This window comes from Hordeum vulgare, chromosome 2H (assembly GCF_904849725.1).
Source record: "Hordeum vulgare subsp. vulgare chromosome 2H, MorexV3_pseudomolecules_assembly, whole genome shotgun sequence".
NCBI classification, from domain to species: domain Eukaryota; kingdom Viridiplantae; phylum Streptophyta; class Magnoliopsida; order Poales; family Poaceae; genus Hordeum; species Hordeum vulgare.
The window spans coordinates 8251953-8324041 of NC_058519.1; the positions used below are offsets into that span (position 1 = coordinate 8251953).

The following is a 72089-nucleotide window of genomic DNA, read 5'->3' on the forward strand; positions in this document are numbered from 1 at the left end:
CGATCTTATCCATGAAGATGTCGGATGAAATCTCGATCATACGTTTGTTCCGAGCAGTTCTAGCTCATACTTGTTTGCAAGTGGTCTCAATCAGAATTTTGACGACCGTCACTTTGAGGAAGCATTCTTACTATTTTGTTCGAGTGCAATTGCTATATTCCTGTCATTTTGATTCAGCTATATCTTCAATTTATTCTATGGGCTAATGTGTTGTCCGTCTTCAGGATGGATCCACCAACTCATCAGAATCCAGAGCATGAGGATATGCCGCCACCACCTCCTCCTCCGGAGAATCCTTCTTCGCCGCCGCCTCCTCGTGCAGAGGCTTGGCAAGCGGTGATGGCTGCTACAAATGCAAACACTCAGATGCTGCTACAGTTGTTGCAAGAGAGGGCTAATCAGCAGCAAGGCAATTTCCAGCATGGTGGCAATCGGTTTGCTAATCTGAGTCAGTTCCTGTCGAATCAACCGAATACTTTCACTTCCTGTGACCAGCCGTTCGATGGTGAGGATTGGATCCGCGACATGAACAAGCATTTTGAGTGCAGCAATGTTCGTCATGAGGATTTCGTCAAATTTGCAACATTCCAGCTGAAGGGGCAAGCATCTATCTGGTGGCAACAGTTGAAGGATTCCAGAGGCGCTAGAGTGATCACTTGGGATGAGTTCTGCCGTGACTTCAGATCCCACTACATTCCATCCAGATTCATCGAGGAAATGCGTGAGAAGTTCAGGCGCTGAAGTAGGGTGGTAACTCCGTGTACAAGTACAACATCGAGTTCCACGAGCTAGCCCGATACGCCTTGCAGGATATCCCTGATCAGAAGAGGAAGATTTATCAGTTCAGAGGTGGCTTGAAGGAAGATTTACAGTTAACTCTTGCTTTGCACGATCCTGAGGAGTTCGACAAGTTCTACAACTTAGCCCTCAGGGCAGAGGCAGCCTTGCTCAGGTTGGAGAATTCTAAGAAGCGCTTCACACATACCAGCTCTTCCTCTACTCAGGTGGTTCAGAAGCAACATAAGTTTTGGGTGTCTCCTCCTCCTCCTTGGCACTCGCAGTAGCTCTAGCATTCTGGTGGCCGTGGTTCTTCCCACCCACCCAACCCAGTCTTTCCGTAGAGATTCCAGCATCAGAAGCAAGGGCCTCCTCAGACACAGTACCGTCAGCCAGCAGAGGTTACTTGTCACAAGTGTGGGCAGTAAGGTCATTATGCCAACAAGTGCACTTCTCAGCTCCGTCTACCGCCTCCTCCTCCAGGCAAACCTCCAAGCAATGCTCTGGTCCAGTTCAACCCCAGGTCAGCTCGAGTCAACATGGTGAATGCAGCTGAGGCAGAAAACTCGTCAGATGTGATCATGGGTAACCTCCTCGTTAATGATATTCCTGCTAAAGTGTTGTTCGATTCTGGCGCATCGCATTCTTTCATGTCATATCCCTTTGCATCTGGTAATAATATTGCGACTGAGTTTCTACCCAAGTCATTGCAAGTGGTGTCTCCGGGTATGCGGATGAGCTCTCAATTGTTCGTTCCGGGTGCTTCTGTCAAGATAGGCAGTTATTCTTTTCTGGCGTCTCCTATTGTCTTGGGAAATTCCGACATTGATTTGATCCTTGGTATGGACTGGTTGGCCATGAACAAGGCATCGATTGATTGTGAAGCTAAAGAAGTGAAGCTTACCCACCCTTTGGAGGATGTGATTATATTCGCGGCGCGCGATGATACAATCCGTCTGTTCTCTTTGAATGAAAAGGGTGAGATTAATCCTATTTCGCAAGTCCTAGTGGTCTGGAATATGAAGATGTGTTTCCAGAAGAGCTGCTGGGTATGACCCCGCACTGAGAAGTTGAATTTGTCATTGAACTTGAACCAGGTACTGAGCTAGTGTGCAAACGGTCGTACAAATTGGGTCCACAAGAGTTGAAGGAACTTAAGAGGCAACTCGATGAGTAGGAGCGTTTGGGTTTGATCAGACCGAGCTCATCTCCGTGGGGCTGTGGAGTTCTGTTTGTCAAGAAGAAGGATGGCATGGACCGGCTGTGTGTCGATTACCGTCCTTGAACAAGAAGACAGTCAGGAACAAGTATCCACTTCCGATTATAACTGAGTTGTTCGAACAGTTGAAAGGGGCTAAGATCTTCTCCAAGCTCGATCTCAGAATGGGCTATCATCAAATTCGCATTCGCGAAGAAGATATTCCGAAGACTGCCTTCAGGACTAGTTTTGGCTCGTATGAGTATACGGTCATGTCTTTTGATCTGGCAAATGCTCCTCCGACATTTTGTCGATTGATGAACTACATATTCTCTCCGTTCAAGAATGACTTCGTCTTGCTCTATCTCGACGACATTCTGGTCTTTTCTGAAACCGAGGAAGAACATGAAGAACATCTCAGTTTGGTGCTTGATAAGCTTAGGGAGTACAAATTGTATGGCAAGTTTTCCAAGTGTGAGTTCTGGTTGAAAGAAGTCGTCTATCTTGGGCACATTATCTCTGCCGAGGGCATCAAAGTTGATCCGTCGAAGGTGCAGGCCTGAATGGGAGCCTCCGTAGAATGTGAAGCAGCTTCGAAGCTTTCTCGGGCTTGCAAGCTATTGCAGAAGGTTCGTTGAGAACTTCTCCAAGATTGCTAAGCCGCTCTCAAGTCTTCTTCAGAAAGGTGTGAAGTATGCTTGGTCTCCAGAGTGTTAGTTGGCCTTCGACACACTCAAAGAGAAGCTCACCTCTAATCCAGTCTTGGTTCCTCCGGATGATTCCAAGCCTTACCAGGTGTTCTGCGACGCTTCTCTTTAGGGTCTTGGTGCAGTTCTGACGCAAGAGAAGAAAGTGGTTGCTTGTACCTCCAGGCAGTTGAAGCCAGCGGAGAAGAATTATCCGGTGCATGATCTTGAGCTAGCAGTTGTGGTACACGCTCTGATGACTTGGAGACACCTCTTGTTGGAACGAAAGGTTGAAGTGTTCACCGATCACAAGAGTCTCAAGTACATCTTCACTCAGGCTAACCTGAATCTTCGGCAAACTCGTTGGGTGGAAATGCTCCAAGATTTTAATCCGAGTGTTGAGTACACGCCAGGCAAAGCTAATGTCGTGGCAGATGCCTTGAGCAGGAAGGCATACTGCAACCATCTTATTCTGAAACCTCTCCAGCCTGACCTTTGTGAGTCCTTCAGGAAGCTCAACCTTCAGTTAGTACCTCAGGGGTTTCTTGCAAACCTTCAGATCTCTCCTACCTTGGAAGATCAGGTCCGAGCAGCACAGCTTCTTGATGCAATGGTGAAGAAAGTCAAGATTGGCGTGGCAAAGAGTCTTCCCAAATATAAGTGCTTCAGTGTTGATGCTAGAGACACGTTGTTCTTTGAGGATCGTCTTGTCGTTTCGAAAGGTGATCTCAGAAAGGTAATCATGGAAGAAGCTCATAACTCTGTGCTCTCTATTCATCCTGGAAGCTCCAAGATGTATCAGGACTTGAAACAGACCTTCTGGTGGACTCGCATGAAGCGTGAGATTGCTCAGTTCGTTAATGAATGTGATGTATGTCGAAGGGTGAAAGCAGAGCATCAACATCCAGCAGGTCTTTTGCATCCTTTGCCCATTCCCGAGTGGAAGTTCGATCACATTGAGATGGATTTCGTCACCGGGTTTCCGAAGTCCAAGAAGGGTAATGATGCCATCTTTGTCGTCATCGACAAGTTGAGTAAAGTGGCTCATTTTCATCCAGTCAAGGAATCCATTTCGGCAGCTCAGCTTGCAGAGTTATACACTTCCAGGATTGTGTCTTTGCACGGCATGCCTATGATGATTTCTTCGGATCGCGGAAGTATCTTCACTTCCAAGTTCTGGAACTCTTTTCAGTCTGCAATGGGCACGAAGATACGCTTCAGCACAACTTTTCATCCTCAGACTAGTGGTCAAGTGGAGTGAGTCAATCAAGTTCTTGAGGATAAGCTGAGAGCCTGTGTTATCTCTTTTGGCATGAAGTGGGAGGATTGTCTGCCTTTTGCTGAGTTCTCGTATAACAACAGTTATCAAGCTAGTTCTGGCTAAGCTCCGTTTGAAATTCTCTATGGTAGGAAGTGTCGTACCCTGCTCAACTCGTCCGAGACCGGCGAGCGTTAGATTCTTGGGAATGATTTGATTGAAGAAGCTGAGGAGATATGTCGGGTCATTCGTGACAATCTTAGAGCAGCTCAGTCCCGTCAGAAGAGCTATTATGATAGCAAGCATCCTGACATGTCTTATGAGCTTGATGACTTCGTCTATCTCAAGGTGTCGCCTATGAAGGGTACACAGCGCTTTGGCATCAAAGGCAAGCTTGCGCCTCGTTTCGTGGGCCCATTCAGAGTTGTTGGAAAGAGAGGCTACCTTGCGTAGCAACTTGAGCTCTTGTCAAACTTTGCAAATGTGCATGATGTGTTCCATGTCTCTCAGCTCCGGAGGTGCTTCAAGACCCCCCAGCACACTGTTCTTCTTCAAGACTTCGACCTTCAGCCTGACCTATCTTATCATGAGCATCTAGTTGGGGTTCTCGAGGCGACTGAGAGCAAGACCCGTAACAAGACTGTCAAATTTCTCAAAGTGCAGTGGTCACACCATTCCGATAAAGAGGCTACTTGGGAACGTGAGGATCACCTCCGTTCTGAATTTCCGGAGTTCTTTCAGGCGTAGATCTCGGGGCGAGATCTTTTTGTAGTGTGGGAGAGTTTGTAATGCCCCAAGAGTGTATCTTTCCCATATTTGGAACCTTCTCCATGTGGGTCCAACTTGTCATTGAAATGAGGTTATGCATGTGATATTTCATGTGACGCTTCCCTTGTTTTATTCTCTTTTGCATGCATGCATCCATGCCATCCCATTCGTTCCTTGTCTTGTGTTGTGCTTTGTGATTCCATGTGTGGTGTGATCCATGTGATGTGGTGGTGTGATGTTGGAAGTGTGGCATGAGATGGGTGTTGCTTGTAGTATTAAGTATCTAAGTTGGTTTGCACTAGGGGTTCAAAACCAACTCTCTCTTCTTTTGTCTCTTCCCTGTTTTAAAAAAGTCCATGGTTTAGGATATATTGTGGTGGTCATGAAGTGGTGTATTTGTTGTTTTAAATCCATATTTGAAAGTTGCAAATATTCCCAAAACAGATAAAATAAATGCTGTTTTGAAATATTTACTTGCCCCCAAATAATTCTTTTCTATTTTAATCAAATGGGTCGTAATTCCCTTATGACCAGGGGTACTTTGTTTTATTTTAAACTCCTTCAGTTTTGCCTTGGTTTTAATTCTTTCTCTGGTTCATTTAAAAAATAGAAAACCCCCTCAGGGTTTCTTTTTCTCTTCCTGGCACTAGCTTGGGCCACCACTCTTCCCCCCGTTGCCCAACTTCTCTCTTCCCGCACGGCAGCCAGGCGCGCGACCCTCCTTCGTCCTCCTGACGGCGTCTACCCCCCCCCCCCCCGTGTCGCTTTCCGTCTGAAGTACAGAGAGAGGGAAGTGCGGCATGACGGCGTCCATCCCATCATAGTCCCCTTAAAGCCTCGGTGTCCGGGCCTTCTTTCCTAGGGTTCCGCGCATCCCCCATCTGCGCCACCACCATCTCCCTCCACCTCTCCTTCCCCCTCAGGCAAGTCTCTGCAGTTCGAAAGCAGAGAGAGGCAGAGAAGTAGCCGTCGTCAACTACCCCGCTCCCATCGTCTCCGGCGCCGGCCGCCATGTCCAGGGGCTCGGAGCTGCACCCCGTGCAACATTCCCATCCTCGGTGAGGCCGTGGAGCGACCTCACCGACGGGCAGCTCCTTGTCTAAGGCATGCACCCGACGACCTTCTTCCACTACTTCGGTCTGAAACAGGACTTCATCAGATCACCGTCAATCCTCTCCAAGCTTCTCCTCCAAGCAGATCGGCGCCTGTCCTTCCTTCCCTAGGTGAGAGTAAGCCTCCTTCCTCCCTTCCCCCTCGATTAGATCCGCCGGAGTAGTTGTCGTGCTTCTCTGTTCAGATAGGAGCACGCAGTTCTTGGTTGTTGTGGTGTTGTTCCTTGCTGTGGTGTGCCCTGCTCGTCGTGCTGAAGGAACGTTTTCCCTCGTAGCTGTAGCATGTGTAGGTGATCCGTGGTAGGCGCAGTAGCGAGTAGAGAACGCTCCGGTGAAGTCTCTGTCGCCGGCGTCTCTGCGTAGCAGAGCAGGGAGACCTTGCTGCCCTGTAGTGATACCTAGTTGGAGGCTTCTCTTTGTCAAGTCCCCGTTGCGTATCCTAGTGGTTTGCAGTGCGTGCGTGTTGTATGTGTTGGCCTGCACGTGCTGGGTTCGAGTCCCAGAGAGAGCACCCCCCCTTTTTGATTTTTGTTTCGACAATAGCAGCAGTAGAGAAGTTACCTTGCAAGCTTTCCCTTCTCTGTCGAGCCTGTAGGCAGTAGTGGAGTGGTGCTGTAGTTGTGTGAGTAGCAGGGGGTCTAGGGTTCTATCCCCCCCAGAACCTTTTATATTTTGCTGCATATTTTACTGTTTTTGCTGTAAGCTTGCATAGAAGGAAGTGGGGTGTTAGATCTTCATGTGAGTTTTTTTCCTGCTTGCCTCCAACAGTAGGTGTTGCTAGTGTGGCTAGCTTGGTAGTGTATAAGCATGTGTAGGTTGTGTGATTATGTATGTGTTAGTTCATGTTGTGGTAGTGATGTTGGTGTAGTCCTTGTGGCATGCCTAGTGTGGTGTTTGTGCATGTGTAGATGTACATATTGTGTATATGTGTGTGGGGTGTGTCCATGTGCATGGTGATGAGCTCTTGCACCAAGTGTGTGTGTGTGTGGATGGGTTTTCCCCCTCCCTACATACCTTGTGTGTGTGTGTGTGTGTAGTTAGTTGATCATGTGTTGTTGTTTGTGTGTTTGTGCATGTGTGTGTGTCACACACATGCCCAAGTTATGTTGGGCCTTGATAAGCTCATGAGCATGTTTATATGTGTAGAGGTGTAGATGATTTGGTGTCATCTAGGTGTGTGTCCTCATTAGCATGTGTAGGTGATTGTGATGCGTGTGCTTGTTGTATGTGTGTGGGCATGGTGATGTGCTATGGCACACCTACATGAGGTCAAAACCCTCATGTCACCATTGGACTTGTGAGAGTGCGCAAGGGCTTGAGTAGGTGTTGTTCTAGTTAATAGCACATGTGATGATGCACTATTCACTACATATGATTCCATGTAGATTTTTTTTCTAATTTGTGCCCATTTGTTCCGTGCAAGTGCATATGTTTTATATATGTTTTTGGGGTAAAATCATCCCAGGAATCCATTGGAGAAGTCAGTTTTGCCTTTGGAACACTTTCTGGGGATGACATACTTCAGATTTCTTCTATGTTTGGAGCTTGGTTCCATGAGATGTGTTGAGCCCAAGAGGTTGAATCCTTGTTGTGGCATTAGAGGGTGACGCCCTCTATGGTATGTTGGCTTTGTTTTGTGCTTAGTAGTTCATATGTGCAAGTTGTGCCTAGTCAAAGTAGGCATGTGGCTGAAATTCCAGTTTATATTTTCTTCTCCTGTTGTTGTGCTTGTAGAGATCCATGTGTTGTGAATCAGTCTTTGCTATCAACTGGAAATTTGTAGCTTTTGTTTTTGTCTAGATTTGTGTAAAATTTCATTCCATTTGGAGTCATGTATATATTGTTTTCGGTGCTGTCAAAGTGCTTCAGAGCATAAACACCTAGTGGGACTCTGGAATTTTCACTAAGTCCCTGAAAACTGATATTTTTGGCCAAGTTAGCAGATGTGTAACTTTCTGTGTGAAACTCCTTGAATTATATTTTTTATTGTGCTTGTAGTAATTTGAAATAGCTTCTGCCACATATCCTATTTGGCATATTTGGGGGGCTCTAGGTGCTTTGCATGTAGCCCTCAAACTGCTATGTTGCTGTTTATGGCAGATTGTATAGTTTTGATGTTTTGATGCTTGTGAGTGCATAGATGATGGTGTGGTGATATTCCTTGCACCACCCCATCCATGTTGGTTTGTTTTATGTCTTGGCAACCTGGAAATACCAGAAGTATGCCATTGGTGTGTGTTGTGATGTATTTGACACGTAGCACTTCATTTCTTGTTTCGTTGTTTCCCGTTGATCCGTAGCTCCGTTTGTAACGTTCTTTATATGCTTTTGCATCGTTTTCACGTGACGCATCTGTTCCTGTCATTCTCATGCATGTAAAGATAGCTTAGGGTGCAGTTATGTACAGGAACTTGTATTTACTTCTCATGCTTGTGCTAGTGACTAGAATAGAGATGCATGCTCATTTTCATCTTGAGGTGCTGTTGTTCATTGTATGTTATTTTTATGTTGGGTAGCACCGGGATCGGAGCCCGAGTATGTGGATCCGGGAAAGTACGTGCAGGACGAACAAGAGCAGTTCCAAGCTGAGGACATCACATGCAAGATGATATGACCTTGATTCCATCTCTAGACTTGTTATGCTAGATTACGTTTCTTCGTCATATGCTCGGTGCCTACCACTGAAATAATTGCCTCCTGATATTGCCATGAAACCCATACACTTTCCTTCCTACCAAATCTTGAATGGCTAAGTAGGCTTTGCTCAGCTACTAATGTTAACGTTGCTAGTTGCAGGTGTCGTGTCTCATATGAAAACCTGAGTTGATATAATTATGTTAAATCTCATATTTATTTTAATGCACCTATATACTTGGTAAATAACGGAAGGCCTAGCCTTTTGTCGGGTGTTTTGTTCCGTTATTGCCGCCATAGTTACCGGCTACCGGTGTTTGATTCCATAATGATCGCTCCTAACACGTTCGGGGTTGTTATGGGGACCCCCTTGATAAATCGCGTAGTGTTAAAACTTGTCCGGCAGGGCCCAACATTGGTGTTAATTTGGTAATCACTTAATAATAATCTGCATAGGGAATGATCACCCCGAGGATCTTTAATCAACAACCCGGGCCAGTGCTCCTCATGAGTGTTGGTCCAACCTGGTCTGCCTGCGGGGCCACCACGAGGAAACTTGAGGTTTGGTTCTCGTAGCTAGTTCCATCCGTCGTGTCCTGAGAGTGAGATACGCGGCTCTTATCAGGGTCGTCAACATGACGGGAGGTCCTGCTAGTCTTGTCTTGCCTTAGCGATATATCTTGCATATAGGAATCCCGGTGAACCTTTGGTTCTCCCCAGAGTTGAGGTTTTCCTTTAAGGAATCCAACGAGATCACGAGATTCGTGATAGAGGATTACTTTGCGGCCCGTGACCGTTTGTGATGGACTAGTTGGAGCACCCCTGCAGGGTTTAATCTTTCAGAAAGTCGTGCCCGTGGTTATGTGGCAACTTGGAATATTTGTTAACATCCGGTTCTAGATAACTTAAACATAACTCTAATAAAATTGCCAACTGTGTGTGTAACCGTGACTGTCCCCTTCCAAGACCTCTCTTCGATCGGGAACATGGTGGGGTTATGATTGACGTAAGTAGGTGTTCAGGATCACTTAGTGATCATCTAATAATCGATCGCTAGTATAGACCACCTTCAATACTTGTTCTACGTAAGTTAGCCACCATATAAAGCTTAGGATGCTGCAACCTAAATACTCCACCTTTCCCACCTAATAACTTGACTAGTTCTGGCACCGAGGTCATAGATTGCTGAGTCTCCGTGGCTCACAGATTCCTTCACAACACCAACAGGTTCAGGTACCCCCGAGACAGGTGATCCCGACGGCACGCAGCTGGCGTGGCGGTACGATGAGGAGAACGACCACCTGTACGTGAACTATCCAGAAGATTGAGGCTTGGTCGTGATCGTGGGCAAGCATGCAGGGTAGCATAGTCATTTCTCATGTTTTGTAGTCTGTAGCGGAACTACCTTGTTTGGATGCATGATGTAACTCAGATATATTTATGAGATGGCAGTTGAATCCCTTATTGTCAATCTACTATTATTATGTATGTGCTATGTTACCGTGCTTGCGAAACGCTTAGATGCGCTTTTTTCCTATTCGGGGCCCTGTTCCCCTAATCGGAAAGTATCGCATCTTAGTCGTTACACACCAGAACGGTCCCCAGATGGGATCTCACAGAAACAGAAGCTTGCGGCAGCAGAAAAGTATTTTCGTGGCTCTCTCTGTTGGTTTGGGGATTTTAGGGAATTTATAGGCGAAAGAGGTAGGGCAAGGGAGGCACGGGGGCCCACAAGCCTGCTAGGCGCCCCCCTGGCGCGCCTAGGGGGCTCGTGGCCTCCTCCGTGGCCCTCTGCCTTGGTTCTCAAGTCTTCTGGATCTCTTCTGTTATGGAAAAAATCATCACGAAGGTTTTATTCTGTTTGGACTCCATTTAATATTCTTATCTAAAAATGGTCAAAAACACGGAAAAAACAGAAACTGGCACTGGGCACTGAGTTAATAGGTTAGTCCCAAAAATGATATAAAATAGCATATAAATGCATATAAAACATCCCAAGTTGATAATATAATAGCATGGAACAATAAAAAATTATAGATACGTTGGAGACGTATCATCCACCACCATTGGGTGTTTGTACAATTTCTGCACGGCAGTGGTGGCAGTGTTTGGACCTTAATACTTGCAATCACCCAATGTTGAAGACACTGCTCGGATCTTAGCACATAATGCAGCAAGAGGATTTCCTGGGATGCTTGGAAGTATCGACTGCATGCATTGGAAATGGAAAACCTGTCCATTTGCTTGGCAGGGGATGTACAAAGGTGCCAAAAGAGGTTGTAGTGCGGTACTTAAGGCAGTGGCCACACGGAACCTCTGGATTTGGCACTCCTTCTTTGGTATGCGAGGAACTCCTAATGACATCAACATACTGTAGCGCTCGAATGTCTTTGCCAAGCTTGTTGAAGGTCATGCTCCTTCGGTCAACTGCGAGGTCAACGGGCACCTCTACAACTAGGGGTACTACCTAGCAGATGACACCTATCCGAGATGGTTCACATTTGTGAAGACTATCTCAAACCCTGCGCCAGGAGGCAAGAACTCCTACTTTGCCAACCGTCAAGAATCTTGCAGGAAGAATGTCAAGCGGCCATTTGGTGTGCTCCAATCTTGATTTGCTATTGTCCGGTACCCTTCTCATACCTGGTCGAAAGATCAAATGTGGGAAGTCATAACTTCCTCTGTCATCTTGCACAACATGATCATTGAGAGCGAGCAAGAAGAGCTAGTGTTTGACATTGAACCATATTACAGGCAGGGTCCTTGATACGTCTCCAACGTATCTATAATTTTTGATGGTTTCATGCTATTATCTTGTCAAACTTTGGATGTTATGCATGCCTTTTATATTTTTTTGGGACTAACTTATTAACTCAGTGCCAAGTGCGAGTTCCTGTTTTTTCCATGTTTTTGACCCCTTTCAGAGGAGATTTTGAAACGGAGTCCAAACGGAAGAAAATCCCCGAAAAGATTTTTTCTGGAACGGAAGAAGATCAGGAAGCTTGGGAGCCAAGGCAGGGAAGCCTCAGGGGCCCCACAGGCCCCCACCCCACGGCCAGGGGCAGGCCGCGCCATCCAGGCTTGTGGGCCCCCTGAGCGCCCCCTGGCCTAGGAGTTGCGCCTATAAATTCCCTAAAAATCCCAAAAAAATCAGGAGATCATCAAAACTACTTTGTTGGGGAACGTTGCATGGGAAACAAAAAAAATCCTACACACACATAAGATCTATCCATGGTGATGACCATCTACAAGAGGAGCGATCGGATCCACATACCCTTGTAGATCGCTAAGCGGGAAGGTTTAAGAAACGCGGTTGATGTAGTCGAATGTCTTCGCGATCCAAATCGCAATCCATCCCACGATCCAATCATAATCTAGTGCCGAACGGACGGCACCTCCACATTCAGCACACGTGCAACTCGATGACGATCTCCGCCTTATTAATCCAGCAAGAGGGGCGAAACGGTAGCTGAATCTTCCAACAACACAATGGCGTGACGGTGATTGACGTCAGCTGTGCTTTCCTGGCAATGGCTCCAGAAAAGGGCTGATCCTGCAATCTCTGGCGGATCTTCTCCTCATTAGTAGTGGCGGATCTTCTCCTCATTAGTGAAAAGGTTGGCTATTTCGGATAGTTTGGCAAGATGGGCTATGACCGTCTCAGACTCATAACCGTGATAAGTATCAGATTCGACTAGAGAGATTATCTCAGGGTCGACAGAGAATTCATAATCCTTATCGGTGACAAAGATAGGTGAAGTGGCAAACTTCGGATCATTTTTCATCCTAACTTCCCGAGATTTTTCCTTCCACTTGAGAATTAATTTCTCAGCGTGATAGCCATCCTTACACGCAAGAAAATCCTCAGCTATCTCTCCCTCCATAACGTAACCCTCGGGTATATCAGGCAATTCATATCTAGGAGAGCTAGATCTAAGAGGAGCAAAAGCAGGTTCTATCTCAATAGTATCGGTAGTTTCAGAAGCATCACGAGCATTGGCAGTAACTCTAGCAATATGAGCATCAAGGAACACTCCTAGTGGGACATCAGGCAAAGGAGTATCTCTAGCAGTATCAAGCATAGCATCATCAGGCAAAATAGGATCTCTAGAATCATCAGGCAAGGCAGTATCAAGCATAGCATCTCTAGTAGTATTAGACATAGTATCAAGCATAGCATCTCTAGCAGTATCAGGCATAGTATCAAGCATAGTATCATCAGGCATAGTATCAAGCATAGCATCTCTAGCAGTAGCATCATAAGCATCATCAAGCACAGGCGACATATCAAGATTTCTAGCATTAGGTGATGTCGCAAACTTACTCATAACTGAAGGTGAATCAAGTGCAGAGCTAGATGGCAATTCCTTACCTCCCCTCGTAGTTGAGGGAAAGACTTTGGTCTTCGGATCCTTCAGATTCTTCATAGTGATCAGAAGATATAAATACCAAGTGACTCAGAGAATATAGCAATAACAACCTGGCAACGGTGCCAGAAAAATGCTGACGTAAGCTGTGCTTCCCTGGCAATGGCTCCAGAAAAGGGTTGATCCTGCAATCTCTGTCATTAGCTAGATGAATGCTTATGACAACAAACCTTCCCCTGCAACGGCACCAGAAGAATGCTGAAAGCACTCCCAAGTAATGAGACTAGAAGAATGTTGTTGATGGCCCACCAGCGCGTGGGTTCGCAGCAGTTTTCGAGGGTAGAGTATTCGACCCAAATTTGTAGGTAAGCCAGTCAGGAGGTGAGAGTATACTCTCAAGTATTAGCAGCTGAATTTGTCGGATTCAACCACACCTGAAAGATTAGTATCTGCAAGCACAATAGTAACAGCAAAGTAGTATGATAACAACGGTGTCAGAAACGATCTGTTGACGGCAGACTATTCCTAACAATTGTATCAATGGCGTCTCCGTTGCCGCGTCGACGGAAGTTGTCAATTCCCGTCGACGGACTGGCGAATCAACAGTGTAGCAGGTAGTAGCAGTGTAACGAGCAATAGGAGTGGCAAGGAACAGCAGTAGTGACAGCAGTAGCAAGTAGCAACAGTAGCAAGCGACAGTAGTAGCAACAGTAGCAGCAGCAGCAGAGCAAAACAAGTAACAGCAGTAGCAACAGTAGTAGCAGCAGCAGAGCAAGACAAGTAACAGTAGTAGGACAAACTCGTAGGCAATGGGTCGGTGATTTGTTTGGATGATATTCATCATGCAACAGCTATAACACGGAGAGATATGTGGCTAGCTCCCGTTCGTCAATGTGATGTAGGCATGCATTCTGTGTGTCGTCATACGTGCTTATGGAAAAGAACTTGCATGACATCTATTGTCAATCCCTCCTGTGGCAGCGGGGTCCAAAACGAAACTATGAGATATTAAGGTTCTCCTTTTAATAAAGAACCGGACCAACGCATTAGCACTTGGTGAACACATGAACTCCTCAAACTATGGTCATCACCGGGAGTGGTTCCGGTTATTGTCACTCCGGGGTTGCCAAATCATAACACATAGTAGGTAACTACAACTTGCAAGATCGGATCTAAAACACACATATAATGGTGACAACATAATAATTGCATATCTGAAATCATGGCACTCGGGCCCTAGTGACAAGAATTAAGCATGGCAAAGTAGTAGCAACATCAAATCTCAGAACATAGTGGATACTAGGGATCAATCCCCATCAAAACTAACTCGATTACATGATAGATCTCATCCTACTCATCACCGCCCAGCGAGCCTACGAATAGATTACTCACGAACGACAAAGAGCTTCATGGAATTGGAGAGGGAAGAAGGTTGATGATGACGATGGCGATGATTTCCCCTCTCTGGAGCCCAAGACGGACTCCAGATCTGCCCTCCAGATAAAGAACAGGTGGTGGTGGCGCCTCCGTATCGAAATGCGACGAAAACTTCTCTTTTTTATTTTTTCTAGGACGAAAGACAACTTATAGAGCTGGAGTTGGGGGCGGCAGGTTCCTGTGGGCCCCACAAGCCTGCCCACCGCCACCAGGGGGTGGTGGCGGAGCAGGGGCTTGTGGCCCACTGGCCCACCCCCTGAGGTGGAACTTGGCGCAGATATTTTTGATATTTTCCAAAACTGCTCCCGTAAATTTTCAGGATGTTTGGAGAACTTTGATTTCTGCACAAAAATAACACCAAGGCAATTCTGCTAAAAACAACGTCAGTCCAGGTTAGTTCCATTCAAATCATGTAAATTATAGTCCAAAACAAGGGCAAAAGAGTTTGGATAAGTAGATACGTTGGAGACGTATCAACTCCCCCAAGCTTAAAAGCTTGCTTGTCCTCAAGCAACTCAGTTGACAAACTGAGAGAGAAAGAAAAACTTTGACAAACTCTGTTTGATCTTGTTGTTGCAACTATGTCTAACTCATAACCAGAATTTCAGCAGGATCACAAGTTAAGCACATAAGCAAATGACACAAAGGTCTCACGGTAAACTAATATCAATGGCACAATCAGCTAACGAGCAAATAATAGTGAGTTTCAAATACCAACACTTCAATCAAAACAAGCATGAAGCAATATGAATAGGTGGTATCTCGCTAGCTTTTTTTGAGACCGCAAAACATAAATGCAGAGCACTTTCAAAGATCAAGGGCTGACTAAACATTGTAATTCATAGCAACGAAGATCCAGTCATAGTCATACTCAATATCAATCAAAAGCAAAGCATAAAAATGACAGAGGTGCTCTCTAATTGGTGCTTATATAAGAGGAGGATGACTCAACAGGAAAATAAATAGGCAGGCCCTTCGGAGAGGGAAGCATTGATTTGCAGAGGTGATGGAGCTCAAGCTTTTGAAAAGAAAGATAATAATTTTGGGTGGCATGCTTTCATTGTCAACGCAATGACCAAGAGTTCTCAATATCTTCCATGCTACTCATGTTATAGGCAGTTCCCAAACAGAAAAGTAAAGTTTTAACACCCCCACCACCAATCAATCACACTCCACGGCTAGCCGAATCCTCGGGTACCGTCCATACTAACATCAATCCGGGGGGAGTCTTGTTTTACAGTTATGTTTTTGATTTAAGCATGGAACTGGGCATCCCAAATACCGGCCCCTTTCTCGTGAATGAGTGTGAATAAACACATGTCGAGGATAACACTCCTAGCATGGAAGATACCAATAGCCCTCTGTCACCACATGAGCGGTTCAGGCATGCAAAACAGATTTATTTCTTGAAGGTTTAGAGAATGGCACATGCAAATTTACTTGGAACGGCAGGTAGATACCGCAAATAGGTAGGTATGGTGGACTTGTTGGGGAACGTCGCATGGGAAACAAAAATTTTCCTACGCGCACGAAGACCTATCATGGTGATGTTCATCTACGAGAGGGGATGAGCGATCTACGTACCCTTGTAGATCGTACAGCAGAAGCGATTAGAGATCGCGGTTGATGTAGTGGAACGTCCTCACGTCCCTCGATCCGCCCCGCGAACAATCCCGCGATCAGTCCCACGATCTAGTACCGAACGGACGGCACCTCCGCGTTGAGCACACGTACAGCTCGACGATGATCTCGGCCTTCTTGATCCAGCAAGAGAGACGGAGAGGTAGAAGAGTTCTCCGGCAGCGTGACGGCGCTCCGGAGGTTGGTGATGATCTTGTCTCAGCAGGGCTCCGCCCGAGCTCCGCAGAAACGTGATCTAGAGGAAAAACTATGGAGGTATGTGGTCGGGCAGCCGTGAGAAAAGTCGTCTCAAATCAGCCCTAAAACCTCCGTATATATAGGTGGGAGGGAGGGGAGGAGGCAGCCTCAAAACCCAAAGGTTTGGCCGAAATTGGAGGTGGAGGAGTCCTACTCCAATCCTACTTGGAGTAGGATTCCACCTTCCCACTTGGAAACTCTTTCCACCTTGTGTTTTTTCCTTCTCAAACCTTATGGGCCTTAGTGGGAACTTATTCCAGCCCACTAGGGGCTGGTTTATCTCTTCCCATAGCCCATGAGACCCCTTGGGGCGTGACACCCCTCCCGATGGTCCCCGACACCCCTCCCGGCACTCCCGGTACACTACCGATGAGCCCGAAACTTTTCCGGTAATGCCCGGAAACTTTCCGGTAACCAAATGAGGTCATCCTATATATCAATCTTCGTCTCCGGACCATTCCAGAAACCCTCGTGACGTCCGTGATCCCATCCGGGACTCCGAACAACATTCGGTAACCAACCATATAACTCAAATACGCATAAAACAACGTCGAACCTTAAGTGTGCAGACCCTGCGGGTTCGAGAACTATGTAGACATGACCCGAGAGACTCCTCGGTCAATATCCAATAGCGGGACCTGGATGCCCATATTGGATCCTACATATTCTACGAAGATCTTATCGTTTGAACCTCAGTGCCAAGGATTCATATAATCCCGTATGTCATTCCCTTTGTCCTTCGGTATGTTACTTGCCCGAGATTCGATCGTTAGCATCCGCATACCTATTTCAATCTCGTTTACCGGCAAGTCTCTTTACTCGTTCCGTAATACAAGATCCCGCAACTTACATTAAGTTACATTGCTTGCAAGGCTTGTGTGTGATGTTGTATTACCGAGTGGGCCCCGAGATACCTCTCCGTCACACGGAGTGACAAATCCCAGTCTCGATCTATACTAACTCAACGAACACCTTCGAAGATACCTGTAGAGCATCTTTATAGTCACCCAGTTACGTTGCGACGTTTGATACACACAAAGCATTCCTCCGGTGTCCGTGAGTTATATGATCTCATGGTCATAGGAACAAATACTTGACACGCAGAAAACAGTAGCAACAAAATGACACGATCAACATGCTACGTCTATTAGTTTGGGTCTAGTCCATCACATGATTCTCCTAATGATGTGATCCCGTTATCAAGTGACAACACTTGCCTATGGCCAGGAAACCTTGACCATCTTTGATCAACGAGCTAGTCAACTAGAGGCTTACTAGGGACAGTGTTTTGTCTATGTATCCACACAAGTATTGTGTTTCCAATCAATACAATTACAGCATGGATAATAAACGATTATCATGAACAAAGAAATATAATAATAACTAATTTATTATTGCCTCTAGGGCATATTTCCAACAGGACTCTCATGGAAAAACTTTTGGGTTCATGGAAGTGGATGCACAAGCAGCATTGCCGCTTAGTACAAGTGAAGGCTAGCAAAAGACTGGGAAGCGACCAACTAGAGAGCGACAACAGTCATCAAGATGCAATGAGTTTGACTAACATTAAATGCAAGCATGAACAGGATATAAATCGCCATGAATACGAACATCATAGAGGCTATGTTGATTTTGTTTCAACTACATGCATGAACATGCTCCAAGTCAAGCCACTTGAAACATTCAAAGGAGAATACCATCCTATCATACTACATCACAGTCATCTCAAAATCTATGTTGGCAATCAAGACAAACCATTATAAGCTCTCAGATAAATAAGCATGGCATCAGAAACTATGATCTCTAAGTTGTCATTGCAAACATGGTTCTCTCACAACAAAGCTAAATCTGGGTCGACAAGCTAGTCATATTTACAAAAACAAAATAGATAGAGTTCATACTAGCTTTTCAGTCTCAGTCACTTCATCATGTACCATCATTGTTGCCTTTCATTTGCACGATCGAACGATGTGAACAATAATAAGCGCATTGGACTAAGCTGAATCTGTAAGCAAACACAAAGGAGAAGACAAAATAATATGGCTCTTTGAAAGCTAAACAGGTAAGCATGTAAGAACCACTAAACATTGTAACCAATATCTTCTACCTTGACACAAAGAAAAAGAAAGCTATTTACACGAGAAAGCTCCCAACAAGCAAAAGAAGAAAGAAAAATCTTTTTGGGTTTTCTCAAAAGGACACAAAACAAGAAAACAAGAAATAGAAAAGAAACTAGCGTGGATAATACAGTGGCAAAGTGTAAACACGGCTAACAAAGTGAAAGCATAAGCATGAATATAAAGTCGGTGAGAACACGTACTCCCCCAAGCTTAGGCTTTTGGCCTAGCTTGGTCTACTCGCATGGTGGGTCCTGGCGATACCCAAAGTCATAATGGGTGTTATACGGGACTGCTACAACCACTGCCTGAATAGCTGCCTCACGAAGTCGAGCAGCCGTCGCCTCCCTCTCATACTCCCCAGCTTCTCCTATGGTTATGTAGTATCTTTGTTTAACCTGGAAGTCAAAGAAAGCAGGAGAAGGAAGGGTAATATGGAAAACACGCTGCCGGTTAAATATCAAGCGGTATAGGAGGGATCCATGATCTCTCTCAAGGAACTGGTAGCGTGTTAGAGCGACACGATCAAGGTAGGCTGTACGGAGAGGAGGGTCTTCTGGACGGATGGATACTCCTAGAAAATTTGCTAAGCGTGTACCATAAACTCCACCAAAGAAGTCCCCCTCACTGGCATTTTTATTCAGCCTCCTTGCTATAATAGCTCCCATATTGAAGCTCCTGTCACCTGTTACTGCGCTCTTAAGGATACTAAGGTCGGAAGCGCATAGGTGACAATGTGCACCCTTGCCGTTAATGCACCTACCTATGAAGAGGGCAAGGTAGTGCAAGGCAGGGAAATGGATGCTTCCTATGGTGGCTTGCGTGATATCTCTGCTTTCTCCCACAGTTATACTGGAGACAAAGTCTGTGGCCGAAGACGTAGGAGGATCAATAACACTACCTCCATCGGGTATCTTGCAAATCCTATTGAAATCCTCCAGGCCCACGGTATAGGACATATCGTACAGATCAAATAGTATGGATGATTCATGGCCAGCTAAAAATTTAAATCTGTGCACGAAAGAGGCAGTGAGCATAGCATACTGTTCACATTTATCTGAGAGGAATTCTTCTAACCCGGCATTGCGGACAAGTGCATCAAACTCATCCTTGAAGCCTGCTTCGATCATGAACTCATCGGAAGGCCATTCACATGGTTGCACTGGTGCGTCCCTTAGTTGAAAAGGTTCGGGCTCCCGAAAGGAGACATGAGGACTCTTCTTACTTGAGGAACCACCATGAAACTTCCTCCTGAATATAATTTCCTTATGCTGAAATTTTTTAAGTTCAAGAAAAAGTGAATGAGGACCAATCATACCTTGTAGCAACTACTCCTACCAGTGCCTAGAGACCGTAATAAGCGCAAAAACTACTTGGGACCAGCTAAAATCAACATTTATAGCTCAAGAACAGGGTCACCAAGGTAGCAAGAATTCGCGAAGGATAAAGCACTAGAGGGAAAACTAATTGGACCAATGGAGGAGTCACTTACCAAGGAGTAGTTTCTCCAAAACAGTTCGAAGAATGGTGCTTTGAGCAAGGAGATCGAAAATCACAGCCAAATGAGCAAGAACACGGGTTTGAGCTGCGAAACAATTTTTTCTGGAGGTGGAAGAAGAGGCTGAGAGCTGGAGTGAGTGGAGGGGGTGCCTGTGGGCCCCACAAGCTTGCATCCTGCCACCAGGGGGGTAGGTGGAGGTGGGGGGCTTGTGGCCCACTGGTCAGGTCCCCTGACCAGCTCTCACGCCCAGAAATTTTCAAAAATTCCAGAAAAAATCATACTAAATTTTCAGGACCATTGTAGAACTTTTATTTTTGAGGTATTTTTTCTCTGGGACGCTAAAACAGAAAACAGGAAAAGCTAACTAATTCTATCATTTTTCTTCTAAGCAATAGAAAAAGAATACTCAAAACAGAGGTATGTTACTCTCTGGTTCATCCTGAAAGTGCGTTATATCGACTAGAGGGGGGTGAATAGGAGATTTTTAGAATTTCATCACTGAGGAAATTACTTTTGAGGAAATTCCTCACTAATGACTAACTTACAGCGGAAATAGTAAAGGATCAGGAGTGCAAAGTTTCACAACAGCAGTTTTTCAGTGTGAGGAATGTGAAAACTGATTGCATAGTAAGCAGGCACGCAGGAAACAGATGAGAATTAACTAGCGTGAAGAATTTGGGGTTGAGGAATTTCAGAGAAAGTCTTCAGCAAATTTTTCAAACCGTGACATTGAAAGTCATCAACACATAATCTGAGGAATGTAAAGATATGAGGAATTAGAACCCGTTTCACAACGAAGACAGTAGTTGATGACCCAGTTCCAACTGCTGTGACAGTTGTACATCTGGTTTGGAGCGGCTTGGTATTGAAACCAAAAGACACACAATCCCTACCATATTCTCCTTGGGCTAAGAACACACAGTCCTCGCCGAACACTCGTGGTAAGTCTTCAGGGCAGACTTCCAAACCCTCACAAACTTGGTCACCCGGCGATCCACAATTGACTATTCGATTGCTCTAGACCATGATGCCTAACTGTTTGGAGGATGCACAGTCCTCAAAGGTAAAAGGCTTCAGTTCCACATAGGAACAACTTCTTCAGTGATGCTCAATCACTTGGTTCTAGGTTTGTGGTTTGGTGTTTGGGGTATTTCCTCACTGATGAATTACTCTCGAAGACTCTGAGGAATTGGGTTGCTCTTATGACAAGTGTTAGTTTCTAACGGAGCAGCCAACCAGCTAATGGTTGTGGGGGTGGCTATTTATAGCCTGGGAGCATCCCGACATGATTTGACACTAATGCCCTTAAATAATGTGATTGTTGGTGTGGATAAGACCAATGATGTGGCGTGGCTATCGAAACGGTCGGAACCCTCAACTGTGAGAGTCCTCATGTCACTCGTATTCCTCACGTGAGGCTTTTGTTAGGATTAGGCTTGGGTTGAGCATCATGAGGAAATTCATTTCAAAGTGTAACTTTGCCTCCTTTAACAGTACGGTCTTCCTATTACTCAAGTGTGAAGAAAACAAAACAGAAAGAGTAAATCTTCATGCTTCGAAGTCTTCAAAATGATTTCTTCAGGAAACACCGAATTCCTCAAACTCGATATCCTCATGAGGAATATCAATTTCAAGGCAGATTCTTCACGATTCAATTCTTCAGTTGCAGACCAATTTCTTCAACCGAAGATATACATTTTTAGGGGTCGATATTCATCAAATATTTCAAACTCCTCAGCGACTTATAGATCCTTTGTACACTCATGAACACATTAGATACTTAACCTATAAGTCTTCAAACCACCAAAATCAATAAGGGCACTAGATGCACTTACAATCTCCCCATTTTTGGTGGTTGATGACAATTAGGTTAAGTCTTCAACAGGGATAAAAATATGAAGTGTAAATGCTCATTTGAGGAATTTGAAATCAAGATTCAGAGAGACTCCCCCTCAAGATGTGCATATCTTGAGGATTTTGCTTTTCACAGCAAATGCACATTGATGATTTATATCATGGAGATCTCCCCCTGAGTCTTGTAAATCATGCATACATATGACATATAGTATGAAGAAATTGAAGATGCATGATGACAAATGGTATCTGACGAATTTCAGCATGCGTGCATTAAAAATTTGAGGAATAAGCATGCGAAGAAAAGCGATCAAAAGCATCAGAGTACCATCGGGCTTAAGTTACAACTCATTACATAAAAACTTCAGAAGAGCCAAGAGCTTGTAACTTAAATATAGTTCATAAGCCCCAAAATATCCCGCTTGAAGACTAAATCTCAAGTTTCTCCCCCTTTGTCATCAAGTGACAAAAAGGGACAAACTGAGGACTAACGCCCATGAATACTTCACTTCTTGGCGGTTGATGAAGATGTGTGAGGTTTCTTGGGAGTAGTCTTCTTCCTTGGACCGGTGGCCGTGTCGAGTTGTTCTTCATCAGACTCAGCAGTGCCGAATGAAGAAAAGGAACTGTCTTCAAGGTCTGGAACTGGAATTGGCCTGAACTTCTTCTTGGGTGGCCACGACCAGTCAAAGTCTCGCTCAAACTCCAATTCTTCAAGTTCTGTCTGAGTCTTCAGATGAGCAAGTGTAGCCCAGGTGCGATCAAAAACCTCATGAAGATAGTGATGGTTAAGCTTCACAGAATTATGTGTTTCAATGAGGGTTTTCACAATGGCGCCGGACTGGCGTTTGACCCACTTGTGATTCTGATCCACCTTCTGGTGAATACTGAGGAGAAGCTCTCTGGTATTCATCACACGAGGAGCAACAGGGCTTGGAGGGTGAGTCTCAGTATCATCCCGTGAAGAATATGGCTCAGGCTCTCTGAACTAGCCATCAAGAGGCCTACTGCCTTCATCAATAACAGACTTTCCTTTTCCTTCAACCGTCTTGAAAGTCTTCTTGTTGACCCTAATAGGAGGCATGTAACCAACATGATTGTTGCAATCAGCGAGAAAGTTGATGCCTGTCCTTTTCCTGATGAATCTCATGATCCATGGAGCATAGATCTTGTGGTCAAAAGGACACATAGCATTGTTGGACAAAGTCCTCAAGAAGAAATCATGAATGTTGATAGGAATACCATGAATGATGTTGAAGAGGATATTCTTCATGAGGCCTACAACATCTTCTTCATCATCGTGTCCCTTCATTGGTGCAAGGACGCTACAGAGGATTCTGTAAACAGATCTTGGTTCATACTTGAGCTCGTGGACGAGGAAGGTTTTTCTCGGTGGTTTCCCTTTAGCCAAAGGCTTCATGAGGACTTCCATCATCCCGTTGGGCAGCTCACGCTCACCATAAAGCTTCACGGCCTCCTCTGAGGGAATTGATACTGGCAATTCACGCAGTAGCTCAATAGCAGGAGCTTTGTAGTGAGTATTTTGCGTCATCCAGTCAAACACCGAGGTATTAATGTCTTCAGGATTGCCAGATACATGAAGAGTGGCATAAAACTGAAGAATGAGCTCACTGTTCCAATCAGAGATGTCTGAGAACATTGGTAGCAGTCCAGCTTCATGAAGGACATTGAGGGCTAGAGCCAGGCATGGTATTGCTTCAAGTTCAACATGAGGAATATGCATGTGTTGGAATATCTTATTTCTTCCACACAACACAGAGGCATAGTAATTCAGCTGTGTCCTCGTCCAAAACTTCAGATGTCTGATTTGAGGCTTGTCATAGGGATTTTCTCCAATGAAGTACATGCGTTCTTCAAAGAAGTTCTCCTTTTGAAACCGTGGTCGCTTGGAGAATGGCTGACGTTGCATTGGCTGAAGATTTTTCTATGGAACTGGAGGGGATACAACAATTGTAGTCTTTGGGTTGAGCACGACGAAAGCATTGTCTTGGTCTGGTGCATTTTCCTCAGCATTGTCCTCAGGGTGAGGAATTTCATCATCTTGGGCTTCAGGCTGAGGAGCATGCTCATGTTGTGCTTCATCTTGAGGAATGGGATCTAGATGGACATCAGGCTGAGGAATTTCATCAACTGGAGCATCATGTTGAGGGTTCTTCTCCGAAGGAGGAATAGGTTCATTCTGAGCCTCAGTGTGAAGATCTTGCTTAGGAGGACGAGTTGGGTCAGTCTGGTCCTCAACTTGAGGATTTTTCTCAGGACTCTGAATTTCACCAGCTTGAGGATTTTCCCTTCGCTCTTCCTCAGTTTGCTTGGTGACAGAGGCAGATTCATCAGCTGGTGTAGCTGATCCTTGTGCAGTGTCTTCTTGAGGAATGGAGGGCTAAGGACTGTCGTCAATACGAATTTCTTCGTCAGTATGTTCCTCAGATGCAACATCCTTCATTTCCTCATCTGGCCCTTTCTCCTGGTCTTCAAAGGTGACCATTTCATACGATGGAGTGATGTTTAGCAGCACACGGTCCAGTGGAGCATTTTCGTCAAGTGCTTTGAGGCGCTTGGCCTCAGTGTTTTCTTCTGCAGAAGAAGCCTTTCTCTTCTTGGCTTCCTTTTCAACAGCCCTTGTTTTCTTCACGTCTGATGTAGACGGAGTCATCTTCTTCACCTTTGAAGCTTTTGGTGAAGGTGTTTTCTCAGCAGATTCATTAGCTGGCTTTGAGGAACCAGCTGGAATAGAGTCATCAGCAGGCTTTGAAGCAGCAGCTGGATCAGAGGCAGTCTCACCAGCTGTAGTAGATTCATCGGCTGGATTTTCCGTGGTGATTTCTTCAATTGCCGGTACGTCCACACGGCTTTCTTGAGGTATTTCCTCAGCTTGAGGAGTTTCATCAGCTGGTTCTTCAATCAGAGGCTGAGGAGTTGGTACTCGAGGGGCAGCCTTCTTGTTGTAGTTGTCAACACCTTCAGTGGCAAGTTTGATGAAATTGCTTTTGAGACTTTGACGATCAGATAGTTTGGAGTACTTATCTGTTAAAGTCTTCAACTCAGCCTGTGTTAACACCAGTGCATCAGGCGTTAGGTTGAGGAGATTCTGCTTGAGGAATTTCTCCTTCTTGAGCTTAGCAACCTTGGCCTGTTTGGCTCGCTGCTCCTTCCACTTGGCCTCGTTGATGAATGTGGCCACCATGTGGCTGATGCCAGGGGGAAGTTTCAAATCATCAAGCGGAGTGTTGGGGTCCTCATACCAGATATTTATGTAGTCTAGGAGGACTTTGGGGTCCATGGCCAGAGGAATGGCGCTACCAGAAGCTTGAGCTACCCTCTCCTGCTTGTTTCTGATCATGGCTTGCAAGGTTTCATCATCATATTCATCACTACCCTCTGATGCAGAAGGGACTGTGATGATTTTGCTGGGGCTTGGTTTTGTTCCTATTTCAGCAGACACCTTAGTCTTCATAGGAGGTGGTGAAGACTTTGTCTCCGAGCTGGTTGCAGCTGGGAGTGAGGAGCTGGAGGTAGCGGGCAGTGGCTTCATGACTGGCTTCAATTCTGGTTTTGAAACCTGTGGTGACGCTGAGGATTTTGGCGCTGAGGGTTTTGGCGCTGAGGGTTTTGTAGCTGATGCCAGAGCTGGTTTCTCTTGAGGCTTTGAAGCCTTTGGTTTTGATGGCACAAACTTGTGTTGAGGAATTGCCGAACTAGAGGTCTCAACAGCAGAGGAAGTAGCTGCAGTTGAAGCAACAACAGATGATTCATTGAATTTCCTCGCGGCAGCTTCTGCCTGCTTCTTAAGTTTAGCCAAGTGCTTTTCCTTTTCATCAGGATAGTCATCAAGGGTCTTGAGGCTTGAGGGATATGCTACTTGATGTTCCTCAAGTGGAGCCTGTTTGCCAGGAGGTTTCAGAGCGAATTTCTTCGCATACTTGGGAGTGACAAATCTGTATTCCTTCCACTCCTTAGCCCATCGGCGTTCTATCTTCTGAAGCCGAATCTTTCTCTTGGCCATTGTTTCATTTTCATCAGGTGTGCAGTAGTCCAAGTAAATATCCTCAGGGATGTCCAAAGCTGTATTCTGCTCAAGTTTCTTGCCTCCCTTCTGCTTCCTGTCATCCTCCATATTCTTCAGCTGAGGATTTTGCTGATGAGATTGAACTCTTGAAGATTCTGATGAGACTTGAAGATTTTCTTCAAGAAATGCTGCAAATGAGTTAATGTGATGAGAACCGAGAGATTCATCAGCTGACATGTGTGTACCTGTGAACAGAGTATAGTTGCGAGGAATTTGGAGAGGTCATATGCGTTCTCAGATTTGAAGAAAATGAAAAAGTTTGACAGTTGAGGAATTTAACCAGTGGTTGAGGAATTTGCCTAAGCATATTGTTCTTGGGTTCCAGAGTTGTACAGATCCGAAAATTCGCACAACTGAGGAATCTCGTGAAAATCTTAGATGCTTAATGAAGTTCATCAATAGTGTGGTGATAGGCAGTGTTTGAGGAATCAGATGCATATGGATTCTTGAGGAAAAACAGATTTCACATCTCAGATGTACAATAGTATATCTAACTTGCTATAAAAATAGGGTTTTTATTTACCCTAGATGGCGCGCACGAAGAACAGAGAAGAGTTGCAGGGAGAAGCTCTTCGGTGCGTGTCCAATGCGCCCTAACCCGGCAGCAGAGGACGTCTACGACAGCGGCGGACGAAGATGGTCCGACTCCGGCGTGGTTTCGGCGACGGAAAAGTCGAGGCAGTGAAGCTCTTCTTCACCGGCGACGAGACTTCCAGCGGTGGAGCTAGGGTTCGGGGCTTGTGTTGTAGCGGGAGAGCGATGGAGCAAAGAAGTGTTTGCCGAGGGGGATAAGGACATATTTATAGCCAGGCAGTTACTGTTGGCGCGAAGAAATCGGACCAAATAGCCCCTACCTCTACGTCTCCGCAGGACACGTGTAGCTACCGAGCAAAGCGGTGGAGATCGTAGAGATCGTGGTTATCCGAACGAGGGAAGTGGGGTTCAGTTACTGTTCATTTTTAAAAAAATTTGAATATTTGAGGATTTTGTTACAAAATCATCAGCTGACAAGGACGCAGTGAGGATTTGAACAAAGTTTCAAGTAGAACGCATATGAAGAATTGAATAGACTGGATGAGAATAGCATAGAGGGAAAGTAGGGTCCGATCACATTCACTTAGATGAAATATCAACTTGAAGAAATAGCTATAAGTGAATGCTGTTGAGGACTTAAAATCACAGTCTATCTAGTTAAATGAAAGTCATCAAGTGTTTTTGAAGATTTGACTAACTTGAGGATTTTGTGATAAATCGTCACAGTGAAGAACAACTGTTTTGAAGAAAATCAAATTTTGAGGAAATGGAACTTTGAAGAAAATCAACTTGAGGAATTTCATGTTGGCGGTGGCGTGACCCACCATATAAGAATGTTGATTACAGATGTCGCGTACAATTGTCGTAGGGCCCTGAGAATCAATTTCTTCGTTGATTTCTTCACATTCAGAGTGATATTCTTCATCAGTTGAAAAAAATCGATTCATCATGTGTTGCACATCTAAGTCATCAATTTTGCATAAGTGTTAGGATGTGTGCATGTTTTTACAAAACATTTGAAGATTCTAAGATATTTAGCTCACATCGCAACTTGCAAAACCTTTTCTCATCCAAGGGCTTAGTGAAGATATCTGCCAGTTGATCATCAGTCTTCACATGGTCGATGAGGATATTGCCCTTGAGGACATGGTCCCAAAGAAAATGATGACGAATCTGGATGTGCTTGGTCTTCGAGTGAAATACTGGGTTGTATGCAATCTTGATTGCACTCTCATTGTCACAGTAGAGAGGCACATTCTTCATGTTGATGTCGTAGTCCTTGAGGGTTTGCTTCATCCATAGTAATTGAGCACAGCATGAACCAGCAGCAATGTACTCAGCTTCGGCAGTGGAGAGTGATACACAGTTCTGCTTCTTTGAGGAACAGCAAACTAGTGATCTTCCGAGGAAATGGCATGTGCCAGAAGTTGACTTGCGATCCACACGGTCACCAGCATAGTCAGAATCAGAATACCCTACCAGATGAAGATTTGAGCCCTTGGGATACCATAATCCTAGTGTTGGTGTGTGAGCTAAGTATCGAAGAATATGCTTCATAGCCTTATGGTGTGATTCCTTCGGTTTTGCTTGAAAACGTGCACACATGCAAACACTAAGCATTATATCTCGCCTAGATGCACATAGATACAATAAAGAGCCAATCATAGAGCGATCTACCTGCTGATCGAAATCTTTACCTTTTTCATCAGTGCCGAGGTGGCCGTTGGTAGGCATTGGAGTCTTGGCACCTTTGCATTCATGCATGTCGAATTTCCTCAGAACATCCTTGATGTATTTCTCCTGTGATATGAAGATTCCATTGCGTTGTTGACGAATTTGAAGACCTAAGAAGAATTTTAGCTCCCCCATCATAGACATGTGATATTCTTCACTCATCATGTAAGCAAATTCATCACTGTATCGTTTGTCAGTACAACCAAATATAATATCATCAACATATATCTGGCACACAAATAGCTCATTATCATAGGATTTAGTGAAAAGAGTTGGATCGAGTGAACCAGGTTTGAAGCCTTTCTTCATGAGGAATTCCTTCAATGTATCATACCATGCCCGAGGGGCTTGCTTGAGACCATAGAGCGCCTTTTTGAGTCTGAAGACTTTGTCTGGATTCTTTGGATCCTCAAAACCTGGGGGGCTGAGCAACATATACTTCTTCCTCAAGCTTACCATTGAGGAATGCACTTTTCACATCCATTTGATATAATATGATGTTATGATGATTAGCATAAGCAAGTAGTATTCGAATAGCTTAAAGTCTAGCAACAGGTGCAAAAGTTTCATTGAAATCTATTCCTTCAACCTAGGTGTAGCCTTGGGCTACAAGTCGTGCCTTATTCCTCACCACTTGACCATCCACATCTTGCTTGTTTCGGAAAATCCACTTAGTTCCGATGATGTTGTGCTTGCGAGGATCTGGTCGTTTAATGAGCTCCCATACGTCATTCAGTTTGAATTGAAGAAATTCGTCTTGCATAGCTTGGATCCACTCCGGTTCCAGGAAAGCCTCAGCAACTTTTGAGGGTTCTGTGATAGATAGAAAAGATAAATGCCCACAAAAGTTAACTAAGTGTGAAGCTTTTGAGCGAGTGAGAGGACCTGGCGCGTTGATGTCATTGAGGATTTTGTCAAGTTCTACTTCATTTGCAATCCTTGGATGAGCTGGTTGAGGATTTCGTCTGGGCTGAGGAAGTGGTTCTGGAGCAATTTCCTCAGGAGCACCTTCTTGATTTTCATCAGTGATGGGGATAGTTTCTTCATCAATTTCCTCAGTGGGAACAATGTCTTTAGTAGGTTTGAGCTTTATTGCTTCCTCAGGAGACAGCTTATCTGGATCAGAAGGCAATTGCTCTCTTTGCGAGCCATTAGTTTCATCGAACTGCACATCTACAGTCTCAACAACTTTGTTGTGATAGTTGTTGAAGACTCTGTAGGTATGTGAGTCTTTTCCATAACCGAGCATAAAACCCTCATGTGCCTTAGGCGCAAATTTTGAGCTATGGTGAGGATCTCTAATCCAACATTTTGCACCAAAGACTTTGAAATAACTTACATTAGGTTTCTTATCAGTGAGGAGTTCATATGAGGTTTTCTTGAGAAATATGTGAAGATATACCCTGTTGATGATGTGGCATGCAGTGTTGATTGCTTCAGGCCAAAAGCGATGAGGAGTCTGATATTCTTCAAGCATAGTTCTTGCCATTTCAACCAGAGTCCTGTTCTTCCTTTCGACGACACCGTTCTATTGAGGAGTATAAGGACCAGATAATTCGTGAGTAATACCAAGTTCATCAAGATAATCATCAAGACCAGTGTTTTTGAACTATGTTCCATTATCACTCCTGATATGTTTGACCTTGATGCCGAAGTTCGTCGAGGCCCTTGAAGAAAATCGTTTGAAGATTTCCTGCACTTCAGTTTTATATACAATGATATGCACCCATGTATATCTGGAATAATCATCAACTATGACGAAGCCATATAAAGATGCTGCATTGGTTAGTGTGGCATAGTGAGTAGGTACAAATAGATCCATATGAAGCAATTCGAAGGGACGTGTAGTGGTCATGATAGTCTTCGAGGGATGCTTGGATCTGGTCATTTTCCCAGATTCACATGCATCGCAGAGATGATCCTTGAGGAATTTGACTGATTCGATGCCGATGACATGCTTCTTCTTCGCGAGCGTGTGCAAATTCCTCATGCCTGCATGACCTAGTCTTTGGTGCCACAGCCATCCTTCTGAGGTTTTTGCTAGTAAGCAAGTGGCTGGTTGAGGACCTGTAGAGAAATCAACAATGTACAAATCCCCTCTTCTTACACCTTCGAAGACTTTGGATCTGTCAGATTCCATGATGACTACACATCTATATCTACCAAAGATAACAATCATATCAAGATCACAAAGCATCGAGACTGACATGAGGTTAAAACCAAGGGATTCAACAAGCATCACTTTGTCCATATGCCTATCCTTGGAAATAGCCCCTTTGCTTGGTCCCAATACCTTGCTTTTACCTTTGTCAACATATGTGATTTGCTTCAGAGGTGATGGAGTTAGTGGCATATTCATCAGCAAGCATTTATCACCAGTCATGTGTTGTGTGCAGCAACTATCAAGAACCCACTCAGTATTCTTGGGTTTGTCATCCTGCAGATGAATTAGTACAGCTTACCATCTCATATGCTTCAGATTTGAAGAATATGAAATCAATTTCATCAGATAAGAATTTCATCACAACAGAATTATAAGGACGTGTGAAATATTTCTATTTCATCAATATTAGCTTGCGTCCTATCAAGCATTTCCTCAGGTCTCGAGCAAATTCTTCAGATGATGATTTTCATCTCGAGACCTGACCTGCAGAAGTGATTATTTTGATTTCTTCACCACCCACATCTGAAGGGGTGGTAAAGCATTCATCATCCTACGAGCACCATATGAGAAAGGTGGCATTGAAGCTAATGCACTTCTCTTAACAGTAGGGGGGTTAAAGCACTCATATGAATATGCAGAGAACTGGTTTGAGGATTTATGAACATAATGATTTGAAGAGTAACGCTCATATTCATATTCCTTGTAGTTTCCCTGCATGTTAGAAGTATTAGCACGGGTACGAGCATAATTTTGACCAGTTGAGGATTTTGATCCTCTTGAAGACTTTGGTCCTCCTGAGGAATTTGATCGGGGGTTCAGATTCTTCATTGGTGGTGTCATGAGGACATTCACCTGAAGATTTTCAAGACAACTTTTGGGAACCCAGATTTTCCTCAAGGGAGGGCCATTCCTGCAGTTAGTTCCAACATATCGAGCAAATACTTCACCAGATTGATTTTTCAACAGTTTATAGTTGGAGTAGAATGACTCATCTGAGGAATAGGATAATTCACATGAAAAAACAGTTAGATTGGATGGATCAAAAGGAGGCCCAGTAGCAGCAACCCACGAGGTTTTGGGATACTGCTTAGGTTTCCAATAAGATCCATCAGCATTCAATTTCCTCTCAAAGGAAATTCCTTCTTTCCACGGGTTCCTGTTCAAGATCTGCTTTAGGAGCACATCACAAAGGGTTTGATGTCCTTTGAGGCTTTTGTATATGCCTGTCACATACAATTCCTTCAGCCCTGCATTTTCATCAGTAACATTTGTGTTTTCCTCAAGTGAGGAAATTGACACTACAGGAGCAGTTGAAGAATTTGTAGCAATAGAAGCATTTGATGATTGTGGTGAAGAATTAGCAGTTTCGCGTTCAATGCATTTAAGACATGGAGGAATGAATTCATCTTGAGCAGCGCTGATCTGTTGAGCTAGTAATGAAACATTTTCCATACGAAGATCATCATGAGAAATCCTCAGCTTCTCTAGATCAAGCTTCCTTTGAAGAAATTCATAGGAAAGTTTCTCATGATCAGCGAGGAGTGTATCATAATGATCTTGAATATTATCAAATCTAGACTCGAGACTTTTCACATCTTCGGTGAGGATTTGGGTAAGATTCATTTCGTCATTCAACAGATCATCACTTCTATCTAGCAGTTTCTGAAGCTTTTCCAGGGCAGTTTGTTGTTTAGTGGCAATGATAACAAGTTTACTGTAACTGGGTTTTGTACAATCATCAGGTTCACAGTCACTTGAATCAGAGGAGGAACCATCATTCGGTACCTTTGAACCTTTTTCCATGAAGCAATAGGTTGGAGCGAAGTCATCAGCATAGTCATCAGTGTGGATGGTGTTATCATCTTCTTCAAGGTTGAAGATTGACTTGCTGACGAAAGTGGTTGCAAGTGCAAGACTGGCCTGTCCGGATTCTGAGTCTTCATCAGAACCCTCTTCTTCATCACATTCCTCTGATTCTACCTCGGAATCCATTTCCTTGCCAATATGTGCCCGAGCCTTTATGAAACTAGTCTTCTTGTGCGATGAGGGCTTTAAAGATGAGGATTGTGAAGATTTCTTCCTCTTCTTCGAGTCATCAGAACTATTATCCTTGTATTTCTTCTTCTTTGATTCCTTTCCCCAACGGGGACAATCAGCAATGTAATGACCTGATTTCTTGCATTTCTCGCAGGTTCTTTTCTTGTAGTCCTCAGATGAAGATTTTGATTTCCTCATGTCTCTTCTTGAAGATTTACCGAACTGGCCACGTCGTGTAAACCTCTGGAATTTCCTCACGAGCATTGCAAGCTCCTGTCCAAATTCTTCAGGGTCACCAATGCTGTCATCTGAGTCTTCTTCTTCAGATGAGGAAATTGCTCTAGCCTTCAGTGCACGTGGTCTAGAATAGCTTGGTCTATATAGATCTTTCTTTTCTTCTTGCTGGAATTCATGAGTATTGAGCCTTTCGAGTATATCAGCTGGATCAAGCATCTTGTAGTCTCATCTTTCTTGAATCATCGAGACTAAAGTGTCAAATCAAAAATCCAAAGATCTTAGCAGTTTCTTCACAACTTCGTGATTAGTGATGTCTCGAGCTCCCAGTGCTTGCAGTTCATTTGATATGTCAGTGAGGCGATCAAAGGTATCTTGGCAGCTTTCATTGTCATGCCTCTTGAAGCGATTGAAGAGATTGCGAAGAACATCAACACGAGAGTCACGCTGGGTTGAAATTCCTTTTGAGGAAATTCATCACTAATGACTAACTTACAGCGGAAACAGTAAAGGATCAGGAGTGCAAAGTTTCACAACAACAGTTTTTCAGCGTGAGGAATGTGAAAACAGATTGCACGGTAAGCAGGCACGCAGGAAACAAATGAGGATTAACTAGCGTGAAGAATTTGGGGTTGAGGAATTTCAGAGAAAGTCTTCAGCAAATTCTTCAAACAGTGCCAGTGAAAGTCATCAAGACATAATCTGAGGAATGTAAAGATATGAGGAATTAGAACCCGTTTCACAGCAAAGACAGTAGTTGATGACCCAGTTCCAACTGTTGTGACAGTTGTACATCTGGTTTGGAGCGGCTTGGTATTGAAACCAAAAGACACACAGTCCCGGGACACACAGTCCCGAGACACACAGTCCCTACCATATTCTCCTTGGGCGAAGAACACACAGTCCTCGCCCAACACTCGTGGTAAGTCTTCAGGGCAGACTTCCAAACCCTCACAAACTTGGTCACCCGGCGACCCACAATTGACTGCTCGATTGCTCTAGACCATGACGCCTAACCGTCTGGAGGATGCACAGTCCTCAAAGGTAAAAGGCTTCAGTTCCACACAAGAACAACTTCTTCAGTGATGCTCAATCACTTGGTTCTAGGTTTGTGGTTTGGTGTTTGGGGTATTTCCTCACTGATGAATTACTCTCGAAGACTCTGAGGAATTGGGTTGCTCTTATGACAAGTGTCAGTTTCTAACGGAGCAGCTAACCAGCTAATGGTTGTGGGGGTGGCTATTTATAGCGTGGGAGCATCCCGGCATGATTTGACACAAATGCCCTTAAATAATGTGACCGTTGGTGTGGATAAGACCAATGATGTGGCGTGGCTATCGAAACGGTCGGAACCCTCAACTGTGAGAGTCCTCATGTCGCTCGTATTCCTCACTTGAGGCTTTTGTTAGGATTAGGCTTGGGTTAAGCATCATGAGGAAATTCATTCCAAAGTGTAACTTCGACCCCTTTAATAGTACGGTCTTTCTATTACTCAAGTGTGAAGAAAACAAAACAGAAAGAGTAAATCTTCATGCTTCGAAGTCTTCAGAATGATTTTCTTCAGGAAACACCGAATTCCTCAAATTCAATATCTTCATGAGGAATATCAATTTCAACGCAGATTCTTCGTGATTCAATTCTTCAGCTTCATACCAATTTCTTCAACCGAAGATATACATTTTTAGGGGTCGATATTCATCAAATATTTCAAACTCCTTAGTGACTTATAGATCCTGTGTATACTCATGAACACATTAGATACTTAACCTATAAGTCTTCAAACCACCAAAATCGCTAAGTAGCACTAGATGCACTTACACATCCGTCTCATGGTCATCGAAAGAAATCTGTCAATGGGGTTGATCAAGTCCTTATGACAAAACTTTCTCGTATCGCAAGAGAGAACAGAGAATTTTCGAATAGCCACTAAGTCACCTCAATGGGGATATGGATCTCCCCAACAAGCAAATCATACTTCATCTTGACACGAGGAATAGGGCATTCAAAGCTCCCAATGAGAATCGATGAAGTCTTTTCGATAACATTGATGCAATGTACTGGATATCGTTTCTTCGGAAAGTGCACTGTGTGCTCGTTACCGTTGACATGGAAAGTGACATTGCCTTTGTTGCAATCTATAACAGCCCCTGCAGTGTTTAAAAAGGGTCTTCTGAGGATGATAGCCATGGCATTGTCCTCGGGAATATCCAAGATAACAAAGTCTGTTAAGATAGTGGTATTAGCTACCACAACAGGCACATCCTCGCAAATGCCGATAGGGAAAGCAGTGGACTTGTCGGCCATTTGCAGAGAAATTTCAGTGGGTGTCAACTTATCCAACTCAAGTCTACAATAAAGAGAGAGCGGCATAACACTAACACCAGCTCCAAGGTCACATAAGGCAGTTCTTACGTAGTTTCCTTTAATGGAGCAAGGTATAGTGGGCACTCCGGGATCACCAAGTTTCTCAGGAGTTCCACCTTTGAAAGTATAATTGGCAAGCATGGTGGAGATCTCAAGATCTGGTATCTTCCATTTATTAGTCACGATATCTTTCATGTACTTGGCATACAGAGACATCTTGAGCATATCAGTTAACCGCATCTGCAGAAAGACGAGTCTTATCATCTCAACGAAGCGCTTAAAATCCTCATCATCCTTTTTCTTGGATGGCTTAGGAGGAAAGGGCATAGGTCTCTGAACCCATGGCTCTCTTTCTTTACCATGCTTCCTAGCAGTGAAGTCATTCTTGTCGTATCTCTTAGGTTGTGGATTATCAGGATTAACCGTAGGTTCAATCTCCACATCCTCATCATGGCTAGGTTGAGCATTATTATGAACATCACTGTCCACATTGTCACCAGGTTCATGTTCATCACCAGATTGTGTTTTTGCATCAGACGCAGAAATATCATTAGGTTCTTCAGGTGTGATTGTATTTGGTGAACTGGCGTGCAGGTTTCTATCATCCTTCTTCTTCTCCTTAGGATGACTAGGTGTATCAGCATTGATTCCTTGAGAATCTTGATCAATTCTCTTAGGATGACCTTCAGGATACAAAGGTTCCTGAGTCATTTTGCCTCTTCTAGTAATGACTCTGACAGAGTTGTCATTTAATTCATTGAGCAGGTCATTCTAAGCTTTAAGTACTTGTTTTACCTGAGTAGTAATCATAGAGGCATGTTTACTCAGAAGCTTTAGAGCATTGACATTTCTGTCTACACAAGCACTTAAATGGCTTAGCATACGAGTACTTTGTTCCAAATGTCTGCTAACATAATCATTGAAACTCTGTTGTTTGGCAACAAAGTTGTCAAATTCATCAAAGCATAGGCTAGCAGGTTTATCAAAAGGAATATCACTCTCTTCAAACCTACGCAGAGAATTCACTTCTACTACCTGTATCGGGTTATCGAGACTGTGGATCTCTTCGATAGGTGGTAGATCTTTGACATCTTCAGATCTAATGCCTTTCTCTTGCATAGATTTCTTGGCTTCTTGCATATCTTCGGGACTCGGGAATAGAATACCTCTTTTCTTAGGAGTTGGCTTAGGAGGTGGTTTGGGAATAGTCCAAGCATTATCGTTGATCAAGAGGTTATTCAGTAGGGTCTCAACTTGTTCTACAGTTCGTTCCCTAAAAACACAACCGGCACAACTATCTAGGTGGTCTCTAGAGGCATCGGTAAGTCCGTTATAGAGGATATCAAGTATCTCCTTCTTCTTAAAAGGGTGATCAGACAAAGCATTATGTAGCTGGACGAGCCTCCCCCAAGATTGTGGAAGACTCTCTTCTTGGAGTTGAGCAAAGTTGTATATTTCCTGCAAGGCAGCTTGCTTCTTATGGGTAGGGAAATATTTCTCACAGAAGTAATAGACCATCTCCTAGGGACTGCGCACACATCCAGGAGCAAGAGAGGTGAACCAGGCTTTAGTGTCATCCTTTAGAGAGAAAGGAAACAACTTATGGATATAGTAGTGGCGGATCTTCTCCTCATTAGTGAAAAGGTTGGCTATTTCGGATAGTTTGGCAAGATGGGCTATGTCCGTCTCACACTCGTAACCGTGAAAAGGACCAGATTCGACTAGACAGATTACCTCAGGGTCGACAGAGAATTCATAATCCTTATCGGTGACAAAGATAGGCGAAGTGGCAAACTTTGGATCATTTTTCATCCTAACTTCCCGAGATTTTTCCTTGCACTTGAGAATTAATTTCTCAGCGTCATAGGCATCCTTACACGCAAGAAAATCCTCAGCTATCTCTCCCTCCATAACGTAACCCTCAGGTATATCAGGCAATTCATATCTAGGAGAGCTAGATCTAACATGAGCAAAAGCAGGTTCTATCTCAATAGTATCGGTAGTTTCAGAAGCATCACGAGCATTGGTAGTAATTCTAGCAATATGAGCATCAAGGAGCACTCCTAGTGGGACATCAGGCAAAGGAGTATCTCTAGCAGTATCAAGCATAGCATCATCAGGCAAAATAGCATCTCTAGCATCATCACGCAAGGCAGTATCAAGCATAGCATCTCTAGCGGTATCAGGCATAGTATCAAGAGTAGCATCTCTAGCAGTATTAGGCATAGTATCAAGAAAAGTATCATCAGGCATAGTATCAAGCATAGCATCTCTAGCAGTAGCATCATAAGCATCATCAAGCACAGGCGACATATCAAGATTTCTAGCATTAGGTGATGTCGCAAACTTACTCATAACTGAAGGTGAATCAAGTGCCGAGCTAGATGGCAATTCCTTACCTCCCCTCGTACTTGAGGGCAAGACTTTGGTCTTCGGATCCTTCAGATTCTTCATAGTTATCAGCAGATATAAATGCCAAGTGACTCAGAGAATATAGCAATACCTCCCCGGCAACGGCACCAGAAAAATGTTGACGTCAGCTGTGCTTCCGTGGCAATGGCTCCAGAAAAGGGCTGATCCTGCAATCTCTGGCGTTAGCTAGACGAATGCTTATGACAACAAACCTTCCCCTGCAACGGCACCAGAAGAATGCTGAAAGCACTCCCGAGTAATGAGACTAGAAGAATGTTGATGGGCCACCAGCGCGTGGGTTCGCAGCAGTTTTCGAGGGTAGAGTATTCGACCCAAATTTTAGGTAAGCTAGTCAGGAGGTGAGAGTATACTCTCAAGTATTAGCAGCTGAATTTGAAGGATTCAACCACACCTGAAAGATTAGTATCTGCAAGCACAATAGTAACAGCAAAGTAGTATGATAACAACGGTGTCAGAAACGATCTATTGACGGCAGACTATTCCTAACAATTGTATCAATGGCGTCTCCGTTGCCGCGTCGACGGAAGTTGTCAATTCCCGTCGACGGACTGGCGAATCAACAGTGTAGCAGGTAGTAGCAGTGTAACGAGCAATAGCAGTGGCAAGGAACAACAGTAGTGACAGCAGTAGTAAGTAGCAATAGTAGCAAGCGACAGTAGTAGCAACAGTAGCAGCAGCAGCAGAGCAAAACAAGTAACAGCAGTAGCAACAGTAGTAGCAGCAGCAGAGCAAGACAAGTAACAGTAGTAGGACAAACTCGTAGGCAATGGGCCGGTGATTTGTTTGGATGATATTCATCATGCAACAGCTATAACACGAAGAGATATGTGGCTAGCTCCCGTTCGTCAATGTGATGTAGGCATGCATTCCGTGTGTCATCATACGTGCTTATGGAAAAGAACTTGCATGACATCTATTGTCCATCCCTCCCGTGGTAGCGGGGTCCAAAAGAAAACTACGAGATATTAAGGTTCTCCTTTTAATAAAGAACCGGACCAACGCATTAGCACTTGGTGAACACATGAACTCCTCAAACTATGGTCATCACCGGGAGTGGTTCCGGTTATTGTCACTCCGGGGTTGCTGGATCATAACACATAGTACGTAACTACAACTTGCAAGATCGGATCTAAAACACACATATATTGGTGACAACATAATAATTTCATATCTGAAATCATGGCACTCAGGCCCTAGTGACAAGCATTAAGCATGGAAAAGTAGTAGCAACATCAAATCTCAGAACATAGTGGATACTAGGGATCAATCCCCATCAAAACTAACTCGATTACATGATAGATCTCATCCTACTCATCACCGCCCAGCGAGCCTACGAATAGATTACTCACGAACGACGAAGAGCTACATGGAATTGGAGAGGGAAGAAGGTTGATGATGACGATGGCGATGATTTCCCCTCTCCGAAGCCCAAGACGGACTCCAGATCTGCCCTCTAGATGAAGAACAGGTGGTGGGGGCGCCACCGTATCGAAAACGCGACGAAAACTTCTCTTTTTATTTTTTCTGTGACGAAAGACAACTTATAGAGCTGGAGTTGGGGGCGGCAGGTGTCTGTAGGCCCCACAAGCCTGCCCATCGCCACCAGGGGGTGGCAAAGCAGGGGCTTGTGGCCCACTGGCCCACCCCCTACGGTGGAACTTGGCGTAGATATTTTTGATATTTTCCAAAACTGCTCCCCGTAAATTTTCAGGACGTTTGGAGAACTTTGATTTCTGCACAAAAATAACACCAAGGCAATTCTGCTGAAAACAGCGTCAGTCCAGGTTAGTTCCATTCAAATCATGCAAATTATAGTCCAAAACAAGGGCAAAAGAGTTTGGAAAAGTAGATACGTTGGAGACGTATCAGTGATGATGGTGGACCTAATCCGACAGGGCTTAGCCGTGCACTACCGGAATAACCTACGGGGTGTCACGAAGTAGTGGAGGGAGAGGGGATGCGTCGTGGCTTAAGGTGGAGCTAGCCTCTCTCACCTCCACTATATATAGGTGGGAGGGAGGGGTGGCGCCCTAGGGAAAATCCCTAGGGTTCGGCCGGCACACCAAGGAGGAGGAGGACTCCTCCTCCAATTCGGATTGGTGGAGGAGGACTCCTTCTTGGTGGACCCCTTCCCCTTTTTGCACTTCAATCGAATTGGCCTATTGGGTTGGCCGCCCAGCCCACCAGGGGCTAGTGCGCCACCCTTAGGCCTATTTGGCCCCCTTCCGGGTGGGTGGCCCCTCCCGCTGGAAGCCCGGAACCCATTTGTCACTCCTAGTACTTAACCGGTAATGCCCGAAATCTTTTCGGACGCCAAATTCACCCTTTCTATATATCAATCTTCGTCTCCGGACCATTATGGAACTCCTCGTGATGTCCGGGATCTCATCTCGAACTCCGAACAACATTCGGTCATCAACATACATAATTAACTATATTGAAACGTCATCGAACCTTAAGTGTGCAAACCCTGCGGGTTCGAGAACTATGCATACATGACTGAGATACTCTCCGGTCAATAACCAATAGCGGTACCTGGATGTCCATATTGGCTCCAACATATTCTATGAAGATATTTATTGGTTGAACCTCTATGTCAAGGATTCTGTCAATCTCGTATAACATTCCCTTTGTCCTTCGGTATGTTACTTTCCCGATATTCGATCGTCAGTATCTCTATACCTATTTGAATATTGTTACCGGCAAGTCTCCTTACTCGTTGCGTAATACAAAATCCCGTGGCTAACTCTTTAGTCACATTGCTTGCAAGGCTTGTTGTGATGTTGTATTACCGAGTGGGCCCCGAGATACATTTCTGTCATATAGAGTGACAAATCCTTGTCTTGATCCATGCTAACTCAACGGACACCTTCGGAGATACCCTGTAGAGCACCTTTATAGTCACCCAGTAACGTTGCGACGTTTGATACACATATGGTATTCCTTCGGTGTCAGTGAATTACATGATCTCATGGTCATAGGAATATATACTTGACATCCAGAAAACAGTAGCAATAAAACGAAACGATCACATGCTACGTTCATAGTTTGGGTCTTGTCCATAACATCATTCTCCTAACGGTGTGATCCCGTTATCAAGTGACAACCCTTGTCTATGGTCAGGAAACCTTGACCATCTTTGATCAATGAGCTAGTCTACTAGAGGCTTACTAGGGACAGTGTGTTGTCTATGTATCCACACATGTATCTGAGTTTCCATTCAATACAATTCTTGCATGGATAATAAACGATTATCTTGAATAGGAAATATAATAATTATTATTTTATTATTGCCTCTAGGGCATATTTCGAACACGTATCACCATGGAGAACTCAAACCTATGCACCAAATGCAATGTCAAGGGCACACGGAGTGCCCAAGCCCTTTTCTCTCAAATCCGAACACAACAACTTATACTCCACTATGGGTGAGCCACTCTTTAGCCCATCTTCACAAGTCCATTGTCACCACAATGGACGACAAGCTTCAAGCATGATCTCTTCGTGATGCTCCACTTAAACTTGCACACCGCAATATTAATGACGATCACCACTTGATGTCATCCTCCATGGGTTGTATGAGATCTTTCTCTTGAAGGGTGATGCCTCCTAGATTGGCTAGATGTGCTTGGAAGTCTCCAAATCGTGTGGAGAAATCAAAACATTTGTGAGGGCAAGGAGATTGCCTACTTCGTGATGATCTTCTCTGAGTGAGCTTCGTCTGCGTAAGCCACGGTGGGATAGGCAAGATTGCTTCTTCATGGACCCTTTGTGGGTGGAGCCCTCCATGGACTTGATTCCTCCATGGATTCTTGCAACCATTATCCTCGTGATCATTGATCTTTGAGATTGAAGTCTCCATCAACGTGGTCATATGATAGCACCATCTATTGGAACCATGCATCAAAATCGTTTTTGTCACCATAGCATTTGTATATCTGAGAACCCATCCCTTTACTACTATCACTTGCAACGTCTTAACTTTCTGCTACCTACTAATAGACTTGCATGTGTAGGGTGTCAGACATGCTTAGAATTGCTAAAATATGCCAAGAACTAAAATTGGAGAATACTATTTTTTTTAATTTGAGAAATAGTCTAATCATCCCCTTCTCGACCTACTTTCGATCCTACACCACCTAATAGTATCTCCAATATGTTTGGTAATTGGCCTACACCACCTAATAGTATCTCCAATATGTTTGGTAATTGGTCAGGCAGGGTTGAGCTAATACAGCAGGACGAATTCGCTTGGCAGTTTGTGCATTACTTTGGGTTATTTGGAACTGTGAGAGTGATGATGTATTTAACAGGACAAATATCAACGTACAGAAGTGGGAGTGTTTATGTACTTCGGATACAACCGATGGGAGACGATAGCATGGGCTACATACAACCATTTTGAATCACACTCCTACAATAAAATAAATGTCTATGGATTATGTCCTATTTTTGCCGGCTGTTACTATCTATTTCTTTCTTTGCTTTTGTTTACATACTTAAGATGCTATTCATACTTTGATACTCTATTCGTTAAATAAATGCTTTCTGCATCACTTGATGCAAAGGCCGGAGATATTCCTCCTTTCTGGAAAAAATGAGCAACCATATGCTAGGATCTGCTTGTTTTCTGCATCATCAAGGTGGCTTCAGGAGGATTTCATGGAGCCGAGGAAGGCGACACAAACGGCCAGGATGCAGCGATTGCTTCGAATTCCGGCAATGGCGGCGACATCCATGTCGGGGAGTAAGACAGCTGTGTCTTTCACTCGAGGCGGATTAGCGCTTAGCAAATGTTTTACTAAATGCATGAGCCCAAAGAAAATTGTAGAGAGTTCAGCCCAAAGAAAATTGTAGAGAGTTAAGTTTGGGGGTTCGGTTACAAACCACACTTTTTTAAAGGAGCAAATATACTGTTCTAAAAGGATATTCGGCCGTTTGCTCTCTAAACTACAAGTGATCGGTTAGAGATGCTATAATATACGATAGTTGCACCGACCCTGTACAAGTATGGAGCCCTGCCATCCCTGCTATCTTTCAAAGAATCCGCTGATTACCTGTTCCAGAAACGCAGCAGTATACATTGGTTTCTCTCTACGGCTCATGTTTAACCAAGATCTTGGCTTCTCCTGTGATGCCTTCAAGAAGTTGACATATGTTGGGGCAATCAAATCTATTATCTGTTGACGCAGTCTCATCTTAAGCCTAGATCGAACTTTCCAAGTCATCTGGCTATCACAGATAGTAAAGAACTCTTCAATAAATTTATCAAAGGACAAACGGTCTGGCCCCTTGAAAGAATCTACATCCAAATATGTCACAAGTGGAACCCAGTATTCGTCAAGGTAGCTGACGATGTATTTGTCAGTCAATGAAATTAAATCACTCACTATTCTGGAAGGGAGCAGTAGTCCTGGATGATACTTCAGTTCCAGAACATAATCTATGTTATTCAACAAGAATATGCACCTTCCCCCCTTTTCTTGGAAAGTTTTTTCTGCGCATTCTCTGAGCTTAGATACCAGACAATCACACATGTCTGAGCACGGCTCAGTGTTGTAATCTCCAGATTCAAGTATTGACTGCAACTTATCTCCGTTACGATAGAAGAATTCCAGGACTAGTATGAAAATAAAAGTTGCTGGATGAATGGTAGATTCTCGGCCACGATAGATGTCATCTGAAGTCGTCTGGATCATTCGTCTGAAAGCATTCACCATCTTATTAATAATACCAGCAACCTCACCAGATCTGATGAAATGCAGGTCTTGTATATTGAATAGGACATCAACAAGTGTTTCGAAAACAGTCAGCTGTTGTGAAATATGGACATCAGACCATGTTGCGTCACTGAATGAACATGCAACCTCAAAGATCTTTTCTAAAGATTGCCCAGCTACCTTTGCAAAGCATTCTTCAGACAATTCCCGATTCTGCTCAAGCAATTGTTGCTTAATTAGACAAACAAGTTTGGTGGTAATTTTGAGCCTCATGACCCAAGTCATTGTTGTTTCATTGGTCAGCTCACAAGGACCTGCAACGGTCGTTATGCCTTCCCTGAGGATCCATGGGTTGTCATGTACATCGGACAGCCTGTAATATGGACAAGATTCAAACTTCAGAATGTACTACGAAATGCATACATATAAGGTTTCTGGAAATTTCTATAAGTCATAAAGCATCAAAGACACTATTGTGCTGACCAAGAACATTAATACAACTAAACATTGTATGATATATCCCAAAAAGAAACCTCATAATGTAAAGACAAACAGAACACAATTCATTCGCTTCAGATACTCTGGAAATTTTAAAAATATGTTTTCATAATGTACCTGGTTTAAAGCAGGACCTTGCTTAAAAATTACAGTTGTGCCTTTTGGAATGAGACGGCTCAGTTTGGACACCTGCTGCACTCTTTAATGAAATGTAGCTTGGATAACCTGACATTGATGATAACTACTGGTTGTCTGTAATGTCCACAAAGACATTATTGGGATATACATGTACCCTTTCCTTTTTCTTTTTTTAGTATGATTGGTGTTACGAATGAAAGTATAATTATCTACTGAAAGGATTGAACTAAGATTGTTTTGCTAGGTATTCCATGTACTCCTTCTGTTCCTAAATAATTGTAGTTGGGAAGAATTAGTCTAGTTCTCCCCAACAACAATTATTTAGGAACGGAGGAAGTATGTGCTAATTTTGACTTCCCAGTGTGAGCTAAAAATCACCAGATGGGAATACTCTGTAATCTACATGCACCAAGGATAGTTTCCCAAGTAAAACATGGACATTATTTGGAAAGCATTGACAGCAAACAAATGCATTTAAATATTCATTTGTTTCGCATTCTTGCTATGGTTAGGGCAGGATTAATTAAAATAAGGCTATGGCTGCACGGCCTTTCTGTGTGCCCCAAGCGTGCAGAAGCTAGACATGACAGTTTACCCCTGCTCTGAACACCAACATTTGCAAGACAGGTGTGGGTGCAACATTTGGATTGGAAGAAACCGCATGGTTACAAGGACTTAACATCCAAATGCTGTCTAGCAAGTGTAGTTTTTCCACACTGGGAACTGGGCATTTCAGTAGTTGGAAAGATTGTCCGTGCCCTGCTTGTCCTGGAGACATAAGCGCAGAAAAACACGAGACGTGCACCAAAAGGACAAGCACACGACCGCAAAAACACAAACAAGAAAAACACATCCATCTAGAAATAGAAAATCTTCCCAAAAAAAAAAATTCAAATGCGAAGTACAGAAAGAATAATTGGACTAGTGAGGTTTGTAAGGTTGGACATGGGTCGACCAATTGATTTGATGAGTGCGTGCGGAAACAAATCAGACATACATGAAGAGGGAAGGATCCGTGATGGTCAGAGCATAGATATATATACCTGTACAGGCCGTCGCCTGGTCGAGCGGAGTCAGTCGATCCGGTTAAGAAGAGAGGGGCATCCCCTGTTTCCAGAAAGGAGATAGGTGGGTAGCACATGTACCCATCACTAGGATCCTCGTCGTCATCGTCGCCGCTCGAGTCGGAGTTGAACGTGTTGGCTCGGTGCTGCACGACGGTGGGGGTCCAATGGGCCCCGCCAGCGATCTCCAGGCGAAGGGCGGCGATCACCGCGGCCACCTTGGCGGAATCCAGCTCCAAGTGGCTCGGAATGCGGCGAGGTGGACTGCCATGAATTTGATTGTCTTCATCCAGCACCGGAGCGCGCCGATAACCGGATAACCACGTGGCAACGGCCCACGCCTTGCCCGGAACATTCAGCACCCAAGCGCGCGGATAACCGGATAACCACCTAGCGACGGCCCATAGCTTGTCGGGAACATCCAGCGAGGCTCCGAGCAAGGTGAGGTAGAGCGAGCTGTGGCGAGCCTGCTCCGACGCCTGTAACCCGATGCGATGGGTGCAATCTGACATGCTACCTCCGCCACCGATGATCCGTCTTGTGGTGAGGTTGAGAGATTCAGGCATCTGCCGTCCCTTGGGCTTGTCCATCTGGACGTGCGGCCCGACGCTGATGATTTGCGCATTAAACTTAGCCTTCCGTAACGCTCGTAGTATAACCTCCGGGTCCAGGTGCGCCACCACCTTTAGCAGCCCCTTCTTGTCCAACGACATCGAATTGATCCCTGGCAAAAAACCCAAAGCACCAAGCTTGCATTATACTCTCTCTGTACCTAATACTTGTAGTTGGGAAGAACTCACTACAAGTATTAATTTAGTTACAGAGGGAGTAGCTCACATGGCCATTAATCATCAATTGAAAAAACAATATATGCTTATCTTTTCGCACGTACCCTGAAACTTTGAAAGGACTTTGAAGGCACTGGAGTTCCACCGCTTGGATGTAATGTCTGCTATCTTGAATCTGATCGTCTGCGAGATCGAAAGTACGACCCAACAAATGTTTAATTAATCAAAGAGTGAGCAATCGCTTATAGGCCGTACGTTGTGACGAAGTGCTAGCTTTTAGGAGGTAGCTAGGCTAGGAGATGGTGAATCTACCAAGTCCATTGCCTCCTTTATCTACTCTTTCTAGGGTATTGATGCCAGGATCTATTTATTTATTCTCCTCAAAAGTAATACATTGGTTGAGTGATTCTCTGGCGATAGGATTTCCACATGATTTTAGGAAGGTTCCACTTAGGAATTCTTATATATAATAACAGCCCTTTAGACCATATGATTCAAACCACCAAATTTCTAGGAAATACAATGTTTAGCCTAATTTTATAGGAATATCCTCACGTGCTCATTTGTTTTCTGAAAAGTATAAGCATTTTTCTCTCTCTACTCAGTCTCTTCATTCCTCAAGATTTCAATCTTTATTACGCACAATCCATAACGCACCACTTCCTATAGGAATATACTGATGTGACATTTCAATCTTCCCTTTTTTATTCATATTCATGTCCTCCAAATCGATTGAGATGTAATTGCTCATCGCTCACTTAAAAAGGGGCGCGGGGGGTTGATAGCAATAATTATCTACGGCTCCTAATGTTCTCTCCTTTAAAAAAAAGGCAGTTTAGTGTTCTGTGCTTTCTTGTCTAGGAGTTTGCTACTTATTTTTCATGTACTCACTCCGGTCCTTTTTACTCCGTATATAAGATTTGTTTTAAGTCAAATTTTATAAAATTTGACAATATTTATATGAAAAAATATCAACATCTACAATGTTAAAGTTGTGCAATATGAAAATCAAATTCATTACGCATCTAATGATATAGATTTCTTATTGTAATATATCATTGTGTTGTCCCGCGACTGTAGGTGCTCTAAGATGTTGTGGGTGGTTTTTGTTTGTCTTCCTTCTATATTCACTTTGTACTTTTCATTTTAGTTAGAGTCCTTTCTCATAGTCTTGGGACTTGTACTTGTCAACCATGCACTTAAATATAAGTATTTTTAGAGGTTTCACTTAGCCCTACATTTGGACTTGTACTTCTCATTTTAGAGTGTAGATTCACTCATTTTGTTCCGTATGTAGTCCCCTAATAAAATCTCTAAAAGACATATTTAGGAACGAAGAGAGTACAAAACAAAAGATTAAGTCATGATTGAACGTAAAAAAAATCATAAATTTATTTGCAAGAAACTAAACTTATGGCATTGGGGATCGCACCTTCTGCGTCAATAGCTCCACACTTGCATGTCCCTTTTTGTTTGTGGTCCTGGTAGGGAAAAAAGTCAACATTTGCAGGACAAAATTTGATTTTATACTTTTACATCTTGAATATACACAAAAAGTTCCTGAGATTTTTAATTACTATTAGGTTTTTATACTTAAAAAACAGCAATAGGTTACTTTATATTTTTATGGCTTTATTCCTCGGTTTGTCAGCCGTTGTGCTAATAATGACGCAGGTTGTTATGCAGTTATGTTTTTTTTGGCATAATCAAGAGAGAGAAAGAACATGCTCAACCAGGATAAGAAACCGTACCTGTCAATCAACTGAAAATTGTTAGCAGCGTTTTGCTTTATATCTTCCTGGGACTCTTGTTTTTGATTTCCACATATTTCATTTGATGTCGATGGGAATGAATGATGTATTTCTAGAGGACCATACTCTTCCACAACAATACCTGATCTTTTTATGCTGACGTTACTAGGATGTTTGCCACTGGCGTCCTTGAATGCCGACTCTGCAGCCTTCAAGTCATATTCCTCTGCACCAACAGTTGAACCAATTATTCCAGAAATCTCCTGGACGTTTGATAGGTGCTCAATGCCCACAAGCAAACGACCATACTGTTCTCCTCTGTGAGAATTGAAACCTAGCTTAATCCTCTGAAGATTGGGCATTGCTCCTTCCTCAAACATCAGGAGCAGTACGCCACACCTGAACTCAAAATATTCTAGAGCATAAAATGCTCCAGGTGCGAAGCTGATTAGTTCTGTAGTTTGTCGCTGGACGAACAATGTGAGAACAGTGAGGGCTGGCAATCCTCCCAGGATATGGATATCATCCCTTAGCAGTTCACCGACGACAACTTTCAGAATGCAGAGGTTGTTAAGCTGTCCAAACCACTCGGGGATTATACAAATAGGTGGCAGCAGCTCGATTGCCATCACTGAATTAGGAGGACTGCTTGACTCATCCAATAAAATGGCGGCACTAGGCACAGTGACATTTCTGAGGATCCCAGTCACATCAGGAAGTTCTGTTCCACCTCCGAGACGAAGATGCAACAAGCTCTGAAGATGGAAAAGATCCGATGGAACAGCTGCTACTCCTGCATTTATTTCAAGTGTTTCCAAGTGTTTCAGACCTTGCATCTGATCTGGTAGATGTACGGTGTCGCTGCACGTGACCTGCAAATATCTCAACAGAAGCAATTCAGATATACCCCAGAGGTCTACATCAATGCTTGGTTGATCGTCCCAAATATGGAGGATCAGGACTCGAATAAGCTTAAACTCTGAGATTAAAGGCAAACAGCTACTCAGTCCAGTATAAGCAAGCGATCGAACTTGCGACAGTCCTGTAGTTGTACATGCTGGTGGGGTTGCATATGTTGCACTGCCGAATTGGAGGGACAGGTGACTAACCTTGTTGGCAAGTCGTATTGTCCTTTGAGAATAATCTATTACATTCACAAAATTCTCCTCTTTGGACTTAGATGTAATAAAATCATGTACCAAGTGATGCACTGCATAGTACAGTATGCCATCGCTATTGTCGACATCTATATCTTGTATCAGACCCATACTGACAAGCTTATCGAAATAGCTCTGGGCAACTTTCATTTTGCCATTATCTGTTGGAGCACAGATAAAGCCTTCAACTACCCATTGCTTTGTTATATCTTCCTTCAAGACTTTATAGTTCTCCGGATACATACTGAGATGCAATAGACATGTCTGCAAACAACTACTAAGGCAACTGTAGACAAAAATGAGTACTTGTTTCATTATCTCGTCGGAAGTTGTATTTGCAGGTAGACTGTTGACTACAAAATCCTGTACACGATCCCCAGAGGCCGATTTGTTGTGCAGTTGTGCCGGGTTGATGTGACGATAACTTTGAACGGAAGCTTCTATTATTGAATAGACGAAATCATGCACCCCTTTCCAGCGCCCTCTTGTTTGTTCCCTGTTCTCTACTGCATCTGCTTCCCGTTGGCTTGCTAGAACACTGGCTACGCTGATAATTGCTAGTGGTAAACCAGCACATCTTCTCACAATCTCATCTGAGGCTTCATCAAACTGGCGATAATCTTCTTCTCTAGAACCAAGCACTCCATTGGTGAACAGTTCTTTTGAGTTACTTACGTTAAGAGGTTCCATCTTAAATATGTCCTTGGATGGATAACTGCAGCATGCACGAGCAACATCCTCGATTTCCGTCGTCGTTACTATTCTGCTGCAATGATTACCCTCCGGGAAAGCGTCACTAACAACATCCCATACTGATGTAGCCCATAAGTCATCAATTATAAGAAAGTACCTGACAGTTTTGTTTTTGGTATTAAAATAGTGTTTTTTAAGGAAACAGAAAATTTGCCACATAAAAGGATTTTTTAAATAACAAGGAACAAGAGATAAATAACCAGCTAATAATTGACTTTGTAGTTGCTTTGGAAATTTGGCATGAACAACCAAGTGTAGCTGGAAAATGCTAACGGAGGACGGGCTCCATATGGAGCCCCTATTCAATACGTACAATATATATTCACTGCAAAAAAAGTTAGGAAAAAATTACGCATACTCATATACCTATATACTACGTACCTCCAATAATTTATCTTCATGCGTGTCATACAATTAAAAAGACAAATATGTAAATCAAAATGGGCTGTTTTTGTGGTGTTGTTGGGCTGAGTTTTTTTTTCACAGATTACAAATCACCGTATTTCTGGACGAAATTCTATAGATTTTTAATGAATATGTACAAGCTTTCAGATAAATGTTTTTATTTTAATTTTAAAAATACGGTTTCCAAAATTTTAAAACAAAGAGGCTCCATAGATCCTACCGCTTAAGCTTCACGCTCCAATTGATAGTTCCCAACAATGGAGGAGCGTGCCTAGCCCAATTGGTTCCTAGACTAGCAAAATAATCCGAACCCATTAGAGGAAGTCTTCAAGCACGCCAATTTGAATATATGGTGAGGGTTTATTCTATGTCTATTGACCAAAGGTATTTCACAGGAATTCCAGACGATTGTATGCCATGGATACTTTTCCTGTAGAATTTGTTTCTCTCTATAGATTTGGAAGCAATAGGAGTTCTTTTTACTATGATCTTGGATAGACGACAACAGAATCAGCTCCTAGGATGTAAAAATAGAAATATATGGGACGTTTGATCTCTGGTGGATGGCGTAAATTGTCCATGTGGGAGCTATTGGGGGCTCTGTATATTTGCGAAAACCCGGTTAGCTTATATTGTAGTCTTCCGCTATGATTGACTTTGGATGCAATTTCAAATAATTTTCCATGAGGGTCATGTGGATTTTTTTTCTTCTGAATGACAAGTATATGACGGGTACTTGAAGTTTTCAAGGATGTTTTTGCTGTTTCTTTACTACTGCGACCACAGAAATTTCAGTACACCCTTTTTTTTTATTCACGTAACCTTCATTGTATAATGATATCCACTTGCTATCATATTCTGTTTATGTTACTTCTTAAGCCTATCAAACAAAAAGCCTAGATACACTCAATACAATTGGACAATAAAGAAGGAAAGATCACAAATGAGTCAACATAAATTTGTTGTGCGACTGGGCATTGAAGACAAAGAGGCAAATAGAAGCAATAGCTATATGCTGGGTACCAACCACCGGTAGCACCAAAAGTGTAAAATGATGAATAAGTTTGGGAATTTCGCATATACTTGAACAACCACTCTTAGGTGTGTCTCAATAAGTTTTAAATGCCAATAGAAAGATGGAAAGCAATTTATATCATTTAAATTGTGCAAGCAAAGACTTCAAAGAAAAATATATTGCTCATGACACCATCTGGAGTTTCATAGGCCAACCAATAGAACCTCAATTGACGGATAAGATTGGAAAACTTCACATCTACTTCAACAGAGGCCCCCGTTGTTCCATGGTTGTCTGTGCCTCAAAAAGGACATGAGGGCTTCTTCGATTGGGATATTGGCAATTCATAATTTCCATTTTGTTCCTGGGAAAATTGTCATTGTATCGAGAGTACAACTTCACTGTATTAACAAGAAGAATGTGACGGGTGGCTCACCATGAGCCTTGAGAAAACCCACCTTTAAGTAGTCTTCATGGAGTAGGACAAGCCATATCATTATCCTACCCTTCCTACCTACCACCACCATGGGTAGCCTTAATCATTTGTCATGCATCTTTAGCCTATGCCCATATATGGGCATGCATCCTCATTCACTCAGTACTTGAATACACTCAAGGGGATAGCATTAGAGCCCTGGGATCAGTAGACTCGATTCTCAAGAGTTGCAAATATATTCGATCAACCTCGGTCTAGGGATCGAGAGAGTGTGATGAGAAGTCGCAGACCATTCAGTCATTGGACAAACCATCCCTCAAGGTTTCCCTAACATGGTGCTAGGTCGTGCTTCACCAAGGGAGAACACTAACTTAAAAAAAACATCATTGTGTCACTCTTTTTGGTGTATGGTGACTTCGTTGTAAGGTTTGCATACGGACCATCTCCAAATTCATTTACAATTGTGTTAACAAAGATAACCACCTAGTTGAGACTTGTTTTCATAACATGAACATCAACTATAGGTCAACCTAGTTGAGAGTTGTTTTCATAACATGAACATCAACTATAGGTATTTTTTTCTCCCGTTGCAACACACGGACCCTTTGGCTATTAAACCTAAGGCAGAGACGCTCGCGGTGGACTCGACCAGGCGGGCGACCGTCCGTAGATTCAGAGATATCTTTTTTTTGTTTTGTTTTGTGGGGAGTAGATGTGCAGAGATGTTGGCGGCTGATGCCGGAGACGCGGGTCACGGATGCGAAGATGCCGGAGACGCTGGCCAAGCACGTGACGACACCGTCAGCAGACGCGGAGATATGCCGGAGGAGATGCCCTCCGCCTCCTCAAATTTCCGCCGCCGCATGTAGATTCCCACTGCCGCCGGTCCAATCCGTTTGTGCTGGAGGAAGGGGGTTCCGTGTGCAGGTCTGCTGCTGCGGGTTAATTTTTTCCAAAAGCGCCTAAACTAGTTAGGGCGGTGCTCTGCGGGCGCGCGTCGGCCGAAACTTTTGAAAAGCAGCACACGGGCTGTTTGATCCGTTAGATTGGATCTGTTTAATCGTCAGATATGTTCATACAACAAAAATTCTCGATGCATCAAATTTCGGTCCCGGATGCAGCAAAAAAATGAAGAAAGTATTAAAAAAGGAAACTTACAAAAATAAATATATGAATCAAACCCAAGGCCACCATTTTGACGAGTACTATCATCATACCGTGTGCCCTATCTCACACAAACACATCGATAAATTCGGCTCACCAAGCCGCCCGCCGCCGAGCCAGACACACCAATCCATCTAATAGACCCTCAACTCGTACCGTATGTGCACGCTCAATAATATGCCCCCGCCATCTTTCGTCATCCCATCGTTAGGTGTAATAAATGCATTGCCCTTGCCGAGGCTGACAACGCCGATGAACACGGTCCAGCACCGAGGCCCCACTGTGCCACGCTGTCGTCGATGATGAAGATGCAACACCACTCCATCTCTCGACCGCTCCAAGTTAACACCTGCTACAGAGCAATGCTCCTTGAAGGAAGCATGAGACCAAAGATACTGCGATCATTCGATCCAGGAGTCTCATACCTAGGGTTTCCCCGAGCATATTGAGCATGGTGATGCAACCTGCTATGACGATGCCACGATAAGGAAATGATGTCGGAGACACCGCCATCATCCGCCATGACCAAAGTTGGCACAGTTTTCATCGGATGTATCGCCACCTCGATCTCGCTACTGACTGGATGCGCGTGGAGCCTCACCATGAAGATGTACACCGCCACCATCGGTGGTCCCTCCAATCTAAGATCACTCCTGAACCAATGCCCTCAAGATGGACTACGACACAGAAACACCGTCATCGCTCGATCCCGAGAAAATCTAGGATTTCCCTGTGTCCTCGTGGACCCCGGCACTTCACCCCGAGCAACATGGCGGCCACCAAAGCCAATACCGATTGGGTGTGGCTGTGGACCAGCCCACTCGCATCCACCCCGTGCAGCAAAACATGCCTTCCAACGTGTTGCTTCATCACCACCGCCCCCAACCGTCACCACGCTGTCGCCTCGTGTTCTCGCCAGGAAGCAATCCGACATACCATGGAGACCCAGATCCAGGAGCACACACTCCCGCTCGTCAAGATGCCTCGCACCACCCTGCGCCGCGAGTGAACGATCTTCTCCGCCAATGCTATCAGCCGCCCAGGCTTAGCCCGATGGCGTTCTCCTGCAATGGCAGGGAGGAGGGAGCGAGTTGTGGCGGAGGGCCTAGATGTTGGGCTTGGGTGCCGCATGAGTTTCCCGAGCAAGAGGTCGAGGCGGGGGCGGGTGAATCGTCTTTCTTTTAAACAAGACTACTTAATTAAGTATTTCTTTTAATAACAAGATTAACGCAGCAATGCACGGATATAATCTAGTATATCTAAATTACAGTACATCCATGGAATCAAGAAAGTGATTTTATATTTACCTCGGGATATCTAGATTCGCGTTCTTTCTTTAAACTAGACAATTCCCAGCACGTTGTTGTAGGAATTGTTGGCAATATGTTTAGATGATACTTATTTATGTCGAATGTGAATATTACAATTGACAATATGAGCATGAAAATACAAATATATGAGACTTATTATACTTTCGAAATATTTTTGGAAAAGATGTATCATAATGCGAGTTTAAAATTCCTTGGAGTTGTTCACACATGTGTCTTTTTCATTGAGAAAAATTTGGACATGAGTAGTGAGGATGAACACCCCCCCGGCGTTGTTACGAGAACTTTGTTAAAAACATGTGTAAGTAGTTGTTATAAACTTAAAATCAGTAGAATAACGTGTCTAAAAATAAAATACAAACTTTTAAATAAGAGTTAAAAATGTTATTTCGAATTAAAATATGAAGGATGACTAACATGAACATATGATGTGGCAACGTTACATACATAGACTAATGCAAAAAATAGTTGTAATTTGTAAGTTAAATTTATGTCTTGCTTATGTGAAAGATTTTACATGAATTAGTGAGAGAAAATACTTAAATGCATTGCTTAGTGGAACGTTGAGGTGTACATTTTATATGTTGAGAGCACTTATGTGGAACACTTTGCATGGCTTAGTGGAAGAAAAAAATTAAATGCATTGCCTAGTGCGATGATGAGGTGGATACCTTATATGTTCAGAGAATTGAGACCAACTTTTTAAAAATGTAAAATGCATGACTCCACTAGCATACAATTGAAGCGATTGAAACTACTAGGTAGGTTCTAGAAAAATGCACCTTTTATTTTGTAGATGCTCGTTGATGTCGTGAATGAGGTCGTGCACCCCACTAGTGTTTGGTGGTTGGTGGGGACGAACTTGTACCAGTATGCTCCTGAGGATCCTCCTCATGTCAGGTTTCTTGGCCGTCCGCACAAAAGCCCGGCAATCGAAGTCCCCGAGTTTCTTCTCAAGCCATAGCTGTTTGGCAAGCGTGGTCTTGCCGATCCCACCAACACCCACAATGGATACAACCTTGAGCTGCTTATCTCCATCGGCCAGCCATTGGCAGAGTGTATCAACCGCTCCGCCCTTGGCATGAAGGCCCACTACTGGATCTGGCTTCCGGCCGCCGTCCGTTGGAAACCAGTGGTCAACGACAGGAAAAATATATGTACGGCTGGGGACAGTCTCAAGCAGGTATCTATCATACCGTTCATTAGCCGCCTTCACACGAGCCTTGAATCCGGACATCTTCTCGATCCAATCTGCTTGGGCGACGACACAGTTCTCCATCTCATAGGACAGCTCGCGCACATCCTTCATCCAGTTTATTGCTATATGGGGAAGGTCTTGTGCCTTAGAGAGCTTCAGCAGCCGGGTTGTGAGTTTCCGGATGCCATCCTCAAGTTTGGTATCCCGGATTGCATCTAGTTTCATAGAAAGGGAGCCCATGGCACCCAAACAAGCACTAAACAGAGGTAGTTCCATGTCCAACTCTCTGCACACAAAACAACGAACCAAATCAACAAGAAATCACACTAATATGACCAGATATACTCTAATTAGTCTGAGGTCCATGCAAAATCAGAAGAAACTCTAAACCGTTGCATCCAGGAGCGAACAGAAAAGAAAGCAGATCTGTTTCTTCTAGCGTGAATAATCCCTGGATGACGCATGCGGCGTACCAGTGGGCTTGCTCCTCGTAGCAGACGGGGGAGCCAGGTTAAGGTTGCTCCTCGTAGCAGACGGCGGCGCCAGGTTAAGGTTGCTCCGGCCCGGAACGGCAGATGTGGAGTGAAAGGAGAGACCAATTCACGGAAGAGAAGTGGTCAACATAGAACCAGGCAACGAATCAATATTGCAACACATATCGACTAGGCTAGTGGTCCACTTGAATAAACAATAATGGCGAGCTGGCGGTAACTTCCAATACTAATATAATCCGTACCATTATCATTGTACTACTTGTTTGAAAAAACTAAACTAGTTTTTCCCCACTACATTTATATGATACTCCTTCCGTCCCGGTTTAGAAAACACAGTTAAACTTGCGTGCGTTTCCAAAATAGACAAGGTTTAAGGCGAAAGCAATTACTTCTATTAATTAGTACTAGTACTACTTATGCATGCGCCCTCCCAATTTGCTGCTCACACATTAGTACTAGTGTTTTCTCAGTTGATTAGGCGCATTAGCATTTACACCTGCTACATCTCACAACCAATGGTCCGAGAGATTTTTTAAACATGCCTTCTAAACCGTGACGGAGGGAGTAGCAAAAAATGCTACACTTAGGGTGTGTTCAGTTTGAGGATAAGGTGTCATGGGATGGGTTGATTCCGTCCCTGGCAGCCCATCCTCGTGTTCACTTGTGTTTTCATCCGGAACCGGACCGTCCGCATGCAATGGATATTCCTTGAAGATGCTTCATCTACCGATGCCTGGAAAACGTTGGAACCGGCTCGTTATTCATCGATTAAACGCAAAAGAAAAGAAAAAAACAAAGCCTCACCGCTCACCCCCTCACCCCCGAGGACGTCCCACCCCCGAACCATATCCTCTCCCTCTCCCTCCCAGCCGCCGCTCTCCCCTCCTAGCCGCCGCTCTTCCCTCCCATCCGCCGCTCTCCCTTCCCAGCCGCCCTCCCAGCCGCCGCTCTTCCCTCCCAGCCGCCGCTCTCCACCGACGGTGAGACGACGGCCGCCGGCGGGGAAAGAACCGCGCCGACCCCATCTTCGTCGAGCTGCAGCAGGCCCTCCTCCTCCCAGCGCGACCCGCCGCGCCGACCCCATCTTCGTCAAGCTGCAGCAGCCCCTCCTCCTCCTGAAGGTATGCATCTTGTTGGCCAGCACCATCCCTCCACTTTTCTTGTACTAGGAAAAGCTAGGCTTCTTGTTGCTGTTATGTTTGATAGAGTCCATGCATTGTAGATGGTCAAGAGGGTGAATAGAAGGAAGAGGATGATTAGGGGTGCTGCTGTTTTTGTGGTTCTTGCTGCAGTGGCGGTAATTGTTCGTGCCATAATAAGGAAGAGGAGAGCTTGCATTTCCTATGGCCCTATGCATGAAAGAGACCGGCAAAGATTTGATTATCTAAGTAGCAAAATTTGGCAGTGTGATGTGAAGTGTAAAAACATGTTGAGGTTTGAGAGAGCTCCTTTCTTTCATTTGTGTGACATATTGAGGGATCGCAAGTTGCTCAAACCGACTATACATTTAGATGTGGAGCAACAAGTGGCAATTTTTTTTGCATACTATTAGACATAACCTTCGGAATAGGGTTGTGGCAACAAACTTTTGTAGATCATTTGGGACAATTAGCATCTACTTTAGACGTGTCCTTCATGCCATAGGTCAGCTGCGTAATGATTATATCAGGCCCCCTTCATTGGAGATCCCAACAAAAATAGAAGGAAATCATCGGTTTGACCCATATTTCAAGGTATTTAAAAAAACTATTCCTTAGCTATTTAGAATATAAATCAGGCCATTTACTATTTTGTCAATATATAGGATTGCATTGGAGCTATTGATGGTACCCATGTGCGAGCATCGGTTACAAAGGATGTTGCAGCCTCTTTTCGTGGTAGGAAGGGATTGATGAATTCATTATGCCGGAGGTGACGTGGACCACCCAACCAGTTCGAACACAAAGGCAACAAGCAAGTGACCATAGGGCCACGATTGACCGTAGGCAACAAATTGCTACACAAATGTGGGTGGATAGGCAGGCCATGTATGGAAATTGAGTAGTATGGCATATTACATGTCAAAACCATGTATCTTTGAGTTTATGTAATGGCTCGATAGTTGTACCATTTGTTCTGTTGAAACAATCTATTATTATGGCTGGACAGAATTTTATTTACTATATTTGATACATTTTCATGGCTGGAAAGAATTTTATTTACTATATTTGATACATTTTCATGGCTGGACAGAATTTTACTTACTATATTTGATACATTTTCATGGCTGGACAGAAATGGACACCATTGATCTCTCGGAAGCAAGTGCAACCACTGCTAGAAGTGGACAAGCTGTGTGGACCAACTCCATGACCACCATGATGCTAGGCTTCTTGGCTAACCTAGTTGCTGATGGCAAGAGGACTTCAAGTGGGTTCAAGATGATGCATCACAACCAATGTGCTGCAGCTTTGAACGAACACTTCAAGCTAGTGATCACCGGCGGCCAGGTTTACAACCATCTTAAGAAGTGGAGGAAGATTTGGGGCAGGCTGGTCACATTGAAGAATTTAAGTGGAGCTTTATGGGATGAGGATACTTGTACTATCAGGCTGAGCGATGATCACTATGCAGGTCATTGCAAGGTAAGCTTTGATGCATGAAGATTTGACATGGCCTTCTTAAACAATTTTTGTACTATCAGGCAAATCATTTGAACAATTTTTGTAGGATCACAAATCTGACGTGGCCTTCTTGAATACCCCAATTAAGCACTACCGTGCGATGGAGACAATTTTCATGCAAAAAACTGCTACAGGAAAGAATGCAAGGTCTGGTAATGATGACCTTTCCATTGACATAGAAGATGATGACAATGGTGAGGTGAACATGTCACCAAATGTTGGTGAGTCCTCAAATCCCAATGAACCAGCAAAAAAGAAGGCTAAGGTGGTGAAAAATAAGGATGATCCGTTGATGACAACTCTTCAAGATGGGTTCAAACTTGTAGCTGCAGCTCTTGTGAAGTCTGCTGGAGATGACGATACTATACCTGATGACCTTTGGGAAGTTGTCTCCGGCACTATTGGATTTGCTGAAGGATACCTTGCTCACTACTATGCCCATCTTGTGGACAATCCCAAGATAGCAAGAGCTTTCATGTCGCTCAGCGACTCTAACCGGTTGATTTGGGTGAGTAGGTATGTGACGAAGAACTTCGCATGATGCATTTATTGTATGGACTAGCGTGAGATGATGAACTTTGCATTATGACCGGTATGTGAACCATATGTATGAATTGTAATGAACAATATTTCTTTTTGATGATGACCTTGTGATACTGTTGCATCTTATGGTATTTCTATTGAAAATCTGTTATATATGCTGTTATATATTTGTTTGACTTGTGATCATATACTATTAAATTGCTTGTTGAAAATACAAAGAAAATGCTGTCAAAATTTTAAATTATATGTTGTCCAAATCTGAGATATATATAAGCACATTAGAGGTAATCTCACCATTCATATGAAGAGGTGAGTGGAATGAGATTCTTCTCATTTTACCTCCCAAACCAAACACATGAACGGAATCAACCCATGCCATTTTTTATGTCCAACCGAACACAAGAATGAAACCAACCCATGCATCCGGAATAGAACCATGACATTCCATGCATTTTGATCCTCAAACCGAACACACCCTTACTGAACACCCTACGGATTCTTGGTCGTTGGCTCGTTGCTGCTCAAATTCGTCTCTTCCCTCCTCTGAGACGTGGGGTAACGTGGTAGATAGTTGTAGGGTTGGCGCATCCGTAGATGTGTATAAATTTATTAGATAATTGCTCATGCATTCCAACGGATATAGGGCAGTTCTTTTGTTAGACGTCCCCTAATTCCAGAATTTTGAATCCATATTATTTTAACAATACTAGTTAGTTAGGGTTTAAACAACTAAAATTACAAAAAAAATAAGGTCAACTCCACCGCACGACCCCATTCTGTCCGACCCCGTCCGTTTGGGGTAAAATGGACAAACAGGTCGGCTCAGCGCGAGACGGCTCGGACCCATCATCTCCGTTTTGTGTTCGCCACGACCCATTTTGAGCGCAAACTTGCGCGGGATTTGGGTCGCGGCGAACATAAAACGGACGCCCGCTCGTCTGTGTCGGGTACACGTGGCAGGCGACCACTTACCTCCCACCCGCCCACATCAATGCGCACGAGCGACCGGGCCCGCCTGTCATTGGCTCAGGGAACGGTCGCGGTCCTTCTTAAATGGAGAAGCCGTGGACCGGTCGTCGTCCACACTTCCCATCGCCACCCCGCAGCCTCCTCGAAACCCGACAGCCGCGAACCCTAGCAGCCTCCTCGAACTCGTCGGCCGCCCACCTCGTAGCAGCCATCGGCCTGGGGAACTACGGCCGCAAGGGCACACACAACCGCGAGGCTGGCTCCTCGTCAGGACGCCATCATGGCTTCGTGAAGGAGGAGGCCGCATCGCCACCGCGCCAGGCCAACGCTCCCTTCACCATCGCTCCTAGGCCCGCCGGGCATCGCGATTGGCAGTACCTCATCGTTGAGGTATGCCGACGCTACTAGGAGACGAGGACGCCGGTCCCATGAAGCGACGTCCACCTCCCCAACGCGTGACACCTCTTCGCCGACCGCGTCCCTATCCCGCCGATGCCGACGAGCGGCCGTGCGCGCCGCGAGGAGATCGAGCGTCGCCGTCGCCTCCTCCCCGACGACCTCTACTACGACGAAAGGTACGCCGCCGACTCCACCCTCTGGGGCACCTGGCTCAGGGACGAGCACGACGTGTGGTGTGCCTCCTACTTCGCCGGCACGGTCTCGGGGCCGCGGCGGGCACGGGAGGTGCGCGGACGTACACGGGTGCGCGGTCTCACGCCCACACCATCGCGTTCCCCGTCTCCGTCACCACCTCCACCTCCTCGCATGACGGAGGAGGAGGAGGCCCGGCTCATGCAACGCGTCATGAAGTACTCCATGACGACGCATGATGAGCGCCAATGGTCGGGCCTGGACCGCGCCATGGCCCTCTCTGCGGCCGGCGACGTCGCCATCCCCGAGCAGATGGAGGAGGAGGAGGTGGTCGCGTTCCCTCCGGAACTGGTGGGCGCGTCATGGGGCTGGTCGCGCACTGCGCCGGAGATGGCGTGGGCAGTGGGAGCCGTGAACTGGTGCCCCACGCCGCCGCGGTCACCGGAGCGGGACGCCTCGCCGCGGGAGGAGGTGCTGCAGGCCAGCTTCCAGCCCGCCCCCGTGCACCACGGACCGCCGGCCCACCTCTGGGCGCCGCCGGCCTACCTCGACCTCGTCAGCGACGGCGAAGACGACGACACCGGCGGCCAGTGAAGACGGCGACGGCGACGGCGACGGAAACAACGGGCTTCTTTTTTTTATGTTAATTATGTCAAACTGGGCGTTTTGTGGTCGTGAAAAATGGGCCGTTTTTAATGTTAATGTTATTATATTTTAAGTTTTTTAACTACATTTATTTATTTTTAGTTGAGTTTTCCTATTTTTTTAATCAAGTCCAACACGGACATGATTTGGGGTGCGGCCGTAAGGTAGACGCACGCACGATCCATCGGACAGAGACGGACATGGATGAAACAATCACCGTCCCAAACGGACAAAATCCGATCAAACCGGACGTTCGTTCGGGATCCTATGGTGGAGTTGGCCTAATATAGGTTCAAGACCTTGGAGAAGCTCGCTGGAGGTTTGATTCTCAATATTCTGGGGGAACAGCCAAAAAAAGGGCTTAAATATAGTATGTTAGCAAGTGATTTATCTGCATATATTAATGTGATTGTATAAATAAATATTTACCTTGTCTAGGATTTACCTACCTAAAGGTGTCAAAGGATTTTATTTTGTAATAATTTATTTTGGCACACATCTGAAAACATGCGTTTATTTGACAAGTCAATATAAGATGGAATAGTAAAGCTGGTCTTCAAGGAATGACGCTCACAAAAAGCATGGAAGGTCGGACGAAGGACTTCATAGGACAAAAAAAAAAAAATGAATGCTACTCTTTTTTTAAGTAATACTCTCTCAATGACTTTATATAAAGTGTATCTGTATTTTGATAAAAATTCACAATGTAAGATGCATTTGTTGTAATTCCTCATAATTACGATCTTGGCTCTCTAGGAAAAGGAAAGTATCTCTCCTCTGATTGTATGTATCTCTCTTTGCAGAGAAAATAAAGAAACTATCTCTCTCCCGATTGCGTGTATCTCTTTCTTTTTTAGTCTAAAATGATCTACTTGTCGCTAATCCATGAATTCGACAAGGGTGATTTTGGTCTAAATTGTCTATTTAATTATGTGCATTGGTCATCGTACCAAAGATAATGCACCTTACATAAAGGAATGGAGGGAGTATATACTAGGTAGTTGCGTGTGCATTGCAAATTGTACCCCTTGATCTACCAGTTCATATTAGTGAGATTGTTTAAATAGATATTTAGAAAATCATGCCCGTGATTTATCAACACATATTTTAGGTTTTTGTTTTGTAATAATTTATTGTCTTACCAGGGAATACATAAGTTTATTCAGTAAGTCAATAAAAGGTGGAACGATTAGGGTAGGTTTCAAAGAATGATGCTTAGTAGGAAAAAAAATGGAAGGTTGGATGTAGCACTCCCCGTAGAAGGAAAATGAATGTTATTCCTTTTTTAGGTAGTATATACAATGTAATTAATCTCGGAAAAAAGTACTAAATAATTTCATGTGCGTTGCAACAGGGTAATATATTTTAGTATTTTCTAAATGACAACGCCCATACATGTGGCACGAGGCAACATGGTTCAGACATCTTCATGACAATCCATCTTGCCACATCAAACATATGACATCAGCAAAATTATTTTAATTTTTTGGACTTATAAATATTTTATCTCTTAAATAAAAATTTAATAAAAATCATTCATTCATATGTTTATTTGATCATAAGTTATTTTTTCTTCTTGCTACACTTGTTATGGAATCATTCATTCACTAAATGTTGCTCTACACATTGTGTAGTCCATATGTACGGTCGTGACATGCCACGAGATGGAGGGGCGGCTATTTACGTACATATACTGTTGGATGAAGATGAAGGCGGAGTATGTGTGAGATGACATGCTCCAGTGATGAAAAACTTGTTAGACATCGGATTAATCTAGTCGGATTTAAGACATTGTTATACTAGACTTAATTTCTATATTATGTATGGATGATTTGTGTTATTTTCTATCTAAATTTCGATAAAAATTGACATGTTTGCATGAATTTTGCCGGTTAGTTTGGATGGTGTTTGAAATGTATGCGGTTAGCGTTGGATAATGACTTTCCGCATCTGTTTCTACGGATTGATCCTACCATTCACACAAGGATGCGGGACGAAATTTACGGATCACCGTTCAACATGCCTTGAGCCCTCTTAGGACAGAACACTATGGACCTGTTTGGGACTGCTTCACTTCATGGAATTTAACCCCACTCTAGAAAACGTAAGTCAAACGGGTAGCTCCATGATATATCGCTCCACAAAAAAACTAAAATCTGTGATACTACTCCTTGTTTTTTGTGAAGCTCTCGAGGAGGTGCTCCATAAAATTATACAAGCTGGAATTGAAAGGAAATTACACACCACTACCACCAGTAAGTGGATACCCCTTCCTGTCTTCCCTCTCATCCAATCAAATAGATCCTTTTCACCAAAATTTCCATATTTGAAGCTGAAGCTGGATGAAAGCCAAACATTATTTTGAAAGAGCTGCAACTTCTGTATGAAACTGCTCCAAAATGAATTTGGTGAAGCGGAACTGATTTTGATGGAGTAAAACAGTCCCAAACATACCCTATGTATGGAGCTTGCTCCATGTCAGTTGGATTGGCGGCCACTGGTGTGTGGATCTTTCTACATTGGTGGATAAGTTAAGTGGTCACTCCTTGAAGATTGTTTTAAAGTAGCAAATGCTCAGTGATGCTCTTAGTGGGTTCTTGTTTGTTAACTTTGTCATTATTCCAGAGTTTCGATTTTTCTTCAAAATAGTTGTTATAAAAGTACCAATGCAGGAGTAGGGTGTTTTGCAGCTCGGCCTACAAGGAGGCCATTTTTTTCAAAAATATTCAAATTTCAAACATTTTAGTTTTGAAAAAAAAGTACAAGTATACATTGATGTGTATGTGTATGTCTGAAAAAAAGCATGGACTTTTACGATGAATTATGCATCTACTAAATGGCAACATTTTTAAGAACTTATTTTAATATATATGTCATCTTAAAAATTTACGCACTTGTACATGATTTCTCTAAGTATATGTATATTTTATTTTAATAAAACATGCAAATATGGATTTCAATATTTTAAATTCAGTTTTACTAAATCACATCTAGATATGAGATAAGTATTGCACATCTAAGTCCTATATCATTGATCTTACATGGAGATTCGTGTAGTAATTTTTTTTAATTTAATCATTTAAATGTGTAATAATGATGTCACATCTAAATGTATCCTACACACCTCCTTTTAAATTGGCCTCGATGAAGACCGAGCTCCATTAAGAATTTTCGCCAAGCTAGCTCATATGTCCATATTAAACCAGCTATTACGTGCCCCACTTGGCAACTAGGCATAACATTTTTGTAACTTCCACAAGTACCAATCCCCATCATCTAACATATGCCCAAGTAGGCAACAGGGCACATAGAAACATGGGCATATAGAAACTATGCAGTATAAAAACAAAACATGGATATATTTATTAGCCCCAAGTTGGCAGCAGGGCATATACCAACACGGCAACAGTAAAGAATTGCTGGCCGGCCACGGATAATAAATAATTCATTTATGATGTCTCTTACTAACAACGTCAGAGATAGACCCATACAATAATTCATTTATGATGTCTCCCTCCGTCCCAGTTTATAAATCATATTACAATTATTTAAACGTCCTGCATTAATTTTTAATTGTTTTTTTATTTTTTGACATGAATAAAGGAGTCAACTAATAAGAGACGTGGGGTGTATATGTTTTTATTGACTTGAGGTTAACTAGCATGACATTCAGTGATCAGTTTGTGCATAATATTAATTAGTAAATTAACATTGATTTTTTTTTGTTTTTTTTGTCTTGTTCATGGTGCACAAGCTAGAATGACTTATACACTGAGACGAATGGAGTAAGAGGTTTTCCTTGGGACGGAGGGTCTTCTTTGACAGGTTTCGTAGACTGTTTCTGTTCACACGGACTTTGTGGTCTATGGTCAGAGCGATTAAGAATATCTCAAATCGCTCGAGAGCCATCTACGAAGATTGATGGTAACCGCAGAAAAAGGAATAACGTGAACTGTACAAGGTCTTTCTGAACATGCACTAAGACATACATACATACATACGTTCATTCGTATGAATGCGCACACGCACATCCTATTTTCATGACCATCTTCAACACACTCAATTGACACATTTTATTAAAATTGATGAAATTGTCACACACGCCTTCATGACGAGAATGTCTCTTCACACGGAAGACACGTTGTCGAAAGACCAGGAATAAATTTAAAAAATACGAGCATCGGTGTTATGTGTAAGACTTAAACTCTGGTGGGCTAAAAATACAGGTTGGTCTGTCGTATATGTTTTTTCTATAGTAGTGTGCATGTATTCCAACTTTTCTATTAAAAGGATCGATGTGGTTGACTAGGGGGTGAAAAACTACCAATTTTTAGCTTTTCTTAACAAATTAGGGTTAACAACAAAATGTTCTCTAGATGAACAACTAGGTGAGCAACCTATATGATGCTAACAATACCAACAACTAGTGCAAGCAAGGAATACCACAGAACAATAGTAAGCACAAAGTAAAGGTAATTGATAACCACAAGTAGAACCGGTGAAGACGAGGATGTGTTACCGAAGTTCCTTCCTTTTGAAGGGAAATACGTCTCCGTTGAAGCGGTGTGGAGGCACAATGCTCCCCAAGAAGCCAGTAGGGCCACCGTATTCTCCTCATACCCTCACACAATGCGATATGTCGTGATTTCACCAGTGGTGCCCCTGAAGGCGGCGACTGGACCTTTACAATCAAGGTTGGGGCTATCTCCACACAAAGCTTGGAGGCTCCCAACAAGACCACGGAGCTTCACCATAATGGAATGTGGCTCTGGGGTGACCTCAATCGTCTAGGGTGTTCAAACACCTAACAGTAACAAGATCTGCAAAGGATTAGTGGGGGGGAATCAGATTTCTCTTGGTGGAAGTGTAGATCAGGGCCTTCTCAACCAATCCCTAAAAAATCAACAAGTTTGATTGGCCAGGGAGAGAGATCGGGCGAAAATAAGCTTTGGAGCAACAATGGAGCTTGGGAAGGGCAGAGGTAGTCTTCTTGGTGAAGAAGACTCCCTTTATATAGTGGGGGAAAGAATCCAACCGTTACACCCACTGTCAGCCCGAGCACACCAGTACTACCATTGCCTGGTGCGGTACTACCGCACGCACGATGGTGGTAGAGGGAGGAGCTGCTGCACATGGCAACGAGTGGTAGAACCGTCGGAGCAGTACTACCGCGCGCCCTTACGGTACTACCGCAAGGTAGTGTCCAACTGCCACGGAAGTAGAAAATTACTTCCGTGTCTACCTCCGCTCAGGCTACAGTTGTGCAAATGTCCGACACGGTATATTATGTATACAATAGATTCTCTTAGTCCTTTAATAAGGGATTTATCAAGAATGCCCCCATTATCAAAAATGTCAAAAGTAGAACCCGTCAGCCTGTAGGTGGCCGATGGGGGACCTGTCGGCCTCTGGGTGGCCGATGGGGGCCTGTCGGCCTGCGGGTGGCCGAAGAGCCACCTGTCGGCCTGGGGTTGGCCGAAGAGGGGCCATCAGCCTCCAGGAGGCCAAAGAGCCCCTGGATAGCCCTTGCCGACCCCATCTTCCTCCTCATTTGCTTGTTCCTCTTCTCTCTCTCTCGTGTTTCTTTCCTCATTTTGCCCCCCTCCGATCTCCTCCATCCTCCACCCATTTCCTATTCAATCCACGGAATCAATAGATCCTACCCATCTTCACCGGCTTACGGTCTTATTTTGTGCGATGCGGTAGTTTTGGATGGTGGAGTTGTGGATGGTGAAGTGAGGAGGTGGTGTGGTGCAGAGGAAGAAGAAGGTGGAGAGGAAGAAGAAGGGGACACACACGTGTAGGGGTGGGCACTATAAAACCGAAAACCGAAAAACCAGACCAAACCAAACTATATTAACCGATTTGTCGGTTTATTTGGTGGTTTGATTTTTGGTCCGGTGGGAAATTTTAAGGTTGTTCGGTGTTTTGTTTTTGTTTGGTTTTTGGGTCCGGTGGGAAGAAGGCTCGACAGTGGTTATCCAGGGGCTCTTCGGTCTCCTGGAGGCTGACGGCCCCTCTTCGGCCACCCCCAGGCCGACAGGTGGCTCTTCGGCCACAGGCAGGCCGACAGGCCCACATCGGCCACCCAGAGGCCGACCGGTCCCCCATCGGCCACCCACAGGCCGACGGGGTGCTACTTTTGACATTTTTCAAAACGCATACATGCTTTTCAAATTTATTTTAAATCACGTACTAGTTTCGAAAAAAGGTCTAGCCAGGGACTAAAGGTTCCTCATATATAAGAAATCACAATCCAAACATTTAAAAAATGTTAAATTTTCATAGGATTTGTTTGCGAGAATAATTTATGTGCACAGTACGTTTGCGAGAACATTCGCATGATGACGTCCGAAAGGTCCAAAAATGATAGACAACTTTGGGTAGGTTTGTCAGAACACTATCCACAATTATTTTTATTATGATCTAATATATATACATACAACTAATATATTCCTATCGATTTTTTAATAATGATGAAAGGCATGTGCGATCAGCTCCTACCAACGGATCGCATACGAGCAATTCAAGAGATAATAGCGAGATTTTTGCTCGACCAGGTCATAGATCCGAAAGGATAATACCATTACAAGTTGTAATGCCTCCATGTAATGATTTGAAAATTGTAGGAAAAATTATATATATATATATATATATGTGTATGTGTGAATGGTTGTGCGAGAAATTTGATGATACATATATGATCCGTTCTACGAGAAATTCTATTTTTATATATGCATAACGTGTACAATATGTAATAGCGCAAGATATGTTCTAAATAAAAAATAATTAAATGGAAAACAAAAAATGAAAAGCCAAAATAATAATAAACCCCAAAACCCCAAATCACCAAAGCCTCTAGTCTCGGTTGGTGTTATCAACCAGGACTAAAAGTCTCAGCCACGCCTCGCACGCTGCTAGCCACGTGGAAAGATATTAGTCCCGGTTCATGGCAAACCAGGACTAAAGGAGGGGGGGGGGTCTTTAGTCCCAAGCTGATAGTCCCAGTTGGTGAACCAGGATTATAGGCCCTTACCAACTGGGACTATAGCCCCGTTTTCTACTAGTGAATGTATCTCACGTAAAATAGTTTTTCTACTAGTGGGGATGGCCAGGACGGCGGCGTGGTGGTGGCGGTGTCCGGGAAGACTATGGCGGGGTCGCGGGTGCCTTGTTCCTCCTCCGTCTTGTTGTGGTGGTTGGCCATGGAGGTGCAAACCGACCATGCACTAGTAGAAAAATGCCCATTTGTTCCGGTTCCAGAGGCCCATTAGCCCCGGTTCTTGAACCGGGACTAAAGGCCCAAATCTTTAGTCACGGTTGGCTTAGGAAGCCAAAGAATATTCTCGAGTATTAGCAGTTGAGTTGTCAATTCAACCACACCTGAAAGACTTTGTATCTGCAGCAAAGTTTCAGTAGTAAAGTAGCGTGATAGCAACAGTAGCAACGGTAACAGCAGTAGTAGTGACAACAGTAATGGTAACAATAGCAGCAGTGACAACAGTAGCGGCAAAGTAACGTAGCAAGGACCAATAGGAAAAACTCATAGGCATTGGATCGGTGATGAATAATTATGCCGGATGACATTCATCATGCAACACTTATAACATGGAGAGATATGTAACTAGCTCCAGTTCGTCAATGTAATGTAGGCATGCATTCCGTATATAGTCATACGTGCTTAAGAAAAAGAACTTGCATGACATCTATTGTCCATCCCTCCCGTGGCAGCGGGGTCCTAATGGAAACTAAGGGATATTAAGGTTCTCCTTTTAATAGAGAACCGGAACAAAGCATTAGCACTTCGTGAATACATGAACTCACTAGTAGAAAAATGGCCTTTTGTCCCGGTTCATAAGGGCCTTCTGTCCCGGTTTTGGAACCGGGACAAAAAGGTCGTTACTAATGCCCTTTGCCTTTAGTCCCGATTCTTACACGAACCGGGACAGGTGGGCCTCCACGTGGCCGTTGTGGCCAGGCCAGGCAGGGGGGCCTTTAGTCCCGGTTGATGACACCAACCGGGACCAAAAGGCATCCACGCGTCAGCACCTGGCTGGAGCTGAGGTTTTTTCTAAAGGGGATGGTTTAGGGGTTAATTTAGGTTCTTATTAGCTAGCTAATAGAGAAAAGTGTCCTCTCTTATATATCTCCGTGCTTGGTCATCCGTCGTGCTTTGTCGAACATATTTACAAAATGTAGACACGAGTTACATGCACATATATGCATCTTTTTTACACTATATCATTTCATATCATTTTCGTCGAATGGCAATAGTATTCTAATCGATCATCTAACAACTCATCATCAACTTAATCATATACCAAGTTATCATGTGATACACATAAAATAAAACAGAGAAACATCATAATATATATATAGTCATCATATGCATCATGCATCCTAATTAATCGATCATGTCAAGTAATAATATAAACTAGAATAACTTGTCTCTCATAAGACCTAGTCCTCCCTCTTAGATATAATGTCATAAAACAGAATAACACCTATGGCTCCATGATGAATCACAGAGATCCAACGGTCTCCAGCTTGTAGCTTGCGAACCTTCTTTATTTCTCTCCATGCTTCAATTTGGAGTCTTTTTGATCTTGATTTGAAGTTAATCAAGTATGGAGCATAGAACTCAGCCCTCAGCGGGCTTCTAATTCTCATTTGACCTTGTGTCACTAGTGGGGACGGGGCCTTTAGCCCCGGCCCGTAAGGGGCTTTAGTCCCGGTTCACCAACCGGGACTAAAGGGGCGGGACTAAAGGCCTAACCTTTAGTCCCGGCCTTGTTACAAGCCGGGACTAAAGGTGCTCCACGTGGGCGCCTCGTAGCGCCCCAGGGGCAGGCCCTTTAGTCCCGGCTCGTTACACGGACTGGGACTAAAGAGTTTCAGATTTTGCTTATTTTTGATTTTTTTTTGAATGAAATTATTTTTGGATTTTAGGGTTTTAGGGTTAAGGTGTTCGGGAGATTAACGTGATGCCTCGTTTGGTGTTCGGGAATTTGTTTTCATATAATTTAAATATAAATAATTATGGATATATATATAAGATTAACTTATCTTACAAGCGAGCATATATATACAATTATATGCAGATCTGAATTATCGGGACTAGAGCCCGTCTATTTGATTACATGGACGAACATCAGTAATGGCCCCTAGCTACACTAAATCGTCCTTTGTCATCTATAGCTTCTGTCCTCAGAAAGGTCGCAAGCTCCTCTGCAACAGCAATCGCGCGTTGCTTTGGTAGGACCTTCGTCCTCATGGCCGTGTACTATATAAGAAGAGGAGATGAATATGAATATCAATCATGATAACAAAGAATGACGGGTAAAAATAGAGGTGTGAATGTTCATTGCTTACGTCGAATTTGTGATCCTTGTGCTCAGAGGTAAACTTGCGAATGGTCTCGCAAACATAGTATCCGCATAGATGCGTCCCCCGTGGCTGCTGGTCGCACTTTACGAGAATAGAATATATATAATCAAAATAATAATCTAGCATCACAAATGTATTGAAAATAGAAGTATATCATACTACTACTTACCTGAGCCGCTCTAAAGTTCAGCTTCTCAGGAAAGTTACCGGGAGTCACGCACTTGAACCGCTTCCAAACCCTGCCCGACAAGGATAATGATTTGCTAAGTTTTTCATTAATTGATATATCAGAAAATCATCGAAAGAGACCGATAGAGCGCAAGAATGATTGAAATTACCCTTGGAGCATGTCCTGCAGGCTTTGGAACTGTTCCAAGGGTCTCGATAATGGGTCGAAGGCATCAACTCTTCCCTTATCAATTTGAATGTCCAACAGAATCCAATGGAAGCTGCACATGTATATATATATATGTGTCAGTAACTTATCAATTACACTTATAAGTGAATGGACACAACAGAGTAAAGACCCTCACCTGAAGTTGTATGGAAACAGTATGTGGTCACAGGAATTTTGATCTGTTAGAAACCTTAGAAGGTTTTCCTCCGTCTCCTTGGGTTTATCAGTTAGCGTCGCTATATGTATTTTATCTGGGTCAATAAACCCAATATTTAGGATGTTCTTACTTTTACAATCCAGAATCTTCATTCTGCATAATAGAGTACAAGTTATATATAGACAATGAATTGAAATAACTAAACAAGTTATATGTAGACAACGAATTGAAAAACTTACAGACAATAGCAACTCATAAGCGATTTGTCGAGGGCGTCGCCATTGTACATCTGGAAGAGTTCATCAAAGTCGATATGGATTTGTTCGGGGCGGCCGTAGTACTCCCGTGGGACACTCACCACGATCATCGTTCTCCCATTCTTTGATTCACTTAAGTACCATGTATGCAAGTAACGCATATTTGTTGGGAGATCGTCTTTGCTGACCAAAGGCTCTCCCATGACAAACTGTGGCTTAGGGGCTACCACAGCCTTGGGTAACCTGTCGTCTTGGGAAGCCAGAACATCTTCAACCGAGACACCCCATTCAGTCGCCCACTTCTTTGCTAATTCAAAATCTTTCCTCTGCACCAGAGGGGGAACATTCTCGGTTAACACCTTGAGGGGTGGGATCGACTGTTTGGCCTGTTGTCCAAGGTGAGGAACGTCTCATTTTTTCTTGCTTGTAGTTGAACTTGATTTGCTCCCACTTGCACTTGCACGTGATCTGCTCTTTTTCACTTCCTTCTGCAATGTGCGTGTATAGTCATTAGGCTTATGGTGTAAGTCATACTGTGATGGAAGGATCGTGAAGTATTTTGCAAATGCTATTTGCTTCTCAGTGTATTCCGGGCGGGGCTCGGGTTCCTTCTTTTTCATCTGCGCATCATGATGTTCCTTTGCTATCCTGGCGTTTTCCTCGGGGGTACGATCATAAGGTTTGATAGGAAGATTAGCATGAGGTACCTTCGGGAGGGGCGACCGTTTGCGCTTTGGGGGGGCTCCGTCGCTTAGAAATCATCGGTGGAGCGTTCTTGGTGGCACGCTCCCGCTTAGTATCCGGAGCGGGCGGCGGCGGAGATGGACGACCCAAGTCCGGCGGCGGTGATCGAGATGGACTCGTGTTGTGCTGGCCAACGTCATGTGGAGGGCTTGGAGGTAATGGAGGTGTAGGTGACCTGCGACGACTCGGAGGCGGTGTTGTCCTTGGGGCCGAGCCTGGAAGCTTGATGTAGTTCTTGTCCCATAGGATGACTCCACCCAGTAGTTCTCCGAGTGTCCTCTCATCTTCGGGTCCAGCTATGTCGAGCTCCATATCATGAAACCCCGTCATGATTTCATCCACCCCGACTTTAGCAAAGCCAACTGGAATCTCACGGCCATGCCAACGTGCATCAGGGCCAGAAGGTAAAGCTGGTCCGACGACCACCTTCATGGATATGTTCTTGAATTTCTGATGGAGTTCACATGATGTTGACTCCTTGATTCCATCCACGGGATAGCCGGGACTGCCCTCTATCATTCTTCGTGCATCGTTGGGCGGGGCCTCACATTCAGCCATGCTGCTTTTCCGCTTAGATGGGGCGCCGGTAATATCAAGTGCAGGATCTTCCTGGCGCGGTACTCCTCTAAGCTCATCAATCTGCTTCTGTTGCT

The 72089-nt window shown here is 43.9% G+C and overlaps 2 protein-coding genes across 3 annotated transcripts; one reads left to right on the forward strand and one right to left on the reverse strand.

Annotated features, from left to right (window-relative positions):
- Positions 1-41953: 41953 nt before the first annotated feature.
- Positions 41954-55234, reverse strand: LOC123424352 (disease resistance protein RGA5-like). Of its 2 annotated transcripts, none has more exons than XM_045107956.1 (7): positions 55063-55234; positions 54174-54875; positions 47134-49140; positions 46815-46863; positions 45487-45565; positions 44574-45318; positions 41954-43267 (listed from the first exon to the last, which is right to left on the reverse strand). In XM_045107956.1, exons 2-7 carry the CDS (start codon positions 54863-54865, stop codon positions 42205-42207), a joined length of 4635 nt encoding a protein of 1544 aa, XP_044963891.1. In that variant the 5' UTR covers positions 54866-54875; positions 55063-55234; the 3' UTR covers positions 41954-42204. The 2 variants fall into 2 exon arrangements, with proteins under 2 accessions (XP_044963891.1, XP_044963892.1); XM_045107957.1 differs by lacking the exon at positions 55063-55234 and having other exon boundaries at positions 54174-54492; positions 54588-54677.
- Positions 55235-57375: 2141 nt separating this feature from the next.
- On the forward strand, positions 57376-58333 carry LOC123429108. The gene is made up of 2 exons (XM_045113174.1): positions 57376-57707; positions 57793-58333. Exons 1-2 carry the CDS (start codon positions 57432-57434, stop codon positions 58285-58287), a joined length of 771 nt encoding a protein of 256 aa, XP_044969109.1. The 5' UTR covers positions 57376-57431; the 3' UTR covers positions 58288-58333.
- The last annotated feature ends 13756 nt before the right edge of the window (positions 58334-72089 follow it).

Excerpts from the sequence above, each read along its gene's own strand:
- LOC123429108 (XM_045113174.1), top strand. The coding sequence starts at position 57,432 with ATGACCACCATGATGCTAGGCTTCTTGGCTAACCTAGTTGCTGATGGC. Across the intron at positions 57,708-57,792 it reads ACTATGCAGGTCATTGCAAG|GATCACAAATCTGACGTGGC; the intron begins GTAAGCTTTGAT and ends CAATTTTTGTAG.
- LOC123424352 (XM_045107956.1), bottom strand. The coding sequence starts at position 54,865 with ATGGAACTACCTCTGTTTAGTGCTTGTTTGGGTGCCATGGGCTCCCTT. Across the intron at positions 46,864-47,133 it reads AATTTTCAGTTGATTGACAG|GACCACAAACAAAAAGGGAC; the intron begins GTACGGTTTCTT and ends TTTCCCTACCAG. Across the intron at positions 45,319-45,486 it reads AGTCCTTTCAAAGTTTCAGG|GGATCAATTCGATGTCGTTG; the intron begins GTACGTGCGAAA and ends GTTTTTTGCCAG.